This window comes from Lactuca saligna, chromosome 9 (genome assembly GCF_052625555.1).
Source record: "Lactuca saligna cultivar CGN05327 chromosome 9, ASM5262555v1, whole genome shotgun sequence".
Taxonomy (NCBI): domain Eukaryota; kingdom Viridiplantae; phylum Streptophyta; class Magnoliopsida; order Asterales; family Asteraceae; genus Lactuca; species Lactuca saligna.
This window is the reverse complement of record NC_136425.1, coordinates 191,099,171-191,171,259: the sequence shown is the minus strand read 5'-3', so window position 1 is coordinate 191,171,259 and position 72,089 is coordinate 191,099,171. Positions and strand designations below refer to the sequence as shown.

Here is a 72,089-nt window from a genome sequence, read left to right as displayed (position 1 = left end):
TTTTCATACGCTTGAATGTTCCCCCGCATCTTTCAAATTTAAAGCTCAATTCTTCCAAGCCTTCAAGCAATTGACAAGTCCACCCCATGAATAACCTTCATAGCCATCAAGCATGAAATCTCCAATTCCCTTCAAGCCCAATCACCTCGCAAGAGTGCCGCCCCGCTAGTTTCCAAGAAAATCTGCAATAATGCTCAAGAAACTAGAAAGTACCCCGAAATGGTCATAAAAATAACAAAAGGGAAAATATGCATGAAAGTTATCTAAATTATGAATGAAATATGCTAAAATAAACTATAAAAAGAAGTAAGTAAAATGAAGCTATCAAATCACCCCAAGCTTAAACCTTACTTGTCCTCAAGTAAGACAAGACTAAATGAACTTGGGATGAACTACCCTAGAAATAAAAAGAATGGATAGAACCATGGAACCTGTTCGATGTTAGTCAACATGGTCAGAATTGATTTCGCTGCTATCTCACAACTTTTTCATCCGATGACAATGGAACCATAAACCACAGCCAGGACAACTCCTTTAGGTGAGTAAGGAGGGATGAGCAGTCGCAGCCTCAATGGAACATGTATACAATGAAGAACATCTGTAGTAGGGAGAAAGCAACTGGATGGGCTCGGGTGGAGCTCTTCTTTAAGTGTACACTCTGATCTCACATTTGCCGGTTTCTCTCATGTGTAACTAGGTTTAATTGCTCGGGCACCGTTGTAGGAATCAGTTCACTTAGTGTTGGCCCAAACCTCCCGTAGTATCCGACTCGACAGTCTCTCCAACATCACCAATTTGTGAGAAAGAAAAAAAAAACAACTCGATCTATATACAATAAAACAGATCTATGCAAATGAATATCAAACGTCGGGTGACCAAGATGTTGGGAAATTTGTTCAATAATTGAACCGGCCACCTATCTAAGATAGTTGCGACTGAAAATTTGCATGCTTCATTTTTTTCTTTTTTTTTTTTTTTTTTTTTTTGATGAGAAAACCCTTTGACTCAAAATTTGGTTCCCAAAGGTGTGTAGGTGGAACCGAAAGGGTAATGATATAATCCGAATGGCCTAAGTGTGGAAATGACCATGTGTGGAGCATAAAGATGTAATGTAGGCTCCTTTTCAAACTTGTGGTTTTTCAAAGATAATGAAAATGTCCAAATGTGGACTAAAAGACTCTCTAAATTCTAAGAAAATCGCAAAAAGATATGGTGATGTAAAGAGACCGGATATGGATTCTACTCGGGGACAAGCACCAATGCTTCATCCTAACAGTTCAAACATGATCAAGTGTGATCCTCTCCGCGGTAGTGACCGCAAGGCTAAGAACACCCATTGCTATAGTATATCCTACAGTTGTTAGTATTGTATGCATAATTCTTCATGAAAACTACCTGTCCATGATCACTTACCCCTTTAAGCTACCAGCATCTGATCCCAAGTATGAAATCCCAAACTGCAGCTAGTGGTCCCGGTTCGATGGGTGAGATAGCAACAAGATCCTGGACCAATAATGATACAATAACTATGAACCTGTTCCATGGCATCCAAGAGAGGTGAGAATAAACAGACAACAAAAATGCATGAATGCTAATGTCTTAAGCTAAATGTTATGCAAAAAATAAAAAGTAGAAAAGAAGAAAATAAAATCTTTTTTTTAAAATTTAATAAAATAAAAAAAAATGAATGCAAATTAACTTAAACTAATATGTTATGCAACCTTACTAAAAATGCATGAAAAAGAGTAAGAAAAAAAAAAGGGAAATGCCCCACCCCAAGCTTAAGAACAAGCATTGTCCTCAATGCTTAAGGAAAGGGCGGAAAGGACCTAAATCGGAGGGTCGGGCGGCGGGAAATGTCTGTGGCGGTGGTTTCGTGAAATTACGACCGGTAGAACTCCGCCAATCTTGAATTTTCAAGCGAGGTGGGTGTTGGAAGGTTATATGAGAGGAATGGAGTGGGAGGTCAAGATGATTAAATGAAGAAGAAGAGAAGCTGAACATTTTAATCTATGGGTCAAAAAGGGTCAATTTCGGTCAATGTTGGTCAAGAAAAGTCAAAAGGTCAACTCATTAAAACCTTTGGTCAACACCTGGTCAAATAATAGCCAAAAATAGCCCAAATTGCCCAGCACAGTGCGCGGGTCGCGCAGTGTAGCACGCGGGTCGCGCAGACCTTGCAGTTAAGTCTTGGGCTAATGTCGCTTCATCACACCTGGCCGCGCAACCCACCCGCGCAACAGCACGCGGGTCGCGCAACCCCCTGATCCTGATCTTCATTTTTGCTTCATTTTTCTTCGTTTTTCACCCGTTCTTGCTTTGAAAGGCCCCAAACACCTAGAAACTCTTGATTTCTTCAAAAACAACTCTTTTGAATCCCAAAAGCATCTTCAAAAGTCATTTATTCAAATTAAAAACACAAAAACACAATGCTTTCCAAAAATGCCATTCTTTAACGTCTTTGGCGAGACGCCTCCAAACTTCACTTTAACACTTTGGGGCGTCCAAATGGACGACATCTTGGACATTTGAATCAAAAACTTCATTGAATGGCTTCAATCGATGTCCATTAACCTTGTAAATTCTCCCCGTGTCGACATTTTTTAATTTCCACACCTCCATTGAGACTCTTTTCTTGTATTTGACTTTCTTTTTACGGGAGAACCATACCGGACTCAAACCTTTGATAATAGCAATCATCCAACCATATTCTTTCTTGTATTTGTTCATTAAGGTGACCAACTCTTCCTTCTTTGACATGGTTTTTGAGTAGGTGACCGGTTGGGCGTCTTCTTTCTTGTGATACGTATCCTTTGAAGAGTCCGACAGATTTATCGCTTCCATCTCTTGTGGTTGGTCTACCAATGGAGTTAGTTTCTTAATGGTAGTGGGCGGCTCAACCTCTCTTTCATTAACCCCTATCACTTCCTCTATAGTTTCATTGTCAGCTTTTTCAATTTCTTCTTCTTCTTTGACAACTTCTTCCACTTCTACTTCTTCTTCCTCTTCTTCATATAACACTCTTAAGCCATCAAAAGTTTTCTCATCTTTCAAAGGAATGCAACATGCGTTATGACATGGGCTCTCTTCAGATGGTAATTTGTGTTGAGCTTCCACTATACTCAATGATTGAGCAATTTGTGTTATTTGTTGCTCTAAGCTTTTGAGGCTAGCTTGAGTTGTTTCCTGAAAAATTTGGGTAGAAGTGGCAATGCTTTTAACAATGTCCTCTAAGGACATGCTTGGCGTTTCAGTTTGTTGAGGAAGGTAAGGATAGGGTTCTTGGAACAGTGGAGTTGGTGGGTATTGGTTATTTCCCCAAGTTTGGTATGGGTTTTGGTATTGGTTATTTCCCCAAACTTGGTTGTTGTCCCACCATTGATCATGTTGAGGTTGATCATAACTCGATTGGTTTGACAAATAGTAGCTTCCCTTCTCTTGCACGTCTCCCCATTCTCCTTGTAAATATGAACACATGTCAGAATGATGTCCATTTTGGGCACAAAAATCGCAAAGAAGAGGTGTGGGCTGCACACTTTGGTCACTTTCAATCATCATAACTAACTGAGCTAGCTCAAAAAGTCGCTCTTCGGTGCAAGGAGTGTTCATCTCCGAACCATACTTCTTTTTTTTTTTTTTTTTTAATTTCAGGAATTTAAATTTGAGTACCTGCACAATGAGATCTAGGCATAGAGAAACAAATTGATTAAAAATAAACCAATCCCCGGCAACGGCGCCAAAAATTTGGTGGTTGTCGAGGCCAACACAAATAATAACCCTAAATGTTACACACTAAAATAGTGTATAGTGGTAAAGGGATCGAATCCACGGAGATTGGTTCAATTTCTAACTCTATGAAAAATCTCTTTGTAAAAATACTTGTAAAATAACAATAAAAATAAAATGGGGGGTTTTGGTGTTTTGAATACTTGATGCTAACTAGAATTAACTATGATTTAAATAGACAATTGCAACAAAAATAAGAATTTGATGTAAAATCAATAAGGGAAAGATGGTTGACTTAAAGTTTTCTCACTTTGACTTTTGATGAACATATCATTAGAATTCAATGGTGCAATACTTGTTTTAAATCCTCAATTTGGCTATAGTAATCCAAGGAGCTTGAGATTACCTAGACTTTTCTTAATTGTTGAAATGGCTAGAGAAGCTCATAACAATTTCCTTAGTCAAAGTCACTAATTCCAAATAGCATGTAATTAGTGAAAGTCAACTAGCATTAAGAACCAAAAAGTCACCAAATCCAAGAGGGGTCAAATGCTTTCACCACCATGTTGGAGGAAATGTTTTTATGATTGTGTGAAGTAAAATCAACACAAAAATCATTTGTTGCTTGCTAATTTGAGGATCCTTTACTTAATCAAGAAATTAGCCAACTAATCACCACAAACACATTTAAACTCATGAACTAAAACATACAAGTAATGATAAGATGTTAAAACACAAAACATTTCCATAAAGATTCAAGAACATGTTCATGGATTCTTCAACATTCAACAAAAGTTCAAAGGATTAAACAAAAGTCAACCAAGATTAGTTTAGCCAAGCATGGCTAAACACAAAGAAACAAAGTTAGAGAAAATTGTACCAAACATTAAGCAAGAATCAAGAGGTAAAAATATCATGTTCTTCAAGGGTTCTTGGCCTTCAAAGGTCTCCAAAACTCCAGAGAGAATCTTCAAAAATCGGATGTCCAAGAGTATGCAAAAGATGGGCACCAACCTTCCTCAAATAGCTCAAAAGAAGAATTCCCGAAATTGCCCCTGCAGGGCCTTGCGCGACCCGCGTGCTGCTGCGCGGGTGGGTTGCGCGGGTGGTGCCTGACATGGGCTTCTTTGAGATTTTGGGCCTCTAAAGCATATCCCACTAGCCCAGATCGAATCCAATCACCTCCTAGCCCATTTTCTTCAAGTTTTTCTTCATTTAAAGTCCAATTTGACCTCTCCAAATCCTCTCCAAAGCTCGTGAACTCGCCCGATTAATAATTTTCATACGCTTGAATGTTCCCCCGCATCTTTCAAATTTAAAGCTCAATTCTTCCAAGCCTTCAAGCAATTGACAAGTCCACCCCATGAATCACCTTCATAGCCATCAAGCATGAAATCTCCAATTCCCTTCAAGCCCAATCACCTCGCAAGAGTGCCGCCCCGCTAGTTTCCAAGAAAATCTGCAATAATGCTCAAGAAACTAGAAAGTACCCCGAAATGGTCATAAAAATAACAAAAGGGAAAATATGCATGAAAGTTATCTAAATTATGAATGAAATATGCTAAAATAAACTATAAAAAGAAGTAAGTAAAATGAAGCTATCAGAGATCAAGAAGAAGAAGAGGAGGTCAAGCACTTGTGAGCAATTTCAGAGTGATATCTAAGGTATGGCTCGTTTTCCCCCTTGTCTCCATGCTTATGGCCCCATTAAAGTCCATCATGGCTCATTTCCAAGCTTGTATGTGCATCATATTTCGAAATAAGTTGATTGGTCTCTAGATCCAAGCATAGTTGAGCTACAGAAGCTCAGATCCACTACCTTTCATGAGCCCATATTTCATATAAACCTTAGATCTACTCTTTTGGTGCATTTTGAACCCTAAAAACCCCATAGATGATATTTACACGTAAAGTTGGAAACTTTACGTGTTATTCATGCTCTAGGAGCCCATATCTACGAATGACATGGACTGGATTCGAGCAAAATCGCATTTTTTAGCTCTTTCATGGAGCGGACTCGGCGATTCGCTCATCTGACTTGGCGAGTCCAGTCGCGAGTCTCCGGGTTTGTCCCCTTTTTGTTATGTCGAGTCGTGTGGTGAGTCCAGGAGGGACTCGGTGAGTTGGAAGCCAAAACTCACCCATAGTGGAACTCGGCGAGTTCAAGGCAATCTCCTTAGATCAAGATCAGACTCGGCGAGTTGTTCATACAACTTGGTGAGTCACAGTATAACTTGCTCATCGGATGAAGATGAACTTGGCGAGTTGTTCATACAACTCGGTGAGTAGGATGAAGGACTTGAACATCAGGTGGTAGTAGTAGGGGTGAAATAGTCCCCGGTACCCAGTCGAGAGGACCGAAGGGGGGGGGGCAGCACCCAGATATGCTAGGCAGTATCCGGTCGAGAGGACCGAAGGGGAGGCCAGCACCCAGATATGCTAGGCAGTATCCGGTCGAGAGGACCGAAGGGGTAGGTCGGGCACCCAGATATGTCCGACAATTTATGTATGTTATGTGATTGTATGGCTTGTGGTGCAATGGGGGAACTCACTAAGCTTTATGCTTACAGTTTACAGTTTTGGTTTTAGGTACCTCTTCATCGAAGGGGATGGAGTTGGCTCGGTAGCGGCACATCATGCACACACACGGGTTCCGCATTTATTTGATTTCTCTGGGATTTATACTCTGATGTTTCGAATGGTTGTATGACTTGACTTTTAAACATGGTTTATGTTGTGACGTAGTTCGATTAAACAATGTTTTCATCTATTAACATTTTCTAAAGTAATGTTTTAAAAACGAAATTTTTGGACGTGAAAATTGGGTCGTTGTAGTACATCTCCTTATATAGCTCTTGGATCGTTAAGGCCCAAAACCTAATGCTTGAAATTTTATTGCTCTTACATTTGATGGCGAACTTTTGGAAATCCTACCATAACACTTCTGGAAGATCGACTACGTTGTTGCATCCGAAATAGATGTTGTATACCACATGCAGCCAATCCTTGCTTAAGGTGTCCGTACCACCATGCTTTCTGGATAGCCCTCTGATGATGAAGTGCATTACCACAGTCCAAAGACCTAAAACCACCGACTTCTTGAATTCCTTCGCTTTGTAGTCTTGATTGTACCCGATACGATTCAGGAATTGTTGGAATTCTTCATTGGTTGGTTCTTGAACTTTAAATCCTTTGGGGTTTTCTTTTATGCCAATAGCCCTAAGAAACCTGGATTTTTGGATAGGCACAGTTCTGTCACCTGTGATTTTTGTTTCGAGAATCCCATTGTCAATCTTTGATTCTTGTAAAAGTGGTGTGCAAAAGATTGAGTGGTAGAGGATGTTCCATGATTTTAGTAAATGTAAAGGAGATGGGATGATGAGCAATGAACTCGATCATCAATCTAACGGGATTATCAAAATCCATGGGATTTATCAAGAAAAGTTGAGTTGTGTCCCTGAGGAATGGTTCAGATGAGTGTGAGGATGATGATTATTTAGAAGATTTCTTCTTGGCAATAGATTTCTTAGGTGTAGAAGCAGTTTGAGCAATTTTATGAGAATATGATTGAGATATCATTGTTGCAGAAGGATGATAGCTTGAAGAACATAATATCTCATAAGAATTTGGGGTTTTTGAGAGTTTGAGCGGGTAAATGGTAAATGAGGGTTTTAAGTGGTTTATATAGGTGATGGAAATGGACCAGGTCAGAAAGGGTAATGATGAGGATTCGGATTTGGAAACAGATTGCATTTAATATGTTGCCATTTTGGGGATGAATTGACTAATGATGACGAAGGTTTCTATGGAGCGACGTGAGGAATAGAAACCATCAAACGGTGATGGGATGTTTGCTTAATTGAATGTGCAAACGTGGTGCGGATTTCTAGGGTGACAAGATAAGTATCTTTTGAAAAGTAACTGTTTGAAAACATTTCACCTTAAAAACCTTTATACTTTCGAATGATTTTGAAGTGCATTCTAGAACAAAGTGATTTTGAAATTTCGGAGCAATGTTTTCTTTGAAAATTTCGGAGCAGAATTATTTTGAAATTTTGGAGCCATGTTTTGAAGGATTCCAGAGAGGGTTTTGAGAAAGGGCATTCCAGAAAGAGAATTTAAAAGAAAATTTCCGGAGAAAATTTGAGAAACATTTCGGAGACAAGAGTTGAAAAATACGGAGTGAATTTGATAAGGGTCCGGAGTGCATTTTGAAAAGTTCCAGTCAGATTTGAAATTCTTCCGGAGCCAAACCAAAAAAAACATTAATGTTCTGGAGCGAGATTCTTTAAAATTCTGGAGCAAAATTCTTTAAAATTCTGAAGCAACATTTTGAGATGTCATTCAAAAAAAATTCTAACAATTTCCAAAGCAATGTTTAGAGAGTTCCAGAGAAAAATTAGAAAGAATTTACTATCATTCCGGATTTGAATTTCGGGATCATTTTATGAAGTGGGATCTGAGATAACATTCCAACCAATGTGACTATATTGGTCTTTGAAATTCAAGACTTAGGAGTTGTACAACTTACACTGAGATAGAATGGTAGATAAAAAAAACACATAATATGATCCTCATTGTTCCGAGAGGTGATAGTTCCGAAATGTAAAAGAATTTTGCATCAGAACCAACTATACTTTCTGATGTTTCCATCAGAGAGTATATACCTCCTGAAAGAATTGAGGATCAGGCATCATCATACCCATTTTGTTCAGAAAACCATTAAACTTGGTTCTGTCTAATGTCTTGGTAAAGACATCAGCATTTTCATCGTCAGATGGAAAAAAATGAGTTCAATATTGCCATTTAAAACATGATCTTTTATGAAATGGTATCGTATATCAATGTGCTTCGTCATGGAGTGCTGAATCAGATTGTGTGAAATTGAAATTTCACTTTGAGAATCACAATAAATTGGAATACACTGAAAGCAGTAAGCATAATCCAAGAGTTGAGATTTCATCTAGAAAACTTGTGAAATGCAGCTAGCAGCAGCAATGTATTCTACTTTAGCAGTTGATAGAGAAATGCAGTTATGTTTCTTGGATGACCAACTAACCAATCGACCTCCCAAAAATTCACATCAACCTGAAGTTATTTTCCTATCTAACTAAAGACCGCCATAGTTTGGATCTGAGTAAGCCTGAAGAAGAAAACTCTCATTTGTCGGGTACCAGATTCCGAGACTCTTGGTTCCTTTGAGATATCGAAATATTTGTTTTACAGCCAAGAGATGTGACATTTTCATATTAACTTGAAATCTGGCACAAAGACAAGTACCAAACATGATGTCCAGAAGACTTGCTGTAAGATAGACTAAAGATCCAATCATTCCTCTGTACTTCTTTTCATCATTTGCTACACCTGATGGGTCCAAGAAGATTTTCTGACCGACGCCCATAGGTACCTTTGCTGAAGCACAGGTGTCCATAGATTAGTTTTTGAGTAGTTCAGATACGTATTTCTCTTGATGAATAAAGATTCCTCTTGGTCTGTTTAACTTGGAGACCAAGAAAGAAACTCAATTCATGATTCATACTCATTTGAAATCTACTGACCATCAAAATAGCAAAGTCAACAACCATTGATGAATTGGTGGATCCAAAAATGATGTTGTCAACATAAATTTGGACAAGCATGAGATGTTTTCCACTTGATCTTCAGAATAGGGTTGGATCGAGAATTCCTCTTTGGAAGCCGGAGCATTTGAGAAAGTCAATGAGTGTTTCATACCAGGCGCGAGGAGCTTCCTTGAAACCATATACGGCTCGGAGCTTGTAGCAATAATTCAGAAATGACAAACCTTAGAACCTTTGTGAGCTGCATTCGTTAAGAAAAGCACTCTTAACATCCATTGGGTAAACCTTAAAGCCTTTGTGAGCAGCATAAGCAAGAAAGATTATGATTGCTTCAAGATGGGTAACAAGAGCAACGGTCTCGTCGTAATCAAGTCCTTCAATATGTGTGAATCCTTTGGCAACCAGTCTTCTTTATTCCGAATAATAATTCCAGCGTCGTCTAGCTTGTTTCGGAATACCCATCTTGTACCGACAATTGGGTGATCCGAAGGAGGAGGTATAAGAGTCCACACTTTTTCTATATCAAACTCTGCCAATTCTTCTCGCATGGCTATGATCCAATCAGCATGTTCTAATGCTTCTTTAATGGATTTGGGCTCAACCATAGAGATAAACGCAAAAAAGTGACATTCATTTTGCACTAGTGGCAGAACGAGATTGAACGCCAGCATTTGGATTTCCAATTACTTGATTTTGAGGATGATCTCGAGTCCAAATATGAAGTCTTGGTAGCTCTTCTACAGCAGACGATACTATATCAACAATAGGGTTCTGTTGCTCCCCCTGAACATTTTGAACTTGTGGATGACGCTCCCCCTGAACTTCTGAACCGAAGAGGTTGACATTATCATCAGGTGGAAATTCAAAGAATTGGCATCATCATCATTGTTGATATGATCAAATTCAGTAGTTGAATCAAGGAATCAATCCACATTTGATTCTAGAGATGGTTAACCATTCTCCCCCTCGACCTGAAAAAGGATAAAATGGTTCAGAATTAAATGGAGGAAAGGTCGGTGTAGGACCGGATACATTTTGAGAAAAAAGGATTTCAGGAGTTAAGATTTGCCTTGTTCAAGATTCCGAATCAAGGGTTGTTTCAGAGGGTCCAAAGAGAGTTTCAAAGTCTACTTCAGGAGGAGTAGCATTGGACTCCATAATGTGATTGGTGACATGAGTTGGACCAGAATTCTGAACGAAATTGTCATCAAAGGTAAAATCAATTCTTTCTTCTATAATGCGAGTGCGACGATTAAGTGCTCAATACACCTTTGATTTTGCAGAGTAACCAAGAAAATTTGTTTCATCAGCTTTGGGTTGGAGCTTTGTAAGTTGATCACGATTGTTTTTCATAAAGTATCGACATCCAAAAACATGAAGAAAAGAAATACCTGGCTTCCAACCGTTCATGGCTTCATATGGTGACATGTTGAGGCGTCGATTGATAATGCTTCGATTCTGAGTGAAGAAGGCAGTTGATACGGCTTCGGCCCAGAGGTAGAGTGGAAGATTTGAAAATTTTAGCATAAATCGAGCAGCATTAACAAGCGTCATATTGCGTCTTTCGACAACACCATTCTATTGTGGATTGTAGGGAGTTAAGAAGTTGTGATCAATTCCTTTCTCGGTGAGGAATTTCTCAATGGTTCCATTGGTGAATTCCGATCCATTATCACTTCGAATCCTTCTTACAAGGAGCTTGATGAGAACTTCTATTCCTTTGATGAAATTGATGAGTTCAGACGTTGTATCAAACTTTATCCTAAGGAAGAAGACCCAAGTGAACCTTGTAAAGTCATCAACAATCACAAGAATATATTTCTTATGATGAAGACTCTCTATAGTGGATGGTCCATAGAGATCAATGTGTAGAAGTTCCAGTGGATCCGAGATTGATTTTTCGATGATGATAGGACGACCCTTCTTTGATTGCTTTCCACACTCGCATGCAGCACACAAGTGATCATTTTCAAACTTGAGGGGTGATAGTCATCTTACCATTTCACCAGACACAAGATCATTCATGTAGTGAAAGTTCTGATGAGCAAGACTTAGGTGCCATAACCAACTGACATTAGGAACAACTTTGGAGAGAAGGCAAAGTTGAGGTTTTCCAACAATCATGTTGATGTCGAGTGGGTACATGTTCTTGTTGCGATTTGACTTGATCAAACATTCTTTTCTGTCTTCGGTCATCACATAGCTTTGTTTCTTGCAGAACTTGACTTGATGATTTGAGTCAGTGAGTTGAGCTACAATTATTAAGTTGTGCTTCATTTTAGCTACATAAGACCCATTCGAAATAGAGAAATTCCCATTTGTGAGGACGTCGTAACCACGAATCTGAGAGTTGGAGTTGTTGCCATATGTCACGTAACCAGCATTTGGAGAAAGTTTGAGATCTCGCAGAAAGTCCTTCTGCCCTGTTATGTGCATGGAGCAAGCACTATCAATATACCATATTGTTTCTTGCTCTGAAGCATAAAGTGCCTGCAAAATTCTTGAGTGACAGAGTTTTTAGGCTCCGAGTTAGGATTTTGGACAGGACAAGGTGCTTTGGGCTTGGGTTGTGACTTGTGGAAAACAGTGTGTTTCATGGAGCTATTATGTGACCTTTTCGGAAACAAGAAAAAGGTCATGGTTTTCTCATCTATCCAATAGTCATACTCAACGACATCGTGATGCGGAATGACTTTCTTCGGACATGTGAAGATTGAGATTTGAAAATTGTACCATCTGCTTTGGCTATAAAAACGAATTCAATTTTCTAAGTAGCCAATTCAGATAGGTTGAGTACTTGATACTTGCACATCAGGAGTGTGTTTGATATCTTTCTTAGATTCTAACTGACTAGGGGGATTTGGTTGTCTTTTGAGAATCTTGACAGGAGCAAATGTGTTGTGATTTTGTGAAGAGGATTTGCTATGATTCTTAGACACATTCCTTTTGGAATTTTCAAGAAACCTAGACTTTTTTCTAGACCTAACCTCCTTCTTAAGTGTATTTTTGGCTTCATTCTTAGGACTAGTGACATCATTTCTGTTTAAAGTTGGTTTCTTCCTTTGATCGGATGTTGACTTAGAGGATTGACCATCTGAAGGGTTTTTCAAACTTGGGTTTGATGGGTACCAAGGTTTCTTTGGAAGTGACTAAGGAATTTGATTCACAAGAGTCAGAGGATACATTGATTGATGTTTCATTGTTATCGTCTAAGGATGCCCATACCAACTCATAAGTAACATTTTCAGTTGTCAAAGGAATTATTTCCTCAACAACGCAGTTGTTGGGAGGATTGCATTTCAGAACATAATCTATGAAATTTGAAACACTGTGGTGAAATTCCATGGTCCGATTCAGGTCCAGGTTTGTCAAAGGTGAAAGCGGTGTGGAATCGGGACACTTGACAACAATTGGTTTAAATTCAGGAATCAAAGATGCAAAACTGTCAGTCGCCTCCTGAAGGGGTGACAATGGAGAAAGAGGAGTATCCGAATGTTGATGGTTCGGAACATTTCCTATAAAAGTCAGGTTCTGTAACTCCTTCAAGGGACTAGCTATTAGTTTCAGACAATCGCTTCCAAGAACCAAAAGAATTTGACCAAGGATGACGAAAGTTATGTGTCATTTATTGATTTGCCACAAGCAAGTCAATGGAATTATGCAAAGCCTCAATTTTGGCATTTAGACGTTTGTTATCTGAAATCAAAACATTTCTTTCAGAATAAGTAATTTTGCATTTGTATTTAAGAATGATACATTCATCTTGTGACATTACAAGTTCTCGCTCTAAAGTCTCTATCTTTAATTTCTTATCCTCGAAACGTAACCTAAGACGACTCAATCCACTGTCCTTCTTCTCACTGGCTTCTATGGCAAACTCATAGGCTCTATATATGGTGTTCATATCTGTTTGGATCTGGTTCAGATAAGATTCACAGAGAGACATATCAAAATTATTATCAGTAATCATAGATTTTACATGTTGAACGATGCTTCGACCAGGTGGATCGTTGGTGGCCATGTAGTAATAGTTTGGTTCACTAACATCATCTTCATCTTCTGACCCAGATGACCAATAGCCTTCATCACATTCAATTGTTTCTCTTGTCGTCCGACACATGCTTCTTCCAGTAGTCACCTCATCATCATCTCCTGACGACCAATATCCTTCCACATCTCTAGACACATTTGTAACAAATGCCTTTTCACTTTCAGTCATCTCTTGTGCTCTTCTGGCATAGTAAGCAGAATCCTTAAGCTTCGGTTTTTGTGAAACATCATCCAAAAACGCTTTTGCAAAGTGGTTTGCATGACCACACTTATGACACACAATATTTGGTTTGTCAGATTTCGGAGCCTATTGAGGTTCTGAGGTAGGATTGGGGTTGGTGATGTTTGGTTTGTAGGTTGGTGGATTTTCCGGAGTGGATTGAGGTTCTGGAGAAGTGTATGGTTGGGGATTGGTTTGGTGAGGAGAATGAAAGTGGTTGTGATACGATATATAGGATAGATTAAAAGGACATTTGTACTTCATGGAAAGTAGAGAAAATTCTTCTTGGAAACGGAGTTCAGAGTCAATTGCGTCTTAATCAGGATTACTATCCGCAGGATACTAGATAGTTGGGATTTGAACAGCTTTAACTGCGGATTTGAAAGGGCCCAATGTGGATGGGTTAAGGATTTAAGGTTCAAAGGAACTAACGAGAGCACGAGGACCTTCGGATAGTTCCCTTAGGGTCTGAGCAACGTTTGATTCATGACCTTGATGTTCATCAAATAGTTGGTAAAGCTTCAGCTTCTTCATAGATCCATTGCTTTGAAGACAAGATTTCAAGTTTCCCCATCCTTTACCAGGGATATTTATGAGCAGTCATGTAATTGACTACGATTCGGTATCGGTTGGAGGATGAGGCAACTGATTCACTAGGAGTTGTTGTGAAAGTGTCAAAATCATTGACAACCAAGGTAAGGCGCTTGTCTTTCATTTTTTTCAAAACCTTCGATCAGATCTTCAAGAGTATCCCAAATCTCTTTGGTAGATTTGTACAACTTAATGTGTTCAAAGAGAGATGGTGGAACACCAAATACCATTTCGGAAAAGGCTACTTGATCAGCATGCAATTTCTCAATATCATCTGCAATGAGAGGTGTTGGGTCGTTTTCATCTTGACCCATGCGCTGAGTAGAAGCATCTTTTACAGTTGTTCTAACAGGAACATGAGGACCTTCTTTGACAGATCTCCAAATAGCTTCACCTTTCTCTTAAGCTAGTAAAAATCTTTCCATTCTAACTTTCCAATGATCATATTCTTCAACAACTAGCAGTGAGGCACGTGTAGGGCAACCCATGCTATTTGCTATTTGCATTGAATACATTTGTTGAGGATTAGAAGCAGCCATTGAAGCTAATATATTTTCAAGAAAAAGTGGTATATAGAATAAATTTTATCCTGAACATAGAAATGGTTGAAATACCAAGGCAATTTCGAACCAACTATAATCTGATCTTATGGATTCAAAGGACAACCATTCAGGCTCTGATACCAATGAAGAGAACAAACGATCTAATGCGTAGGGACAAGGTTTGAAAAGTCAAACCTTGAGTTAATGCTTAAGATTAATGCCTGCTTACTAAATAATCTTTCAGTCAAGTCTGGCAAGACCAGTCATGTCTGATTTAATGCATTCAACAAAGTATTCAAGTCATAAATGAATAGTAAGAAATACAATCAATGTAAAGATAATAAATGAAGAACAAAGATTTTTGAAAATGATTTGAATAGAATAAAAGATGAAGACAGGTGAAGTGATACTATTGAGTTTGAATAATCTGTCACATCATTCAACATTGAAAGCTCCTATAAATAGGAGTACATGATACACCGCACTAACTGATTACATACATAGGAATGGATAAAAGAGTTACTTCTGACACTCTGATTATCCATGTTTGACAAAAGAGACTAACTACTATGACAAGTTAAATCATGCTAAGTGACAAAAAAATTAATATAATTAGATAAAGTATTGATTCAAATAAGCTAACATTCTGAACATAACATTCATTCTGGAATGCCTTCAACTGATCTTCTCATCCAGAGCAAGGCTTCAAGTCCGGATACAAAATTGATTTTGTAACATTTTACATTTCGAAACTCTGACTGACTTCGGAAATCCAAAAAGGTTAGAGATTGCTAGAGGTTCACTTTCAAGTTCCAACACCTCATGCCCAGTTGCATCCTTTGGATATTCCCTTGTGGAAGTGGGAACAGATCTCCATGGATTTTATTACCAAATTACCGAGGACTGTGAGGGGAATCGACGTGATATGGTTGATTGTAGATCGGTTGACAAAGAGTACTCACTTTCTGGCTATAAGTGAGAACTCTTATGCGGAGAAATTGGTCGAGGTCTATGTTTGAGAGGTGGTGGCACGGCACGGAGTTCCAACATCGATAGTGTCACATCGTGATGTGTGTTTTACTTCCAAGTTCTGGAATAAATTTCATGAGGATTTGGGTACTCGGCTACATTTCAGCACCGTAAACAGACAGGCATAGCGAGCGGAGGATTCAGACGCTCAAGGACATGCTACGTGCATGTGTTATGGATTTTGGTGGGAGTTTGGACTCGTACCTACCTTTGGCTGAGTTTTCATACAACAACAGCCATCACTCTAGTATTGGGATGTCTCCCTTTGAGCTTTTATATGGGATGAGGTGCCGAACTCCCATATATTAGGGGGAGGTCGGGCAGAGAGTGATGGGGAGCATTGAGATAGTGCTCAAGATGAAAGAGAAAATCCAGTAGATTAGACAAAAGTTGTTGATGGCCCAGATTCGTCAAAAGAGTTACACAGACCGGAGACATTCCGAGATAGATGTCTAGGTCGGCGGTTTTGTCCTCTTGAAGGTATCCCCATGGAAAGGGCTGATCCAATTCAAGAAGCAGGGCAAGTTGGGCCCTAGATACATTGGTCCTTTTAAAGTGATTGGTCGAGTAGGTAAGGTAGCTTATTTGTTAGAGTTTCCTGCAGAGTTGAGCCAGATTCATGACACCTTCCATGTATCTCAGATGAGGAAGTATGTAGTCGACGAGACGGTAGTGGTCCCCTTATAGGATATTCAGGTTGATGATCGCCTAAGCTACATTGAGAAGCCGGTGGTGATTTTGGATAAGAAGGTGAAGGTCTTGAGAAATAAGGAGGTGTCCTTGGTTAAGGTTTAGTGGAAACATCGGAGGGGATCCGAGTGGACTTGGGAGTCGGAGTCTGAAATATATGAGTAGTACCCAAAGTTGTTTCCAAAGAATGACTTTGATGGCGAAGTCGGATTCTAGTTTTGTAGAATTGTAACATCCTGAATCCCAGGTATAAATTTAAATTGTTTTATATTCGTACATATAGGGCAACTCGACAAGTTGGAGGCCCCAACTCGTCGAGGAGAGACTGACATGGCCGCGTGGATTTTAGAACCAACTTGACGAGTTGGAGGACCCAACTCAACGAGTTGGAGCTGAGTGTAAAAACCCTAATTTTTCGGGTTTGCACCTTATTTAAAGGACCTTAAGTCCTTTACCCCGCCTCCCTCATCACCTTATCACCCAAAGACAAACCCTAATCAAGCTATATTACATTTTGAGAGTGTGTAAGGCTAAGAGTGTGTGTTTTGGTGCATTCCTTGAAGAAACTTGAAGAGTTGATGGCTTGGATCGAGAAGGAATATTTAGATCTGGCATCCATTTAGTTATAGCAGTCATTTGAAGGTAAAAATCCATTACCATGATCACTTGTTTGTTAGATCTCTCCATTAAATAGTTTATGGCCATTTCTAGCTTCTTTTTGAGTCATTATTCGTTTTGAGCATGCTTTGAAGCTAAGACTTCGGATTTGGACACTACTAGGCCCTTTAGGCATAAAGACTCCATCTTTATCAAGCTTTGGCTAATCTTAATGCCTTAAACCCCTTGTTGAGCATTGTTTTGGCAAAGTTAACCCCTAAATTCCATGCATGGACGTAAAGCTTGCAACTTTATGTGGTATCTCAACCCTAGAAGGCTAGATCTAGAGTTTGGGGCCTTAATCTCACTTAAAAGTGTCTGAATGAGGAAAGGGCTGAAGGGACATCGACGATTTGGTTAACCAACTCGACGAGTTGGTTAAAGTTTTCCCCGATATTCTGGATGCGGTACAAACTCGACGAGTTAATAAGACAACTCAGCGAGTTGACTCGAATTTTCCTAATTTTCTGAGAACAGAGGGAACTCAACGAGTCGCATAGATGCACTCGACAAGTTGAGTCAAAATGGACCATACTGATATCCCTAATCCAGTCATTGAAATTAGCACCATTAAATATGTCTCTCCAGTCATTGAAATTAGTACTATCGAAGATGACTCTCCTATAAAGGTTCATAAGAGAGAAGGAGCCAGTAGGGTTTGAGCTAGAAGCATTGTTGGAAGACATCTGAAAAACAAGAGAACAAACTTTAGATTAGATAAGAGTCCTTAATATAACACCCAAATGAAATATTAAGGCTAGGACCCAACACAATATTTTACAATTTGGAAGAGGGATGCCAAAATCCAAGTTGTAAAATATCTTAAGGTAGGTAAATGACGATTTACCAATTTCAACCATGAAAAACGAAATTGATTATTAGGTTTTAGATGAATTGAAATTCCTAGATTCTTTTGAGATTCATTGAACTTTTCAATGGCATGTTTAAATCTCAGTTATGCCCTTCAAGTTTGTGACTGGGATACCGAGGATCACAAACAAGGTGTGAATAACCATGCAAATATACTTGGTACTCTTAATGTCATTTATCACCTAATCGATGTGCCGGTTAAACACACACGCTCCACCGATATATGACAAACATTAAGCCACCCTTTTCCACCCTTACTAGTCCATGTTAGTGTATCGGTTAACCATACACGCTCCGCTAACAACTTGGTAAGGTGCAAAGTGTAATTTCATGGCTTAGCATCAATTTTACATTTTCCTAAAGTAACTAAGATTGAGAATTTATAAAACATTTAGTTACATTATAATTATCATTATACTTAATGAGAATTAGTGTCCTATCCTACTCATTCAGCTAACGACCCTCCACCAATCAAGGAAGCGGTGGGTGAGAATGGACACCCATTAAACTGTCATTTTATAGGTAGTAACCTTATATCCCCCTTATAGACCGGCTTCGTGAATGAGGCCAACTAACGGTAAGACTGACTTGTTCTTATATATATATATATATATATATATATATATATATATATATATATATATATATATATATATATATATATAATTAACTTATAATATTATAATAGTATAAGGGTTGAATTTTAAACTTTAAAAATTATAGGGTTTGGAATTAAAGTATTAATGTGTGTGACTTTACAAATTCCAAAACTTGAGGGCATGTTTGGAAACTCTTCAAAACTTTTCATCTCCATAACATATGAGTTTAATGGCCTTTTAAAAATGAGACTCTTCATTTTCTATAACCTATGAGTTTAATGACTCTTTTAAAGAAAAGACTTTTGGAATTCCATAACTTGAGGACAAATTATGGAGCCCATTAAAATCATTTAGATCATTATTTTAATTAACATAATAATCAAATAATTCATACATGATTCAGTTAAACTCGTATGATCAAGATAATTCATATCAAACAAATTTCATGAAATTAGTCTAATCATATAAACTAATACAAAACATGAAACTTTGACAATTATCTTTGAAATTGGATAAGCATAATCATTACCACATCAAAAACAAGTATATTTGTTCAAAAACGGTTTAGGGTAATGATTCTAGTCCAATTCCAACTTTAAAACTCGAAAATCTGCATTCTGGAGTACTAACTCATCGAGTGCATGAACTGACTTGGCGAGTTGGTTAGTGTAAAGGGGTGACTCGGCGAGTTTGTCAGTGGACTCAGCGATTCCACTGTCCAAAAAGCAGAAAATCAATTTTTTTTAAGCTTTGAAAACAAGTAGCATCAAGTATAATGGAAAACAATCATGGACTCTAATACGACCGATGGGTTTTGAGCACTCTAACAACCTTAAGGTGCACATACAACCCTAAATGCTTTGGATATATGTTTTGTCTAATTATACATGCAATTTGATTTTTCCAAAGCAATACCCTAACTAGCATACAAAACTGTCATACTTGTATAATAAAACTAGTTAAATAACATACCTTTCTTGTACCTTGTTACTTTGAGATTTAAGAGCCTAGCACCAATAATGTGAATGCCTCAAATGGAACCACAAATCACCACTAACAGTTGAAAAACTTGAGAGAGAGTATCTTTGCACACAAATCGGTTATGATCTTGCACACACACACACACATACACACTGATGCCAATTTTAGTAGCTACAGGAGTTCTTATATAGTGTGGCATGATTAGGGTTACATCCATGTAAACCCTAATACCCATGACCTTTCATATTACTTAGGATCCATGGGTAAAAACCTCCATGGACTTCCATACCGGTTTAGCCCATCCTAAATAACCTTTGGCCCACTCTATCAGAATCCATATTTAATTAGTCTCCTTTTGATTACTAAATTAATTCTTGACCAATGCTAATAATATGATTTCATATTAATATATTAGAACTTATAATATATTAATAAATCATAAATATCCTCTTTTCAAAAGTCCATCCTTACAAATTGTTCCGGTGAAATGCAACCCAAATGGACCATGCAAAATCAGGTCAAGTACATACTAAATATAGTTATGCACTTAGACACCTTATCCAACAGGTGGAAGAGCACAAAAAGGCCAATCTCAAAGTCATGGCCAACGCTTATCTCAAACAGGAGGAAATGGTGCCCCGGCCGAGCCCGGTTCAGCAAGAAAAGCAAGACAGCAACCAGCATAGACACAACCGCCATTCTCGGCACATGTCACGGCGGTATAGACCATTCAACATGGATGATAGCATAAGTAGCCACAACGATGTCCATGCAATCAATAAGACTCCATCCAAGAATAACAAATAAAAAACCAAGTTCTATAAGTACCATCAAAGCAAAACGCACGAAACCAACGAGTATACAGTATTGAAGCGGGAGATTGATGAGAAGCAACTAGTGGGGAATATAGTCGACATAGCAAAGGACCTCGGGGAGAGATTTGATGGTGACAAGCATCGGCATAAAAATCAGAAATATGGGGGCAAGGATAACGACAGAAGGGTCGAGATACTCACCATCACAGGCCCCCGCTCATGTAGTAACCACCAAAGCCAACGTGTAGGCGTGCAGGTATACTAGTAAAACATCCTCAATATAACATTTTCAATGCACGATCCTCGACTAGAGAATTAGGATCCAAATGACCCTTTGCACATCACCGGTTTCATTGGCCAAAACCACGTTGAGAAAGTCTACGTAGATACCGGAAGCAGGGTCAACGTGATTTATAAGCACTGCCTTCCGCAGTTACCGATTGAATGGAAAGAGCATATACAATTGCCACGCCATGGCCCATTAGTCAGGTTCACTAGTCATGGCATCTGGTCAACAGGAACAGTCACGCTCCCATTTACATTGATTATTCATGATGGAACCGAACAAATAACCAGGGCGCTCAAATTCCCAGTTATTGATCGCTCGTCTGATCATAATCTCCTACTAGGCCGGCTAGCATTGTTCCAGTTACAAGCAATCCGTCTACTTTTCAAAGTGTTCTCAAGTTCAACACGGGTGATGGATCGGCAATGGTAGTAGCTGCTAGGACGGGTAATGGATTTGACACTCAACAAGGAATTAAACGAGAAACCCAATTACCTTGGAGCGACGGCTGCCAGCATATGGAAGATCCACAACGGAAAGCAGCAGCAGCACAAGCGCTGACCTGTGAGTCTAGGAAAAGACAACGTGGTGTATTTAGCTGGCTCACAATGTCTCTCCCCCAAGGGGAGGGACGTGCTGACATAACGATACATCATCCAAACTATGAAGCGAAGATCGCAAGAAAAAAAAGCAGCTACTTACGGGTGAAGGAAGCAGCAAGGCCCACAACCGATGGCCAAGTCATGCCCAACCAAAGAGTGATCCAAAACTCAAAGAGCATTTTTGACAATGCAGGATATGAACCAAAATCTCATGGAATTAAGGGAATGGGTACTGAAGCCAGGGACAGAGTGTCGATCCTCCCACTACGCAAACTTTCCCATGGGAGAGAACTGCCAGGCACCCCTGACGCACAAAATGACACACCAGGCAATGGCATAATACGTGCCAGATAACGTGGATGGCACTCTCACCAAACAGCAGGGACTCACTTACCACGGTTGCATCCCGCACTGTGTCAAGAAGAAAGGAAAGTCCAGACACATCCAGAGTATGAACAACAAAGTTCATCTTGCTCACACTGGGCACCGCTGGCGATGACAGGCGAGAATTCCAACCTATCAAGAGGCATTCGCCACAGATGGGGCACCGAAACACAGCCGAAGTGGGGTAGCCATTGCGGAGCACTCACTCCAAAATAAAGTGGGGGCCTAACAAAAGGAGTATGGTCAAACTCTGCATAGGATAACCATACTCCATAGCATAAAATCCAATCCAAAATAAAGCGGAGGTCTGGAGAAAGGAGTATGGTTGAACTCTGCACAGGATAACCATACACCATGTGCCAAAGCGAAAACTGGGCATACGCCCTGACACTTAGACATTCAGGTTCTACTATCTTATGTCTTTCTTTCTTTTTCAAGAAACAATATAATTTGCATTTTGAAAGAGCTTTCCAGAATTTTGTATTGCAAAAACACAAAGTATAGAGGTTGTGCATATTTTCCAAGTAGCAACAACGGCTGATCACCTATGCTACTTGAGCAAACTCCATACAAGGATGAAACCGTAGGTCTTAAAAGAGTCAAAATCTTTACCTACAATGTGCCAATAACATCTCAAAACTGAGAATGTATAAATCGAAATTAATGGTACAGTACCAAGGGTTCTAAAAGATTCATAACCTTTCCCCTGATATCACAAACAGTAAAAAGTCTCGACGTGATGATCTCAACCTATATATTGGCAGCTAAACCATACAATACAATCCTCAACAGTGACTAACATTGCACGGCTTAACATATTAAGCCTAACTAAACACGCGATCCAACGGCAACTACACACATAATACATACAAAGGCAACTACACAACATGAAAAATGGAAAAACACAAATCAGCCCTCGGAATCTGAGGAAGAACCTCCTAGATTCGGCTTCCATAAAACTAGCGGAATCCATCATAATCCAACTCCCCTAAGCAAAAGAGGCCCACAAAATATGTCTCAGCCAGGGACGATAAGGCGACATCCACCTTTTCAGCCCTTCTTGCAACACAGCCAGGATCTGGGACTTTAGGTTCCCCGGCACTTGCAGAGCGACCACCCATTCGTTTTCCCTTTTCAAACCCAAGGGCTTCACATGCCTCACAAACATCCCATATCCCATTGGCGAATTTTGCGCTCTCAATGACCTTGTCAATTATGCAGACCACCCCCTTCTCTAGCATCCACAGCAAATTACCTCGAGCGACTGCTCCATCCACACGAGCACAGGCCAGTTGACGTTTGCACCTGGCCAATTTACTCACCAATACGTCTTTCTCCCAGACAAGAGAACTCACCTGGTCCTCAAGTTGCTCAGATCGGTTCCCCAAGGTAGCCACTTGATCCTCTAAAGCAGCCTTCTCGCACGTTACAATGTAGTTCTGCCCAACAAGAACTTGGCGTTCCACCTCTGAGTCACTAGCTTCCCCCCTCATGCCTGCCAAGTCACCCTGCAATACTTTCAACTACCTCTGATTTGCACCAGCACGATGAACCTGGTCGGCAGCAACAACCATGAGGGCAGAAGTCTGGGTTGCGGCGTAACAAAGGTCACCGGCCATGCGAGCACTTGATTGACCTGCAATCGAACTCATTGTGGTCGGAGGATGAGCGCACCTACTCCACTCCTGGATGGTAGTATCCTCCGACAGCAAGGAATCTTTGGTAATCGCCCAGCTCGGAGTGTAGGCCTCAAAAGATAGGGAGTGAGATGAAGTCCATGTTCCATCGATCAGAGAAGGCTTCCCACGTTGACAGGAATCTTCAGGTGAACCTGGCATACCCCCAGACATAAAGCAAGAACCAGGATTAACCAAGGGAGAACTAATGATTGGTGAGGGTGACGCCTCCGGAGAGCTAGGCACCACCACTATCTCCTTCTGCTCAGGCATAGAAAATTGACCGCTAAAAAATATCCCCGATACCGCCCAGAAGCCTGGCCACAGATACAGTCCTACGGGCTTTACGAGGACGAAGACCCGCATCGTCGGATTTTGTCTCCTCATCCGACGATGGCACCACATGTAAACTACGCCTCTTTCAAATATGAGCACTGTCTTTTCCTGTTTGTGCTCCCACAGGAAAACCAGAAGGAACGAAAATTGGCGAACGAACTGGGGAAACAACTCCAACAATCGGTTGTGAAGACGACGCAGACCCGCTAGAACCTACATTTCCCCTTTCCACTAAGGGTAGTCCAGCAAGCTCTCGCATACGCCTCTTAGAAATGGGAGGAAGAAGAGTCTCTATAAGATCAATCTCATGATGGCAAAGCTTCCCTTGATAGTGACCACGCAGGGCCATCTCCAAAGAAATCTCGACCTCAACACCTGTGAAAAAAAAAACACCAACAGTAACATCCCACAAGTCGATAAGATATCTTATCCTCACTCTTTTTTCAAAAAAAAAAAAGGGGGAGGGAGAAGGAGATGAGTTAATATCGCATCTCACGACGAACATCTGCATCGTCTTCCCTTAAGCCCTCCAGGCAGCACTCATATCGGTCGTTGCAAGAATGAAATCTTCCTAGTTCCTCCCAGTGATAGTGATGTTTCCCAGACGCTAGACGAGGGTCAGATTGCTCCCAAAAAACTTAGGGAGGCGATCAGAAAAGTATCAGGTTCTACAAGACCCACGCCCCACAAGGTTTTGGTTAACCCAAAGCCACTGACGTTTCCAATTTTTCCTCGGAGCGTCTTGTTCAGAGATCAACTGACGAATGCCTCTTCTCTTTGCTAAAGTGATGACCCCGGAATTCGTAGTCGAACAGAAGAAGTATCTGAAAACCCATAAAGTTTGTGCGTAACCCATAGATCGACCAACCAGTTCAAAACCGACGATTTTATTAATGGCGCTCGGGGTCAACTTATTGACGGAAAGACCATAGTGGTCCACGATCATGTTGAAGAAATTGGATGTCATCAAGCGTAGCCCCACCTCAAATAAGGGGATCAGAACCCCCACCTTCTCTTGAGGGCGATTGTAAATTGACACCCCTTTTCCGGAATCATCATGTCGTGCTCTGGTAAGAAACCGAAGTGATCTTGCAAAAATTGGAACTCCTCAGCAATAGGGACTCTACTGTAACAGTCCATTGTTGAGAAAAGGATGAACAATTGAAGAGAAAATTAACAGGATATCCAGATTGATACAACAAAGCTGAAATGGGGATGTGGAGATGAAGAGTCTGGGAGAAAATGGGGGATTTTAAAAGACAAAACTGGTGTCACAAACTGTCTCTCAACGGGATGGACATGCATTGACGGGCTACCTAAAGCCTGTCAAACGATAGAACTAATCACGGGCATACATGTGTTAAGATATAGACTCGAACGGTGACGTTGTCAAACTGACGCATACACCTACGAGTCTAAGGGACTTTTTAATGTATCCCTCAGGGGAACGTCAAGAAAGAAGTCAAATTAACATTGGGCTTGGTCTGGCCAGAACCTAGTCTAAAGCCAAGTTCGGGCCTTCATCAACGCGAAGAGCGCTGATATGGCGGTAAAGGTGCAGAACCACGCCTTAACCCCTTCTCCAGGAAGTTACACCCCGATAAATGTGGGACCAATCAAAGATTCTGACTCACCCATTAGATGATAGCGACGATCTTCGTAAACATTTAGAAGATCCCCTCCCAGCCAATGAGGGAATGAGGCAAAAGATGTGACGAAGGGCCCGCCAATATGGGTCCACCACGTCGCACCTCACGAGGGAATCTTCAACACAATCGGTTGAGGATACGCCCCTAAAACAGGTATATAAGGATCCTTCTTCCTCACTAGGAAAGGGACCGAATTCTCTCTTTCCTGTAGTCTTCCACAATCTCTCTCAGATCTCATACTAACTTGATCGTCGGAGCTTCATCCCAAGAACTCCTCCCGGGCATTGACTAACGGTCATTTCTCTTATTTGCACTATGATAGCAGGAGAAGATACTCACAAGGATCCTCCCGGCTGTTGCGCACCAATCCTCTCCGGCCTATCACAACAGTCTTGCATGGCTATTAAGTGCACAATACCAAAAACCTTAACTTCTTAACTCATTAAGACATCTTAGTTCATGTATGGAAGGAACTAATGACCAAGATCACATTTTTATGCTTCTAAACACTCCAAAATGTCTAAAAGGGCAACTCATATGAATTAGAGTAACCCATACTCATAATACCAAGTTTGTGGGACCAAAATGAACACAAAACCATGACTAAACAAGATCTAATAAGAGTACTTCATCAAGATCAAAGTTTTTTACCTCCAAATGGTGTCAAATGGTGATGTGATTTTGGATCCAAAGTGTTGCACTCTTCTAAGGCGGTCTCCTCTTCTTTCCTACTCCTTCAAGATCACCAAAACACACACAAATGGATCAAAGATGCTCTCAAATGGATTAGGGTTTAAAAGGGTCGAAAAAGGGTTGGAGGCTGATGAAAGAAAGAAGCCTTGAGAGTTAAGGGTGTTTAAATAGGGTCCAAAACCTAAAAATTAGGGTTTAGAATTCTGCCATGTATGCCATGCGTACCCAATGTACGCCCAGCGTACGCACACTTTGCCCAAAAAGGTAAATACCTGAAATTAGAGATGTTACAAATTATCTGATATATCAAGAGACCACCACCATTTATATGGATCCAAAGATTGGGACAAACTGTTATAACACATCAAGAAGACCCCCAAGTTGTTCGAGTTCACCTCCATTATTTCAAGCCGCTATTTCTACCCCAAGAACCATTCACAAATTGCTCCAAAAGCAGGAAATGTATTTCAATCTCCAATAAAAATAGTCTTTTGAATCTATTTTTAAGAGCAACCTCTCTAAGCCAAGCACTGTGCCAAAAACTAGTGCAAGAACTATTACTCACATTTTCATCAAAAAAAAGTGTGATATAATATTAGTCTCCCAATAATTCTTGACCGTATACTTTAACTCTAATGTTGTAAATCATCCACTGTCTGATGAATGACTTCAAGAACTTGGAGCCAAAACAAATAATTCTCATTAAAAAAAAAATCTTCAACTCCATTTTCATACAAATAAACTTATTTAAATACAACCAAGCTGCCAATACCGATACTATATTTCTCTTTATCTTCCAATGACTTCGATAACTTGAAGCCAAAATGATGATTTGTTATTAAAAAATCTTCAACATCAACATCAATTTCAGTAACAAAGCTTGGTTAAATGACCAAGCTACCAAAACTAATACCATCTTTCTCCATATTTTCCATAAATTTATCCTAATTTATCCAATAAGACATCATCAAATTTTAACAAGAAATAAGACATCATCAAATTTTAAAAAATAAAATGTGAAACCCGAAATTCGTGATGGCCAATCTTAGCACCACGAAGAACATCATTGGCCATAACATATACAATAGCAACATTTAATCCTTCCATAGCCAGAATTTTTGGTCTAGACTTTGAATTTCTCCATTTGACACCGAATTTAAGAGTTTTAAGCTTATTTGAATCTGATCATTGCATTGTTTATCACATCCTTTGGGACTTCAGTCCAAATAGTAATAACGAGCTCTTCAAAACCTTCCAGTGATATCCACTGATGATACATGTTGAACGGAATCATACCATAATCCAAACTCTCATTTTTTGAAGAAGAATGTTTGACCACTTCTCATCTAATGTCATTTTGGACTTGCATCTAAAAGATCATCAGAAACGTGAAACCTTTCATTTTTGCTCATTTTTGTATATCTTTTGTCTACCCATATAAAATTACGGCCACCCATACGAATATCCACCAATGAAGCCTCATGAATAAAATTATTAAACAATCATTTGTCTCTTGACAAAAAACCAAACCAAACCAAACCCTTCGTATTTATGTCGAACTTCATTAACGCCAAAATTAATACATTGGCATTGTCTCCGATCAATAAAAGAAAGAATAACAATTAAAAGGTATTTTCTGCACAGAATAATGAAGAACTATTCATCAACTTTCCTTTTACTATCACATAATTATCTCTAACACATAACATGAGGCTTAATAAAAACTATCATATGATAACACGAGGCTTAACAAATCCGCAAAATCCCAAATCGATACCATGAAAATGCATTTACTTTTAAAAGCAAAGTCGGACTGGAAAGTACTCCACAACGCCTTATCCAATCTCACATCTTAGTTTCTTGGATACCCAAAAAAAATAATTAACCCCGTTTTAAAAACATAAACATTTTATCCATTAAAAACTTTATATGTAAACCAGCAATTAACGAATAATCGATAATTGTTGAGAAGGCCAGATACAAGAATCATTCACATATAAATTATCTTCTACAAAAATTTTATGGACTAATAAAAAAAATATGATAAAAAATCTTCTAATCAAGTAGAGTTCATATTTAAACTTTTATAGCTTCTAAAATCTACCGAATTGCAGCCCTAAATATCGCTTTAAACAAATAAGTTCTTCAAGGTACATTGCTAATAGCAAGAAATAAAAATAAAAAGCTAATATAAACAAGTCAATAAAAACACATTACTACTTACTTTAACATTTTAACCTTTTTTATTATTTCATACAAAAGGAACTACTTAATGAAATACATCATGAAAATCAACTTTTTTTTCCCAATAAATCCAAAGTTTTTATAAATTGCCCTCAACTATCTAGATGGTCATTTAATAAAGAAAAAGAAACAAGTTCTAGATCATCGTTTCTTTAAGTCTATTAACTAAAAAAAGCAACATCAATATACAACAGTACAAGCAAATAGTACAACCATAATAAATCTGTCTTTATTCTATAACAAATTCGACATACATTAAATTCTACACTTTGGGAATTCATTCCAATACCATATCTGTCTAAAATCATCAAAATTGATCAAATTCTGTAACCTAATAACACCAAAATTTAATTAGGATTCATGATTCAAGACTAAATGTTGTGTGAGCCTCCTTTTAGGAACAAAAATCTCTATTAATATCAAGTTCAACATCACAACTCGGCTCTCGATTCTTCATCTTCATCTTCGGTTGGTTGCGGTTGAACCGGTGGGCTAACCGCCTGACCCGGGCCCGCTTCTTCGGCTACATGTGGTTGAGCCGGTGGGCTAACCACCTTCTCTACCGGGCTCACAGCTTCACCAAGTATTTTTGAGGTGAAGTGTCTTGCTTCAAGATCAAGATCTGGCCACTCTGCTACAATCCGTCTAGCACCCTGAGTTGAAGAATTTGAGGTACAACTTTTCAAGCATTGGGTACAACCCAACATGGGAATTATAGAATAGATATAATTAAGGGTAGAATTGGAAAATGACAACTGACCTGAAGCTTGGGTTCCTTGGTCATTGGATTGTTGCAAAGATCGATGGTTTTAGCGCGTGCTTTTGTGGAGTTTCCACACCAAGACTCGCACCATAACCATTCTTGTGGAAGTGAAAAGATTGGTACTGTGTGTTGGGCGTAATTCGGTAAATCCTGAAACATTAATTGAAATTTTATAAACATAATTAATAGCAACATACTAAAAAAAAATTTCTTTTTACCAATAATAGCAAAAGTTATTTTACTTTATCTGAAAAATTTTACACTTGCCTGATCAAGGTTAGAGAGGCTGTTTGGATCTTTGCTAAGTGTTTCATAAAACACCCTTAAATTGTCTCCAGCTGCAGTCTCACGGAACTTGATTAAGTCAACTACGTACAAAGCACTGTAAAATAAAATAAATCAATTTTTTATAGATATTAGAATAAGGAAATGCCAATGTGAATATAATTTATAAAATATAAACAATGATGTCACCTAATATGATACGGTCTTCCCCTTAAATGTTCCTTCCAGAAACCCTAAACAATAACGCAATATAGAGCGGATTAACATTTAAGACCGGACTGGTATTTTTTTATTATTATTTTTTTTTGTAAATATTGTAGTTATTTTCTTTTTTTTCCATCTGTTTCAGCATATTAAAATTTGTTAAAAGTGAGGGTTTATTTTGGAAAAAATAAAAGGTTGAGGGTTTTTTCAGAATAAAAAAATGCAAGGTCCTTTTCAGGAACAAAATAAAGTTAGGGTTTAATCCGTATATATATATATATATATATATATATATATATATATATATATATATATAAGGGTTTTTACTTGGTTCCTGTTCCAAGTAAAAGGACTATATGTTTGGAACCAAAGTTGCAAAAATCAGCTAACTCAAGGACCAAAAATAGTCGTTTTACTTGGAACAGGGACAAAAATCTTTACAATTGCCTCAAATAAGGACCAAAATTGCAAAAACTAGTTAACTCAGGGACCAAAAAATGTAATTTACTCAAAAAAAACTTACTTGTCTCCAAAACCGATAACCATCCATATCCCGATTATTATCACAAAATGGGGTATATGCAAGAGGTCTTCCTTTTAAATTCATGTCATAAAGTTCTCCCATGTCAGCCCTAACAATCTGATCTGCATCAACAAATATAACCTGTACAAACAATGAAACATACACATGGTTATTTAGCATATTCCTATGTTATTATTACTTTTTTTATAGAAGAAAAACGATTTTGAGATGAATACCTTTTCGAGAGAAAGGGGAAAAATGACATCAAGAAATAGAATTTTATAAGCCCAGATAATTCGTTGTTTTTCTTGTTGTTTATGCAACCAACTAGGCCATTTATAGGTGATCAGTTCATACTCAAAACCATATTCCTCTGCCATATGTGGAATCACATCCTGCATGAAAATGATAACAAGATTTAATAACATGTTTGTTTGGATGGAATGGAATCAGGAAAGAATGGAATGGAATGAGCGAATCGTTGCATTCCATTCCTTCTCTGTCCTTTGATTCTATCATACAACCCTTCCTTATTTTAAGAAAAGGACAAAAATATGGAGAAGAAAACAACCTTAAACTGTGGTGAAAGGTAGTTCTTTATAAACCAAAATTTTACTGGACGTTGTGTGTTTTTCAAAACACTTAGAATCATAATTTTCAGAAACCGCTCATACCTGCATATATCACACAATAAAAACATGAGAAAAACAAGAAAACCTTCCAAATTCAAAAGAATCCAAGATTTCTGATAAATTACTTACAAGTGTCCGGAAGCAATCGAAAATATATTTATCGTTTTACCCTTTCGCCCATTGCTTACATTATCCTACAAAAAAAATTTAATCAGTTTCCATGTCATATATGATAAATTATTAGGAGTCTTTATGAACAAAATACTCACCACTTCAGTCTTCACACCCTTCTTTGTCTGCACATTGCCACCAATAAGAGAAGAAGCCCATTTCAAAATATTAGAATTCCAACTATCTTTATCATCCTACAAATATCGAATAAAAAATTTTGTTTTTAGGGACAATGTCATTAAACAGCAACCAAGTTTCACATTTCTGCCACCTAGGCAAAGGCACCTCACTCTTTTACAAGACTCAAACTTTCAATTTTCCTCCATTATTATGGAACTTTGTATATTTTTGTTCATTGTTATGAACTTTAGTATCTTCTGTTGACGTGGCACTGATGTGGATGGATATATGACATGTAAAAATAAACCAGCCATGTCATACGTCCGCATCAGTGCCATTTCAACAAAAAGTAAAAAAATTTAATAAAGTGTAAGGCGTCCACTATTTACTAAAAAATAAACGAAACCCAACTTGTTTTCTTGAAGATTCATCATCATCAGAAGGAATTAATAATTGTTCGTGTTCTTTTCCCTTTTTTTTCACAACTCCAAGATGAAATGGTTTTCCCCTCAACTGATCAATGATGATACGTTTTGTTGACCGCATTTCTTGACCATCTTGCAGAAGATAAAGATCAGAACTTCTTCCAGGAGCTAACTGAAGATACCAAACACCAGGTGACACTTTCATTTGCCAATAACCTAAATTAGCCATCACAAGTGTGTCAACTAAATGGGGATTCTTTTTTGTTCCAAGTATCATTTGAAGGCCTCGTGGTGGATCATGATCTTTCTCTGAACAATGGCCTGATTCAGTAGTTCATCATTGATTAGATTCATCATTAAGTATAAAGACATAAAGTGTTAATAAATGATGTTTAAAAAAGAAATATGAGTTACCAGTAAGAATGAGAGCTTCAAGTTCAAAAACTGCTTGTAGGGTTCTTGTGTCACCAAGGTTCTCGAGTAATATGTTGTCAAGATCATGGCTGAAATACACACAAGTAAAGTGGTTAAAAAGTGAAAGAGAAATTTACAGGGGGTGAAAATGTAAGATTTTGTACAACAGTGAAACTTACATGGCAATGACAGGTTCGATAAGCCATGATTCAGGAACATCAAGATTCATGGTTAGGGTTTTGGATAGTGGCATGTTTGCAAAGAATGCTTTCGGGCCATGTACAGTTAAATCGGTGCTGCTGAAGTCATCCTGAAATATACAAAAAAGACGTAAATGCCCTCATCCTCATCATCAAAAATAGTCCTGGAAAGCTTCTTGTTGGTGGACTTTTTTACCATTGTTGGAGTAACAAATCTGTAGTAATTCTTCAGTGGAAGATCAACAAGGGAACTCTGTCAAGAAAAAACCATTATAATGCATTAGTTACAAGCTCAAAAAGGATTGATAACTACTATGCTTAGTTTATTCAAAGGTAGTTTAGATTAGAAATTTGACCAATAGTCAAACAATTTCTTTAAACTAACCATTGGGTTGAACACAAGCCTCATGCTTGGTTGACTACATTTCCACAGTATCCGAAGAAGTGAAGCCATTTTTTGACCTGAAGAGCTCAAAGGATCAAGAACAGCATCTATATGAATACTTGAGTTTTCACTTCCAATAACAACAGCACTGTGTTCAGCACTCAGCATCTCAAAGCGGGCCCCTTCAGAGCTTCGGTCTCGTGTAGAAAGTGAAGACGTGACAGACATAATTATATCACTCATGAATTTGCTACAAAAAAAAAATGAAAATAAAAAGTTAAACTTTATGTGCATATCAGAAAATGAAATATGGTTAGATACGTATAAGATATAGCAAAAAAGAAAAACCTCATGAGTGTGTCTGGATCTACATTCTCCCATGTCACCTCTTCGATGATGTCAGCAATGTGCTTTGTTCTTTGCTTATATTCCAAAGCTTCTAGAAGATGTAAATCTTGGCTTAAAAATGTAGCATCATCAGTGAGACGAACAACCTATGGAATCCCAATTAAGTAAAATTTCTAGTTAGTGTAAACTGATGTAATCCACATTTCCCTTTAAGAATAAGTACAAAGGGTAAAAATGGAGCACACCCTGCCATTAGTGATAACTGCATTATCGCCCTTTTCAAGCCCAAGTTGTCCATTTAGAAATCGACCCACCTGTGTGTTTTATTGAGAAATATTAGTAGCAATGTGATATTGGTAATAAAGATGGACTTCAGATGAAAAAGAGAGAATTTTGTACCTTCTTTAAATGACGTGTAAATCTGTCAACAGAAAATTCAGAAATAGCTGACTTAAATCCTTTAGATTGTATTCCATTCGCATCAGCTAATTCAGAAATCTTATCTAGAAATTCTTGACTTTCTTGAGAAGACTCATAGTATGAACACAAGTGGTCCAGAAAGTTTAATACCTTCTTCTTATGACTGAAAAACACAAAAAAGATTTACATCAACTAAATTAAAAATCATAATATATTGATTGTATAAAAATAATAACAGACCTATATGATGAGGACGTGACTTCTAGAACCTTCATAAAGATGAGACTATTTGAATCAGAATCAATATCAGAATTAAATAAAAATCCCACACGACCCCTTGGCGAATCTGCCAGCTGTAAATATGTGTTAGTTTTTTTGCTCATAATAAATAATAAATTATTAAATTAATAGTGAAAGTGTACCAGATAACGTATTCCTTCATGGAGTAACTTAATCCCTTTTCTTGATGTGACATCAACAGCAAGAAGATGAGTTATGGGCTTCAAGTCATCCATAGCTAAGAAGGGCATTTTTGGAATTAGAATAAAAAAGCAAACAGTTTACAAAAGTCAAATGCAAGAATTGACCAAAATCTTACTTCCAACAGAGTGTAAATATTCAATATTATTTAGCAAAGATTCATCTCCAAGAATTGATGGAGTCAAAGAGACAAATTTAGGCTTCGCCTTTCCTCCAACAATCTGTTTATAAAACCCGAGATGAATTTAGTACAAAAACATGACAAATATATTATAAAAATTAGGGAAATCGATTCGAATTATAGTTTCAAACCTGTAGATTATAGCGATGAATTCCATTTTCAGATAAATACTTATCCAAAATATCAGTGCGGGAATTTATACGCCCATAGTAAACTTGTTCCTGGAGTCTTGGAAGCTCATCAGTCATTGCATTCATTAAAGCTTCCTGAATATGTAATAAAACCATGTAAAATTACTATTTAATAATAATATTATTATATTATAATGTTAAATTTAATATGCATAAAAAAGAGAACCTCATTTGAGTCAAGGACAAGACCATTCAACAAGAGGGAACATTCCAACTTTGCAAGACCAAGTTTGAAAACATGTAAAGAACTTTGTTGAGATTCTTCATGGAAAGATTGCTCATTTTCCAGCTTTAATAAAGTATCTTGAGGTGGAGTTTTTGCCTTTGGCCTACAAAACAAATATTATATTATAGTATTGTGCTTTTTTCCTATAATATTAAAGAACTGTACTCTTAAAAACTACCCAATTATAGCATTTTGGTTTCAATCTTTTTCTTATTAGGAGATTATACTTTGAAGAAACTACCCAATAATAAAAACAACTTTTACTCAGGTTTAAAATAATCTTCATGACTTACAGTAATGTTTCCACAAATGCCCCTTCCACATGGTGAAGCACGGGTGCATCTTCCTCCCCTGACTCCATCCGTAATTTATGTATCTGTATATATTTTTTAAACATCATTTATCCAGTCAACACTTATCTTCAAAAAAAAAAAAAAAAGAAAGAAAGAAAAGAGCCTCAATAGCTATCAATGTACTAAGTAAAACCCATACGTTGCTGAGAAATTGAAAAGCCTTCTCGATCCCATGACTCTCTTTGATATAAAGAAAAAGGCGTATAGTCTGCAGATCATTAGAATGCACATATTAATTAGTGAATAATATATTAACAACAAAAAGAAATTTAAAAAAACTTGTTACCAAGCTTGATAGATCTTCCTTAATTGAGCTGTCTGAAGATGGCAATTCTCCACCATTTTCCTCAAGCTTCTGAATCAATTTTCCCGAATATAATATCACACCAAATCTCACTGGAAGACTGTTCTCAAATAAAGTGACAATGGTGTCAATTGTCTGCAAAAAAAAAAATAAAAACATGATTAAGATTTCATGATTCACTCAGCAAGTTTAAATTAAAAATCAGAGTAACCAAGTAAGTTACAAAACTAGTCCTTGTGATTTCTGTTTTTACCATGTTCAGTCCAAAACTGAAACCCTTTAGTCATTATTTCAAGGTTTCATGTAGTTGCTGTTTTTGGTACTTGTTTTAAGTTCAAGGGACCAGAATCAATATAATATCCACAAATAAGGACCAAAATTGAAAAATGCTTCAATTTTGGACTAAATATAATTACCTCAAGTCCACAAATGGAGGCAGGATCCAACACATAGACTGCATGGTAAAGATTCTTGCGAATGTAACGTAATTGTCCAGGGAAAACAGGCATTAAAAGCTGAAAAAGATGAAGCCAAAATTAACAAAAATAAAATCTTTTTCAACTTTTATGAGAAATAAAACAATAAAAGTATAATACCTCATTTAGGCTACTTCTCCATTGTTTGTATCTGGCATCCACCTCTAAGTTATTAAGGTAATGAACATGGTCTGACCGAAAGTCAACACGAATAGTATTGGAATCAGGAGGTGGTAAAGTTGCTAGAAGCTTCCGGACTGTGCTTGAAGGAATCTAAAATTTGTAAAAAAAAACATAAATCAGAAGTTTTTTTTTTAAAACAGGGTAATGATTATATTTAAAATAAAGAATCGGTACCTTTAGTTTTGTATATTGATCAGCTAAAGATAATTCTTGATGGGCCATGTCAAGCAACCTATGAAAGATATATTTTATAAGTTTTCAGAAGATTTATTTTTTTTAATTTATTGATGGAAAGAGGAAAAGGTATTTTACATAAAAAGGTCGATATCATCAATATCGATTAAGGCACCATTCAGAGCCATTAAGGACTTGCCAGGTGGGATCATTCTCTGATTTGCAAGTATTTCTTCTTTGATTGAATCATTCAGCTGCACGAATTTTCAAACAAGATTAATTCATTCCTGAATCATCATGTTTTTTTCATCCATAATAGCAGCCTATTTTATTCTCATTACCAATATCGGCAATGTACTTACATTTCTTTACCCATAACTGGAAAATATTTACATTTCTATACCCATAATAGTAAGTAAATTACAAATGTGGTCCCTAGGTCGTTAAATCTAACTACTTAGCTGTTAGTTTTTCTAAAATGAGCATTGTGCCCTTTGACCAAGCTCAAAAAAGAATATACCACAGGGACTAAATTTGTAATTTACTCCAAATTTTATTCAAGCTCACTTGTCAATTGTCATATACACATTCTTTAATTTGTATTTAATTATTTATTAATAACGATTTAGACATTTAATCAACTTGTATTTCAATAAAAAAATTTCATTTTCCAAATACATGAAAAAGAAAATCAACTGTCTCATGCAACTTTGTCCAAATTGCATCGATTTGTAGCAAAAAGTCAATACAAAAGTAATGACCTCATCATCCAATGATCTATGCCACATGGGGCTAAATTTGTAATTCACTTTGCAACAAAACCAAAACTTGGCCTAAACCTGTAATTTCCTATATACCACAGGGACCATATTTGTAATTTACTTTAATAGTAATGTACTTAAATTTCTTTAATAGAAATACATAATCTAAGAACAGTAAGCATTTTACAAGTTTCAGGTTACATACTACAAAGAAAGAAAAGCAAATTGCTAAAATAAGTAACCAAATGTATGGTGTGATGCTATTTTCTGCAATTTTTTTAAATGAAACAGAAAAAAATACCTTCATACGAGACAAGTATGAGACAACACTAGGAAAATTTTGGTTTATTTCCTGCATTGATTGAAGAGGGTCTGAAGCACGAACAATCTTTTGAACAGTTTGATGTCCTAAATCTGTGATTAAAGAAACACAAATACAAAAACAATGAAGAACAAGACCCCAATAATATAAATAAACTTAGTCTTTTTTTTTAAGATAATGCAATAGTACCCTTTAATTCCCACACATTAAGTGTATCAGATACTGCTGATGACAAGAGCGAATCCCTGAAAGCCATTATTTCAGATGTCAATTCTGGTTTCCGTTCCTGCATTAGTTCAAGAAAAGCTAATTATAAAACTTTATAACAACCACCCTTTAAATTTTAGATCCTGTTAAAGTAGTAAAACAAAGAATTAAAGAACACGGAAAATAAGGGAAAAAATGAAGACAATCAAATACCAAAATCTTGGAAAAGATGAACCCTCTGACTTCTTGACTGAGATCTTCAGTGTGAGGATCTTCTAGAGTGACACCTGCATTTTCAATAACGTGGGTCCCATTTAAATTTTGGCAAAGCAAATAGAAGGAATATATAGGCATAAATTTTGAAGCAGGATGATCAGAGTTGACTTTACAAGACTAACCTTTCTTTATTTCACTGTCATCCATGGCCTTATATTCCATGTTCTTTAAAGCAAGTTCTACACCATAACCACCCAAATTCAATGGGTCTTTTGTGCCAATTGCTCCACAATAACCACTTTTTGATTCACATCCTGAAGGCAACACAGGCCTCAAAACATACTTAACTTTCCCCTGTGAGTTTTTATAACGTTATCAGTAAGTAACCTATCAAATACAAGCATCTATAAAACTGGTATCAAGAAAAAGATAGTTTTTACTGGACCTCTTTAGCTGCCTCCACAAGGGTCCTATGAAAATCCTTAAAGCAATTTGTCCCAAGAGCTCCATATAAGATGGCAATAGGACTCCCTTTAGATGAATCAAAGTAGACATGATCAAAGTCAAACAGTTCAGGCTGTTGAAAGCCATCTCCATTCCTACAAGGGCAGATTGGTAAATAACTTAATACTTTACCCGATGAAAAGTGGTTGCAGAATTCGTTAGAAAGACTTACTTGTGAGGATCACGAAGCCACAATAGCAGCTCAGGGACATCAAAGAACAGTGCCCCACCTGTGTCCACCCAGCAACATTTGCCACCGGGACTAGGATTAATGTCATCAGATAATGGAAACGAAGAAAGAGATTCTTCTGCTAGTTGCTGATAAAGCACTAATCTTGGTGATGAAGATCGAAGAGTAAGAGATAAATCAAACACGGATGCCAGTGGTCCAGTCACTAGCGATTTCCCATAATTAGATATTTTTTGCAAACAATCTTTGGCTGTGAAAGGATCGGTGTTTCCACTTTCGTTATTAAGCCACGCTTCGATGAATTCCCAGAAAAGGTCTTTCCATTCTTTTGATAGTAATTCCCTATGGAAAACAATTCAATTCAATAAACGCATAATGAAATTAAGTAGAACTTACAACTTACAAAATCACCATGGGATAGTAGATGATAAATTGACAAACATACCCAGCTTCGAGAAGGAGTGAGGTACCAGGCCATTTGGCCCGAAGGGCAACTTGTACATTCTTGGGTCGTTGGGTCTCTGCAGAAACCGAGTAGCCACAAACTATTATGCAAACGGCGATTATAATCAGTATCTGGAAGCCAGATCTGATTCGGGTCTTCATTGCTTGAAACTAAGCTTTCAATGGCAATATGTTCTTATAAGCTGATCACGAATGCACAAGTGTCGTCATTCGCCTAAAAACCCTCCCATCAAAGATATGAACTTCAATCGTAGGTTTTTATGATGGTTTTTCTAATTTTATCGGAAGCAAAGATTTGGGGTTTTGAGTGAAGTAAGTCAAGTCTTGTTTGAAGTGATTAGAGCTAGCTAGGGTTCCTACCCAATGCTCTTCTTTCTTGTCAATTGACGATTTCTATTGAGAACTTGAGAATTAAGATTTAAGATCGCACCAATGCACCATAGCTATGGTAAACGCTTACATGGACGGAGTATACACGTTGCGATATGTATATAACCACGTATGATATTTGACATGGCATTGCTTGATTGGATATAACACTAGCTTATATCAAAGGAAAAATGACTTGGGTAACAAAGTTTCAATTTGAAAAATATAATTAAAACTTTTTATCTGACATTATACTATTTGTATAAGTATTAATTTTATGTTCCTTAAGGAACTGTTTTTTGTTTCTATTGGATCAAAATCTTTTTTTAATGCGTTCCTCTTTATCCGATGTTACTGTCCATCGCCTAAACACCCAACAGAAATAAGATTATTATCACTGATTCAACATCCACCGATCCATATATCGGTACAGTAACCCACCACTTTCAATTTTACCTCTTCTGCCGCTTCACAAATTCCAATCACCTCTTCTCCGATTGCGTTGTCGATGACGATCACAAGCCGACTTCTAATTTCAACCGAAATTCTGATTTCAGCCCGCCAGTGGAGGCGAAGCTGACGATCGCCCCACCCCCATGCCTGCTTACATTTAACATCGAGCAAATTTGTGCTTCCTTTTCCAACTTCTGAATCACACGCACAGGTAAGCTTATCATTTTTTCCGGACATTAGCCCATATTCTCGCTACCGCTATCATATTCTATCATCTAGGTTTTGGTTCTTGGATTCTTGATTGCTATCGTCAATCACAATTGGGTAATAACAATCATAATTCAACCCCTGGTCTAATCCCTTTCTTTGTTTTTATTTATAATTTCAAGTTCAAGACCTCAATACTTGGGTGCTCTCTGCAGTCGTGCATTTTCCATCTTGTTTGAAGGTGAACGTCGCCCATCTGTTTTCATCGAAATTTCATTCTTTCATATCCAAGTAATTTGAAGCAAGTGTTCTTTGTTAGAGAAGGTTAGTAATCACCATAATCTATTCAAACGATGCACTCCAAGTGTTTGTGAAAATGTCAATATCAGTTTTTTTTATTAATACATCTCTTTCTTGTATTGCTGAGGAATCTAAAAATCCTTTTATAATTCATGTCTGATTATTTGATTTTTTTTACTTAACAAAGCTTTTATGCTCTTTGTCCTTTTTCACATATATGTCAATCTGTAAAACAAATCTGGATCTTATATCTTCATCTTTTGAGTGTGAACATGTGTTAGATCAAAACTTTAAAAGCTATTCATGAACTAATTCTTTTATTCTCATATTGTATTGGCCTTAATTTGTTTATATTTTTTCTGTAACTTACCTTCATACTCTAACTAATTGGTAAATGTTCTTTTTCTATTTATTATTTCGACGGATCTAGGGCATCAGGATATCATGACTGCAAAATTGCAGCCTACTGCCATAAAAGGCGAATCAGCAATTTCAAGATAATTAATTTATAACATTTTTGTTGCCTTTTATATATATTTTTGGTTATTGAAATTTGAAGTTTTGTATGAATGAATGGTAGGGACGACTCAGTTGTTACTGTTGGTGCTCTTTTACTTGATGTGACTTGGATAGATGGGTAAAATAGTCACACGGGATGAAGGGTAAAATGGTTATCAAATAACCAACCCATTTGCTATTAGAAGCTGTTATAATTAGGATGCCACTGAATAGAATGGTCATTGTGATTTCAAGCCACTTACTATTTCAATAGCACCTAAAAGAGTAGTTGATTGAAGATCAGGAATGCTAACAAAAAAAATTATCATCTAATACATCTATCCTTAAAATACATCGGTAATAATACAAACATGTTTTCATCAGAATGCTTTCTAAATAGAAACTTTTATAGCAACATACTTTTATAAATTGTTTTTTTATGTTTATTTAGGCAATCTATTGTTTTACTTTGAAAAGGTGTAATCTAGTATGAGTTTCATTAAAACAACCAGACTTTTATTTGTGTTAGTGTTACTTACACTCCAAAATTAAGAGCACCACTAGATGTATGAACTATTTAGTAAACTCATGCTTTTTATTAAATCTGATGTTTGAAACATTACCGCATTAGGTCGCTTGGGTACAACTGATGACTTAAATAGTTAGATTAGATATTGATTTTGTCCGCCGGTTGTTAATTTTTCGATTTATTTTTCGAATACAACTGATGCACTTGATTTTCTTTCTATAATCATGAAATAGATATTGTTAAATGGTATTTTACCTTTTAACCTTGTCGGCTTTGTTGGAGTTGGAAAAGAAGCACATTGTTGATTTAGAGAAGAAATTAAGTGAATCTCAAGGATGTAGTGAAGAAAGACGCAAGCAATTGGAATATTCAGATAAATAAAGTACAACAGTTACAGGATCTGAGCAGGTTAGACTTTGTGTAAGTTTGATTTTCAGGGGCGATTTGGTAAATTTTTCCTTTTTCCTATGATTTTTGTATTTAAAGGTTTCATTTATGTATCAAATCTGCATCCTACTTCTTTATCTAAACTTTCTTTTTTGGTGTTTGTAGTGGCATAATTGAGATGCTTGAAAAAGGGATGCATGTGATCAGATTTCATCTTAATGTTTGTTAAATTACTTGATGAGACCCATAGTTCCATATACAATGAGTGTGAATCTATAAAAAAATTATGTTGTAATTTTAAAAACATTATTCAAATGTTTATAGTTCATAGTTCCAAATATTTATATTTGTAGTTTGATAAAATTATTTCATAAATTTGCAAGTTTACTCATGAAGTCCTCATATAATTGAAAGTATGTTTCTAATTTTAAAAACATTATGCAAATGTTTATAGTTCATAGTTACATATATTTTTATTTGTAGTTTGATAAAATAATTTCATATTTTTGCAAGTTTTCTCATGAAGTCCTCATATAATTGAAAGTATGTTTCTAATTTAAAAAACATTATGCAAATGTTTATAGTTCATAGTTCCAAATATTTTTATTTGTAGTTTGATAAAATTATTTCATATTTTTTCAAGTTTACTGTAACATCCCAAAACGCAACCCAAAAATTTTTGTTAATAATTACTAAAAACATCATGTCAATACCATAAAATAAAACTCGTACGTCAATATCTCAAAACCATAGTAAAGTATTATGAGAAAACTATATCAAGACTGTATCAAATCATATCTATGACAAGCTAAAACAATTCCCAAGATAAACTGAAGTTGTGGTGTATGCGATGTCATCAACCCAAGCTCTTCCCTCTACTTGCGGAAGTACCTGAAACCAAAACTGAAACTGTAAGCACAAAGCTTAGTGAGCTCCCCCAAGCTACACATACCATAACAATAACATATAAACACATATTGGGCCTTGCCCACTGCCTCGTACCGAAGTCCGGAAGACCGAAACTGACTGGGACTTTATCCCCTGCATCGGGCCGAAGTCCGGAACTAACTGCATCGGACCAAAGTCCGGAACTAACTGGGACCTTGTCCCCTGCATCGGACCGAAGTCCGAAAACTAACTGAGCATAGCATAGCATAAACATATCAACTATCATGAACACATAAACTGCATACTACATCGGGCTGTAGCCTGGAACACATAACACATATATTCTGCCTAAGCCACGAAGGCATCAAACATACTAACTACTGCATCGGACCAAAGTCCGGAAACTACTGCTAGCTAAACGGGTCGACATTGTGGCCTTAGACCCGTTCCTACTGGAAGGAAACTCACCTCGTACACTGGCTGCTAAATGAACTGCTCTGGGAACCGACTACTGCTGCTCCTGTATCTCCCCAACTATAATTTCCATAAATAAACTCAATCAATTACTGATAATTGTACTAAGGGTAAAATGACTATTTTACCCCTGGTCAAAGTCAACCTCCTGGTCAAAGTCAACCTTCAGTTGACCGGACTCGCCGAGTCTGAGGAACTACTCGTCGAGTTCTGTCAAGCGGATTCCATACTACTACATTCGAATCCGCTCTATGGTTCCTAACTCGTAGATCTGAAATCTTGGAACCATCTGAACACGTAAAGTTGCTAACTTTACGTGTAACTACGAAGGAATCAAGCCTTCCTACTCAAACACCACTTTGCTCGGGAAAACTTATCCGACTCGCCGAGTTGCTCGTACAACTCGTCGAGTTCTAAGGCAAACTCCATCGGACTCGCCGAGTTGTTCTTCCCACTCGTCGAGTCGACGGCTAACTTCATATAACTCGTTGAGTCGTCATGTGGACTCGCCGAGTTCATTCAGCCCTTTTTCCATACAGGTCCGATCTAAGCCATGCAGCTGCTACAAATCATGGATCTAGACTTCTAGGGCATGTTATTCACGTAAAGTTGCTAACTTTACGTGCATGCATGACTTTAAAGGCTTCATATGACCAAAAATAAGCTCTTAATGAGGTTCTAGGCTCAATGGGGACTTTAATCACAACCAAACCCAAAACTTTATTCTTCTAGCATGCCATGAGTGTCCAGATCTAAGATATAACCCGGCCACAAGGCCTATTCATAAGACATTTAGGGTTTTTGGGCTAAGAAACCACAATTTAGGAACAATATGGATCTATATGATCAATGATAAAGGTATAGAATTTAATACCAAAAAAGATGATCAATAGAGTGTGTACTCTGGATCTACTTCCTCTTCCTTGAACTCTTCAACTTTCTCCTTCTCCTTCTTACTCCAAAGATGCCTTCACAAGCAATAAACACACACACTCACTAAGAAAACGGCTAGGGCTTGATAAGGAATGCTCTGAGAGTGATGGAGGCTGAAATGGGGGCTATAAGGACGTTTAAATAGGTTGCAAACCCTAAGAATTAGGGTCTCCTCCTGATTGGATTACTTGTCGAGTCCATGCGTGGACTCGCCGAGTAGATCACTTAGAACCCGTATCCAACTCAACATCTACTCGGCGAGTTAGGGCTACAACTCGCCGAGTAGCTCTTCCAAAAAGAGCATTTAATCAAAATAAATATGTACCAGGAACGGGGCGTTACATTTACTCATGAAGTCCTCATATAATTGAAAGTATGTTGACATTGTCAGGTTATATGTTTGTTTTCATTGTTTAATGACTATATGGGTGAGTAAAGTTTCAATAAAGGAAAAGGGGGTCAACCTATGAGTATATCATACTCCCTGAAAGGATCTCATGATGATTTAGATGGAGCTCCTTCTTCACTGGTAATGGTAACTTTGTTTGCCTATTTAGGCAATGTACTATTATAGTTTGAAATGGTGTAATCTGGTATGAGTGTGATCACTAATGGCATTACTTTTGTAAGAGTGTAATACAAGTTTCGATGGAAGACAATATGGCATTCATGATCGGATCAATCCGTAAGAGGATCGCAATTTACCAACCTCTGATGAAAAAAAACATCCAATGATTAGATAAACTTTTCTTTCCAATAAATAAATGAATAAACCATATACTATTACCTCCTTTCTATAGTTTAATCCAAATCCAACGCACGTTACGCGGGGGCTCTTTTCTACTTAAAGACCAAAATATTCAAAAGAGATAATGACTTGAGAGAATAACGAAGTTTCAATTTTGGTCACATTTAGTCATTAAAATTTTTTCGTTCTTAATTTACCCTTAAATTATTTGAAATGGTTCACATTTTACACTTATGACCGATTGTTACTGGTCATAACGGTAAAACGTGAACAATTTCAAATAATTCAAGGGTAATTCAAGTACAAAAGAAGTTCAATAACTAAATATGAACAAAATTGAAAGTTTGTTACATTTTCAAGTAATTATCTCGTAAATGGTTCCGAATGTTATTAAGAATAAGTACAAGTAGAATATAAAGGTCACAAAAGTGAGGATGTTGTAGTAATTGTGTGATATACCTTTAGCGTATAAGATACCAAAAGCAACACTTAAAAATGTAACAAAATCGACTCCAATCACATAGAAACTAAAGAAAAAAATTATAGTGGTTTCAAACATTTACTTAGGATATAGGCGACAGTTTTCACTCTAGATGATGGAGATGATCGTTATAGATCGATATTTTTCTTCCTAGTTATTACTTACATCTACGTTTTTTATTTCTATGTTGGTTCTATATGTACTTTCCATTGTGCTCCTTTTGATTTTCGATCTTATTTTTAGTTTTATTGCCCGTATGTATATTTTTACCTTTGTGAAACTCCTTTGTGGGTTGACATTTCACTTATAGGTGAATAAAGAAACTCTAGTTAAACTTCTATCTCATGAACTAGGATTTAAAGTCATGAACCAAAACATGGTTATGTGGTACATATTATATTTTGTAATAATCTTTACAAACACAACAAAAAACAAATTGTAGTAACTAAAATCAAAATTATTATTTTAAATAATTGCTACTAGTAGGCAAAATAAACTAACATGTTATTACAAAAAATGATAATGAATTGAAAGGGTAATAAACTTTCAACTTTGTTCATATTTAGTCACTGAACTTTTTTTCATGCTTGATTTACCCTTAAATTGTTTGAAATTGTTCATATTTTACCCTTATGACTGGTTGTTACAGGTCATAACGGTAAAATGTAAGTAATTTCAAATAATTCAAAGGTAAATCAAACACAAAAACAAATTCAGTGACTAAATGTGACCAAAGTTGAAAGTCTGTTACGCTCTCAAGTTATTATCCTTATTCAAAATTTATATGTTATTCTAGGTTTAGTCCGTTTTCAAACAAAAGAGAAAATACTAACGTGAATATTACGTGGCCGAGAGGTTGTCTTAGAAATGTAATAAAGTTTTAACTTTGTTAAAAAAAAAAAAGGAAAAAATTGCAAAAATGGTTCATGTGCTGTTAAAATTATGTGGTTTGGTCCAAAAATATTTGGTGGTGTATCAGTAATCTAATTTTAGATACCTTGTGCGTTTTTGTCCAAAAATGTTAACTTTAATAATTACTGTTATTTTACCATGAGAGACCATTTGTACAACCAAACTATAAGGACCATTTCTACATTACTTCTTTTCAAATTTATTCAATAATTATATATTAATTTTTATTTTCAAAAAAAAATTATTGTATAGTTATATATTAATAAATATTATTTTTAATATATAATATTCATAGATTAATAATATTAAAACAAATTACCAAAATTGTCCTTGTCGTTTGTAAGAATTTAATGTTTGGTCCATATATTTTGTTTTGCACTCGGTTCGTCCCTATAATTTGTTTTTATTTCGTGTATCGTCCCTAACTAACTTAAATGACCACAATACTCTTATTAATTATTTTATTTGTTTTCTTTATTACGAACCTATTAAATAAAATGCTTTAGTATTTATGAGTCCCACCTAACACCAATCCCCTTATCAAACTCCCCGCCTCCCAATTCCTTGTTGGAAACCACCACTAATTACCTTCTTCCCTACCCGAAACTGCCACCATTATCTTCATTTAATGGTATAAAAGGCTAAAGATGACAGTATAGAATACCATCATCCGTTTGACGTGAATCGGAGACATAGTCACCATCGTTTGTGCGTTCTTCTGTAACATCTTGATTTCCATGTATTTCTTTTATGCCCTTGGTATGAGAATTGTTTGCAAATAGGTACTTAGTGGCATTTTCATTTTTTTTTGGGAACTACATTAGTACGTTGGGCATATGTACGCACATTGGGTGTATGTGGTAGAGTCCTAAACCCTAATATTTCAGGCTTATGCACTATTTAAACACCTTTATAGCCTAATTAACCTTTCTTTTGTTATCCACCAGCCTCATTTTGACCCCTTTGCAAATCCTAATCCATTTGAGAGCATTTTTGAGACTTGTGTTCTTGAATGAGGAAGAAGGAAGAAGAAACCATCCTAGAAGAGTATAACACTTTAGATCTAGAATCACATCATCATTTGACACCATTTGGAGGTAAAAAGCTTTGATTTTCACGCAGTTATGCTTAGATATTGTTTAGCTATAGATTTGTGTTTTTTTTTACTCCCATAAGCTTGGTATTATGAGTATGGGTTACTCTAATGAAACATCCCAAAAATACATATCAAAAATTTCATTTTCAAACTCATTTTATCAAACATAAATATGATCGCCATTAGGTAAAACCATAAAACATGTATCTCGGAAACTCATAAAATCTGATAACATATAACAGTCTCATAACAAATATCATAGAAAACTTTCATGCTAATTAACGGTGGTGTGTGTCATACCATTAGCTCGAGCTCTTCCCTTTACTGGCTGAAGTACCTGAAACCAAAACTGAAACTGTAAGTATGAAGCTTAGTGATCTCCCCTAAACTACCACATACCATACAAAGCACATATAGCACATATCATAACTCTGGGACTACTCCTAACTGCATCGGGACGAATCCCGACACCGGCTTACCCGACATCGAACTCCTGTCTGGCATCGGGCATACGCCGACACATACACAACATAACATATATCATAAACACATAACATAATCACATAATCTGCATCGGGCTTGCCCTGGCATCGAACCGAAGCCCGGAACATATAACATATAACATATAAACTAGCATACATCGGGCTTGCCCCGTAACACATAATACATAACATAATATCTAACATACATCAGGCTTGCACCGGCATCGGGCTTACCCCGAAACACATAACATATAACATGTAAACTAACATACATCGGGCTTACCTCGGCATCGTACCGAAGCCCAGAACACATAGCACATATCACATAACATGCATGAATCACAAAGACATCATGCATACTTAACTACTTCTCGAGACCGTCTCGGAATCGGACCGAAGTCCAGAAACATATAAATTGCATCGGGCTAACCTCGATATAGGGCTCACCCCGGTATACTCTACTACATAAATGGGCCGACATTGGTGCCTTAGACCTGTTCCTACTGAAGGAAAACTCACCTCGTGTGTCTGACTGCTGAAACTTTGGGTAAGAAATATCTATATGCTGCTCCAGCGACTGCCCGACTATAATTTCCATAAAGACACTTAGTCAAAAACTGATAACTAATCTTAGGGTAAAATGTCCTGTAACACCCCAAAGTTTGGAAAGCCAAGAAAAGAAAGAAAACCTCAAGTTTAGGGGAGACTCGGCGAGTCCATGGAGGGACTCGGCGAGTCCGAGCGGGATCCGGGTTGTGGTGAAAGCGACCGACTCGGCGAGTCGGCCAGGGAGACTCGGCGAGTTGGGTCTGAACGGGGAAAACCCTAAACCCGGGAACTTAGAGCCTATTTAAGTGTCTCATTCTCCTTCCTAGGGTTCATTTATTGCCTCTCTACCCCAGAACATCAAACCCTAGCCGCCATTTCCGTTTTAGAGCTAGATCTTGCCTTGTAGAATGCATTAAGCTTGGAGGAGGAAGAAAGACCTTGGAGGTGCAAGAAGGGATTGTAGATCTGGATTGTGGAGTCATTTCAGACCAAGTGGAGGTAATGAGTTGTTGCTTGGACTCTCTTTTTCATCTAGATCTACTCTTATGTGTGGGTTTTGGCCATTGTTGGTATGATATGTAACCAATTCGAGTTGGAGGTTCAGATCTGAGGTTGCTACCTCAGATCCATGTTGGTTTTGGTCTTGAATCCCCTAAAGTATCAGCCTTTGATATGTTGAAGAAGCATGTTTGCCATAAACCCGAATTTAGTGTGTTTTGAGCTTAGATCTCTCAATCTACACGTAAAGTTTGCCACTTTACGTGGGGAATAGGCCCTAGAAGTATGGATCTAGGGGTTGGAAGTTCAGTTTGGCTCGAAAAGCCACTGCATGGATTGAGGAATGGATAGACTCAGTGAGTCCTTCGAGTGGACTCGGCGAGTAGCTTGAAGGTGAGGAGGAACTCGACGAGTAGGATGAACAACTCGTCGAGTCGGATGAAGATAGGCATGGCCTCGGCGAGTTGGATGAACAACTCGACGAGTTGGTTGAAGATTGTCTAGGACTCGGCGAGTCTGTTCTTGGACTCGGCGAGTCAGATCGCGAAACCCTAAACCCTTCGAGTCGAGACCCGAATCAGTGAGTCGGGTGGTGACTCAGCGAGTTGGACAGGACAGGACTTGGACCTAGTTGGACTCGGTGAGTCGAGTCGCGAATAAGAAAGACTCAGGGCATATGAACCCGGCGAGTCAGTAGATAGACTTGGCGAGTAGGGTTGACCCGGAAGGTTGACTTTGACCAGGATTTTGACCTTGACCAGATTTGACCTAGTAACCTTTGGAGGTCAGTTGGACTAAGTGTTATATTGATATTGGTAGCTTGAGGAGCTAGTGGAACAGCAGTCGAAGTCAGAAGTCAGGTAGCAGTCAAGGATCAGCAGCAACAGTTCAGCAGCATCAGGTGAGTTTCCTTCCAGTAGGGACGGGTCTAAGGCCACAATGCCGGCCCGTTCAGTTAGCAGTAGTTTCCGGACTTCGATCCGATGCAGTAGCTAGTATGTTTGATGCCTTCGTGGCTCAGACAGGATTTGTGCGCTATGTTTTATGTGTTATGTGTTATGTGTTCCGGGCTACGGCCCAATGTAGTATGCAGTATATGTGTTCATGCTAGTTGCTATGTTATGCTATGCTATGCTCAGTCAGTTAGTTCCGGACTTCGGTCCGATGCAGGGGACAAGGTCCCAGTCGGTTCCGGACTTCGGTCCGATGCAGTTAGTTCCGGACTTCGGTTCGATGCAGTTAGTTCCGGACTTGGTCCGATGCAGGGGACAGGGTCCCAGTCAATTCCGGACTTCGGTCCGATGCAGTTAGTTCCGGACTTTGGTCCGATGCAGGGGACAAGGTCCCAGTCAGTTCCGGACTCCGGTCCGATACAGTTTCCAGGCTTCGTCCCAATGCAGTGGGCAAGGCCCAATATGTGTTTATATGTTATTGTATGGTATGTGGTAGTTTAGGGGAGCTCACTAAGCTTCGTGCTTACGGTTTTCAGTTTTGGTTTCAGGTACTCAGTTTTCAAAAGAGGAGCTCGGGGAGATTGCAGTGCACACACCATCTGTTCAGCCTGGGATGTTTATACTCTGATATATTTGACAGTTGTTATAATATTTTGAGATACATTGCTTATGATTTCTATATGAGGTTCATTGACTATGGTTTTATCATTAAATTAAACGAAATTTTCAGACTGTGTTTTTGGGATGTTACAAGTTGGTATCAGAGCCCTGGTTTGAGGGATTCGGATACACTTCCGGGTGTATCTGAACTCAAACTAAGGGGAAATGAAAGATTTTTATTATTTAAAAATGAAAACGTCTTCTAAAAAGAATTTTGAAAGCACCTAGAAAGAAAGAAATTTTTAACGAGATAAAGGTGTGTGCATGCGATCAGCCGAGCTCAAGTAAGTACTCCCAATTTACCCATACAAGTTATGTTATGACTATCAGTATCAGTATCAGTATCAGTTCAGTTCAGTTTCAGTTTCAGCTTCAGTATAACAGCATGCTAGAGTAGGACTAAGGATCTAGGATGATGCCTTATGTGTCTGCTTTATGTGTTTCAGCTTGATAAGAACTTCATGCTAGTAATGAGTAGACAGTAGTAGGATAACCTGGGTAGGTTATGCCTGATAGTATGAGCTTAGCATTGTATGCTAGTGCAGTTTCTTGTTATGAGAATAGTTTTGCCTGAGTATGTTTCCCTTATCCGAATGTTGCTTGTTTCATGCTTTGTAGAACTCTGAGTGATGAGAGTTAGCCATTGGGTGAATACGTCACATTACATGTGATTAGGGTTGAATAATCTCAGAGTGCTGGATTTGGTCCTACTGCGCAGCTCTTGTTTGAGTCCAACCGTTTTAGGGACGAGACTTTTACTCGAAGGATTATCCGAGCCTCATCACATGTGATGGTATTCAGGTGGTGGCTAATTGGCATTACAAGGAGGCCTTCAGCAACTGAGGACTGTTTGAGTAGAGTCAGAGGTTCCCTAGGGCAAGCCTAGGATGAGAGTAGCAGAGATCAGTAGAAGAGTAAAGGGGACTTGGTGGAGTTGAGGTAACTCTTGAGGAAAGTATAGATAGATGTGGAAGGTAGTAGGGGCCCATACTACTGAAAGCAGAGGATCTGTACTCGATTCAAGAGGGGCCGAGGCGAAACCAAAGAACTAGTAGAGTATGTGAGAGATCCCTCAGCAGTAGTATGTAATTGGTCAGGGATTGTTATATTTTCAGCATGGTGACGTTGCGCGAGATATCAGTTGGCAGTTCAGGTGCAGGGGAGGGGTTTGGCTCGGGCTTTAGAGCCGGACAGCTTGATGATCGGATGAGGGATTTCATTTCCGCAGAGATTATGCGCAACATCATCGATCATACTCCAGTGATTTCCGGTTCAGTTAGAGAGGCTATTGTGGAGTTTATGGACAGTCATCTTGAGGCCTGTAGGGGCCGGGTTAGTTTCAGGACAGACTGTGGCTCGTCTAGGCCCCGAGTCTTATGGAGTTCTGGGATCCATCAGGGAGGGAGATCCCATTTCTAGTTCTGCTATTAGGAGGCAGGGGTGAGTGGGGCATTCTATCTCCAAGAGAAACCATTGTATGATTGGATAGTTGAGGAAGTTTCGCGAGCCATTCGCGAGGGTCTGCCAGACATGGTCGTGAGGATCACTGATAGATTGATAGCGAGGCTTCAGGATCAGACATCTGTTGTTCAGACAGCAGACATTGTCGTTGGGGTAACGCAGGAGCGAGAGTCGGGCAAGGAGTCGGAAGGGAAGAGGAAAATGGATGAGACACAGGTTGCCACAGGTTCGAGTAAGAGGCTCAAGAGTTCAGATTTGAGGACGAGGAACTATCAGAGCCGCAATCGATGCGGGAAGTGCGGAAGGACGCACATGGGTGCGTGTAGGCATAGAAGTGGTGGCGATGTTGGGTGTTTCAAGTGCGGCCAGATTGGTCATTTTAGCAGAGACTGTGTTGTTACCATCACCCAGAGACTTGATCCGTTGTGTTTCCATTGCAGTCAAGGGGCCACAAGAGGGCCCACTGTCCAAGTTGTATTCAGCAGGGCGGGCGCCAGCTCTTGCCCTTGGAACTTCGAGTACCGTCAGTGGTTGTCAAGGCCGGGAAAGGGTGCCTACGGCTTGGAGTCGAGTTTCTCCGGTAGATTTCAGCAGGGATTCGAGCAGCACTGAGTAATGGAGGTATGGAACTTTGTTTTGTCAGCTTACGTTGTGATATGTTGCTATGGTTTCTGCATCAATCGTGGTACAAGTGTTGTGTTATGGAGTGGCTTGCCTGTGCTTATGTCATATGCCATTTGCATACCTCGGATGATTGGTTGGTAGTTAGGGGAGTGCGGTAACTATAGCATGGTAGGGAGAGATCTGGTTCGTTTTGCTAGTTCGGAGCGGATAGTGGTTTGGATGGAATGGTCAAGTTCCTACCCGGCGGGCTTGGACTCCCCAGTAGAAATTTTGGGATGGTAGTAAAGGTCGGGGTCTCTTTTGTATATGAAGCAGCAAGGGGTAAGCAAGATTGAAGTGGGGGAGGAACCTCCGGGTATACATGGATAAGAGTCACTCAGAATGATTGCGCGGCCTCTGAGAAGAAGTGGTAGTAGAATAGTGATGGATGGATTGAGAAGTTCAGAATTGGGAGTTCGAGAACTTTTCCCAGCAGTGGGTTCATGTAATGGAGATGGTTAGAAACTGGTTAGGAATCCAGGATTTGAGGACCACCTGTAAAGACTCAAGTGAGTGGAATGAGGAACCCGAGAGCGGGCAACAAGAGATGTTTTGTATTAGTAACCAGTGTATGAGGCAGCATGCAGGTTGCGTAGATTCAGGAGTTGGGAGGTTGGAAACTTCCCAACAATAGCTTCTTGTATCCGGATTAGTAGACAGTTGGGTTGGGAACCAAGCCGGAGAATTCCTCGACGAAGAACTATGTATATCAAGGATATGAGATGTCGAGGATGATGCAGAATTCAAAGACTGAGGGCTGGTTTGAGAAATCGGGATGAGGAATCACTAGCGGGACTAGGGATAGTCAGGATGTCCTCGAGATAGTAGTAGTAGTGTTGTAAGCCTGCGGGGGTAGCCGTAGCATTCACTAGCAGTCAGATGGTAGTAGTAGTGTTGTAAGCCTGCGAGGGTAGCCGTAGCATTCACTAGCAGTCAGATAGTAGTAGAGTGTTGTAAGCCTGCGGGGGTAGCCGTAGCATTCACTAGCAGTCACATAGTAGTAGAGTGTTGTAAGCCTGTGGGGGTAGCCGTAGCATTCACTAGCAGTCAGATAGTAGTAGAGTGTTGTAAGCCTGCGGGGGTAGCCGTAGCATTCACTAGCAGTCAGATAGTAGTAGAGTGTTATAAGCCTGCGGGGGTAGCCGTAGCATTCACTAGCAGTCAGATAGTAGTAGAGTGTTGTAAGCCTGCGGGGGTAGCCATAGCGTTCATTAGCAGCCAGATAGTATTTGAGACTTGTGAATCCGCAGGTGTAGCCGTGGCTTTTATCAGATTGGTAGCAGCATGAGCGCGTGGTTGAACGCGGGAATGTAGTAATTCCCACCCGTTCGGGTGCAGCGGTGGGAATATGGGAATCCACGGATTAGATTCGGATTTCCCCAACTGGTTCAGTTATGGCTAAGTCAGCGAATCTTGGCTATAGATCGTCACATCAATTATGAGATCAGAGTAGTAGTGGACCGTTGAGGTTCGGGTATGTTAAGGGCTACCGTCAGTCTGGGAGCCATCATGTTATTAGTCATAGAATGGATGATGTCAGGATGTGATGTAAGGACCCGATCGGTTGGATCGGAAGGTTGTTAGAGCCACAGTGACAGGATAACTAGTGGAAACTAGTCCTTGAGGAAGATTTCATTCAGAAGTCGTGGAAGCGACTAAGTGAGGAGTCCCTTGACTCCACAGTTGGATTTGAGTTTAGTGTTTCAGGCAGCTCAGTGTTTCAGCCAGTTCAGTGTTTCAGGCAGCTCAGTGTTTCAGCCAGTTCAGTGTTTCAGGCAGCTCAGTGTTTCAGCTAGTTCAGTGTTTCAGGCAGCTCAGTGTTTCAGCCAGTTCAGCGTTTCAGGCAGCTCAGTGTTTCAGCCAGTTCAGTGTTTCAGGCAGCTCAGTGTTTCAGCCAGTTTGGTGTTTCAGGCAGCTCAGTGATTCAGCCAGATCAGCGTTTCAGGCAGTTTAGTGTTTCAGGCAGGTTCAGTATTGCAGACAATTCAGTGTTTGAAAGGTTTCAGAGTTTTGGGTCAGTATTGTATTTGAGTTGGAATACAAGTGTTGACGGTATAGTTGGTTGATTTGGAAATGACAAGTCGCTCTCAGCAGAATCAGTTGAGCCTTCGGCCGAGTATAAGTGACATGTAAAGATAGCTAGGAAAGTAGCTTTTCTTCGGGGTGAAAGACTCGAGTTAGTAGGAGTTGAGTAATCAGATGGGATATAAGCAAGTTGATTCAGTATGGATGACAGAATAGATGGGACAATTATGGACAGTCGGGGTATCTTACGGAGTCGCTAGGAGCGGCTAGGAGATTGCGATGGAGTGTAGTGACCGGTGGGAGATGGTAACTCAGATATTGGCAGAATAGTTGAGCAAGGGTAGTCTCAGTGCATCCAGTAGACAGTTGAGAGGCAACAGGATTTTCAGTCGAAGGAAGTATCGTTGAGGGAATTAGGGAGGAGAAAGATTCAGTATGTACCAACCGTAGTGATCGGCATGGTGAGTGGCTGGAGCGATGGGCATAAGGGTGTTAGATTTTTCCAGACCGAGAGTTGGAGGCAGCTCAAAGGCAGTTGATCGTAGCAAACTTCGAGGATGAAGTTTAGTTTAAGTGGGGGAGAGTTGTAACACCCCAAAGTTTGGAAAGCCAAGAAAAGAAAGAAAACCTCAAGTTTAGGGGAGACTCGGCGAGTCCATGGAGGGACTCGGCGAGTCCGAGCGGGATCCGGGTTGTGGTGAAAGCGACCGACTCAGCGAGTCGGCCAGGGAGACTCGGCAAGTTGGGTCTGAACGGGGAAAACCCTAAACCCAGGAACTTAGAGCCTATTTAAGTGTCTCATTCTCCTTCCTAGGGTTCATTTATTGCCTCTCTACCCCAGAACATCAAACCCTAGCCGCCATTTCCGTTTTGGAGCTAGATCTTGCCTTGTAGAATGCATTAAGCTTGGAGGAGGAAGAAAGACCTTGGAGGTGCAAGAAGGGATTGTAGATCTGGATTGTGGAATCATTTCAGACCAAGTGGAGGTAATGAGTTGTTGCTTGGACTCTCTTTTTCATCTAGATCTACTCTTATGTGTGGGTTTTGGCCATTGTTGGTATGATATGTAACCAATTCGAGTTGGAGGTTCAGATCTGAGGTTGCTACCTCAGATCCATGTTGGTTTTGGTCTTGAATCCCCTAAAGTATCAGCCTTTGATATGTTGAAGAAGCATGTTTGCCATAAACCCGGATTTAGTGTGTTTTGAGCTTAGATCTCTCAATCTACACGTAAAGTTTGCCACTTTACGTGGGGAATAGGCCCTAGAAGTATGGATCTAGGGGTTGGAAGTTCAGTTTGGCTCGAAAAGCCACTGCATGGATTGAGGAATGGATAGACTCAGCGAGTCCTTCGAGTGGACTCAACGAGTAGCTTGAAGGTGAGGAGGAACTCGACGAGTAGGATGAACAACTCGTCGAGTCGGATGAAGATAGGCATGGCCTCGGCGAGTTGGATGAACAACTCGACGAGTTGGTTGAAGATTGTCTAGGACTCGGCGAGTCTGTTCTTGGACTCGGCGAGTCAGATCGCGAAACCCTAAACCCTTCGAGTCGAGACCCGAATCAGTGAGTCGGGTGGTGACTTAGCGAGTTGGACAGGACAGGACTTGGACCTAGTTGGACTCGGCGAGTCATGGATTGACTCGGCGAGTCGAGTCGCGAATAAGAAAGACTCAGGGCATATGAACCCGGCGAGTCAGTAGATAGACTCGGCGAGTAGGGTTGACCCGGAAGGTTGACTTTGACCAGGATTTTAACCTTGACCAGATTTGACCTAGTAACCTTTGGAGGTCAGTTGGACTAAGTGTTATATTGATATTGGTAGCTTGAGGAGCTAGTGGAGCAGCAGTCGAAGTCAGAAGTCAGGTAGCAGTCAAGGATCAGCAGCAGCAGTTCAGCAGCATCAGGTGAGTTTCCTTCCAGTAGGGACGGGTCTAAGGCCACAATGCCGGCCCGTTCAGTTAGCAGTAGTTTCCGGACTTCGGTCCGATGCAGTAACTAGTATGTTTGATGCCTTCGTGGCCCAGACAGGATTTGTGCGCTATGTTTTATGTGTTATGTGTTATGTGTTCCGGGCTACGGCCCGATGTAGTATGCAGTATATGTGTTCATGCTAGTTGCTATGTTATGCTATGCTATGCTCAGTCAGTTAGTTCCGGACTTCGGTCCGATGTAGGGGACAAGGTCCCAGTCGGTTCCGAACTTCGGTCCGATGCAGTTAGTTCCGGACTTCGGTCCGATGCAGTTAGTTCCGGACTTGGTCCGATGTAGGGGACAGGGTCCCAGTCAGTTCCGGACTTCGGTCCGATGCAGTTAGTTCTGGACTTTGGTCCGATGCAAGGGACAAGGTGCCAGTCAGTTCCGGACTCCGGTCCGATACAGTTTCCGGGCTTCGTCCCGATGCAGTGGGCAAGGCCCAATATGTGTTTATATGTTATTGTATGGTATGTGGTAGTTTGGAGGAGCTCACTAAGCTTCGTGCTTACGGTTTTCAGTTTTGGTTTCAGGTACTCAGTTTTCAAAAGAGGAGCTCGGGGAGATTGCAGTGCACACACCATCTGTTCAGCCTGGGATGTTTATACTCTGATATATTTGACAGTTGTTATAATATTTTGAGATACATTGCTTATGATTTCTATATGAGGTTCATTGACTATGGTTTTATCATTAAATTAAACGAAATTTTCAGACTGTGTTTTTGGGATGTTACATGTCCATTTTACCCCCAACTAAAGTCAACATCCTGGTCAAAGTCAACATCCAGTTGACTCGACTCGCCGAGTTGGTCCGCAAACTTGCCAAGTCCCTGTTCTTTTATCTACCCTCAATCCGACTCTAATCATCGAGTCTAGCAAGAACTCAACGAGGTCTCCTTCAATTGATATTGTGACAATCTTTAACTGACTCGCCGAGTTCAACCTTGAACTTGTCGAGTTCATCTTCATCATAAGTGCTACTAGTCTATGACTCGCTGAGTTGTATGTCCAAGGCAATCTCCCAACCCATGAAGATGGACTCGACGAGTTGTATGAACAACTTGTCGATTCCGTCTTCATGGGTTAGGAGATTGCGTTGGACTCACCGAGTACGTTCATACACTCGTCGAGTTCCATGGTTTCCAGGTCCATAACTATGTCTATTTCGCTGAGTCATTCCTCTGGGCTCATTTAAACCCCTTCTAAACTAAACTAGATTCCTTCAAATGATAAAAGGTTGGGAAACCAAATCCCCAACTCGCCGAGTCGACTAATGTTAATGTCCAAAACTCGATTTCTGTTGTGCAGAACTCATTCAAAAGGTAGATTTGGGCTCCTACAGTCGATATAACATGTAAAGTCATGAACTTTACGTCCATGCATGGGACTTTAAGCTCAAAGGACCCAAAAATGAGGTCTACAAGATTCATGGGGCCATCATGGCCATAAAGCTTGCATCTTTATGCGATGTACTCCTCCCTAGAACCCAGATCTGAGATATGAACCACTTGGGACGTCCCAATCATCAAGGACCAAGGTTTTTTAGCCAAAAACCTCTTAATATGGGGACAAATAGATCTAAGAGAAAGAATACCAAGTTCTAAGCTTGGTTACCAGAAAAGATGGTAAATAGGGTGTAGCTCCTGGATCTAATCCTTCTCCCTTGAGTATTCTATCTTCCACTTCTTCCACTAGTTTCAAGATACACTAAATATCACTCAAAACAACCAAGAAAGCTCAAGTTCACTTATGGAGGATTAGGTTTTCGGGTGTAATGCTCTGGAGGTGACGGAGGCTGGGTGGAAGCCTCATAAGATGTTTAAATAGGGTGCAAACCCCCCAATTTAGGGTTTCACTCAGACAGCTCCTACTCGTCGAGTCGGTCTTCTGACTCATCGAGTAGATCACTTAATCCCCCGACCCATAGTCGATCCTACTCGACAAGTTAAGCCTCCAACTCGCTGAGTCCAATAGTAAAATATGACGTTTGACTTAAATTTAAATGCGTACCTGAGAGCGGGTGTTACAATTCTCCCCCACTTGTCTTAGAATTCGTCCTTGAAGTCTGCTGTCTCTGGAAACAACTCTGGGTAGTGTTCCCTCATTTCCTCCTCAGGCTCCCACATCCACTCCGAAACCTTACAGTGTTGTCACTGCACCTTTACTAACTCTACCCTTTTGTTCCTCAGCTCCTTCGTCTTGCGATCTAATATCGCCACGGGTCTCTCGATGTAGTTCAAGCTATCATCAACCCGAATGTCCTCAAGAGGTATCACTGCTGAATCATCCACTAAGCACTTCCGCAACTAAGAAAACATGAAACATGCTGTGGATTTGGCTGAGCTCTACTGGAAGATCTAACCGATACACAACTCGACCCACCAGGACCAAAAACCTAAATAGACCAATGAACCTGGGGCCCAACTTTCCCTGCTTCCGAAACCCGATAATTGTTGGATTAATGTCTAAGTCCATAACTATAATTGGTAAGACTTGACCCAATCCGGCATGGTCCATTTGGGTTGCATGGCATCATGCATTTGGATAGACTATAATGAGAGAAATAACACTTAAGGTTTGTTAATATATTATAAGTTATAATATATTAATAAGATTATTTAATTAGTATTGATCAAGAATTAATCTAGAATTAATTAAGTGATCAAAAGAAGACTAATTAAATATATGGGTTGATTGTGTAAATCATCCATACTTATATAGTAGGCTAATGCTCCATGGATTATCAAGTTGGGCTAAAACCCATATGATGCTCCATGGTGTATTTGAACCCATGGATCCAAGGAAATGGAAAGCCATGACAATTAGGGTTTACCCTAATTGTAACAACTATATAAGATCATATTCTTTGACAAAATCAGCGACTATGAATAATAAGAGAAAGGGCTAGCCGATTACCGATCCAAAGAAAGGAGATTTACCGATCCAAAGCAATACCAAACTGAGTAAGACTCAGAGTCCGAGTACAGAGGCAGAAATAGCTAAGATGAGCCAATTACCATATGCTTCCGCAGTTGGCTCGATCATGTATGTTATGACTTGTACCCGTCCTGATGTGGCATTTGCTTTGAGCATGGTCAGCAGGTATCAGGGGAACCCTGGCAAGGCTCATTGGACCGCGGTAAAGAACATTCTCAAGTACCTGCGGAGGACTAAGGATTGGGTCCTTACCCTTGGTGGCAGTGATGACTTGAAAGTATTAGGGTATAGTGATGCTGGTTTTCAGACTGATAGGGATAATTTCCGCTCTCAGTCGGGCTGGATCTTTACCTTAAATGGAGGGGCAATTTCTTGGAAGAGTTCCAAGCAGGAGACGGTGGCTGATTCGACTTGTGAATCAGAGTATATAGCAGCGAGTGAAGCAGCGAAGGAGGCGATATGGCTAAAGAACTTCATCGGAGACCTTGGAGTTGTACCAGCTATTAAGGAACCTATAGAGATTTTATGTGACAACAATGGTGCGGTTATCTTAGCCAAGGAACCAAGAGATCATGGCAGATCCCGACACATTGACAGAAAATATCACTTCATAAGACACAAGATTGAAGCAGGACTCCTTGTGACAAGGAGGATATCGTCGGATGAGAATCCTGCAGATCCCCTTACGAAGGGACTGACGAGGGTTAAGCATTTTCAGCATGCAAGACGCATCGGGCTGAGGGACGATATTAGTTTTACAGATTAGATAGTTTTCCTGAAACTTGAAAAATGTAATCGACGTTTGATGATGAATAAAATTTGTGATTTATTTATGAGTAAAGTGTTACTATCATTGTCAATTATTTACAATTGTTTCAGTTTTGCATGTTTTGACTTCCAGAATAATTAATTTATTCAAACCTCCACAATCGATCATAAATCGGAAGTAGGTATGAATCAAGATTGTCATGAATTGGGTTTGTAGATGCCTTAAAGGTGTTTAGACATGGCAATGGTTGCTGCAACATTCGTGAGCACTCATAAGTTATGAGTATTGGTATAAACCCACGCTCACTTGTATCACTTCATGGAATTTATCTCGAGTGATCGTGAGACGATAACATCATATAAATCTTCAAACCTAGAGATATGAGTTGTTACCTATGAGTTGGTTGTGCATTGATTGCACGTAAACACATCAGTAACTTGATGTTATAAAACGTGCATTTGTGTACAATTCAATAAGTAGTAGAACAAGCATATCAGTCGAAGTTTATCTGTTCCTTCTAGAAATAGAAGCGATATCTGGGCCCCTCGATGATTTTGTGTTGACCCATGTACCAGGCCTGGTCAGAACTAAACCGATGTGTTCAGTGAAGTTCTTCGTCAAACAAATCGGAAAATCGAGAAACAACTGCTAGACAATAAGCAAGACATAGTTCCATGTGTTTGCCCGGCTGATATCATGAGAACAGAGGATTATGTGATCACTTATCTAAAATGGCGCTTCATAGTTCGACAGAGTCTTCATTGTTCGAGGGAGTTTTCGAGAGCTACGATTGCTGGTTGGTTCCTGAAGTTATAGGCAAATACAGTTATTAGACTTATCCAAGTGGGAGTCTGTTGGATAAGGTGTCTAAGTCCATAACTTATTTGGTATATACTTGACCCGACCGGCATGGTCCATTTGGGTTGCATCTCATCCAAACTATTATGGATAATTTTATGAGAGTTATACACATATGTTTATTAATATATTATGGGTTATAATATATTAATATGAAGTTATGTTATTTAATTAGTTTTAGTCTTAAATTAATTATGAATTAATTTAGAGATTAAAAGGAATACTAATTAGATTATGGGCTATTTGTTTTATATAGTGTGGGCTAATACTCATTTGTTAATGGGCTAGGCTTATGTGGAAGTCCATGGATGATCCATGGAGCTTTTAACCCATGGATCCTTGGAAAGGAAAATACATGGGTTATTAGGGTTTCACCCTAACCATGCACACTATATAAGCATGCTTATGGAGCATGAAATGGAGCCTAAGAGAAAACTAGTGAACTAGTGTGTGTGTGCATGTGTGTGGCCGATTTTATACAAGGTGTATACTCTCTCAAAGTTTTCCAAGAGTTTGTGGTGTTTGTGATTCCATTTGAGGCATTCACACTATTGGTGCTTGGCCCTCAAACTCCTTAGAACCAAACTCACCAAAAGGTATGTAATCTCTTCTAACTCTTTTATGTTGAAATGTTCCCCATGCCATGTTAGATAGGTTATAAACCTTGGAAAATTATTATTTTGCATGTATTTAGACAAACATAGATCCAAGGTTTATTAGGGTTGCATGCACACTTAGGAAGTGTTAGATTGCTCAAAACCCAACATTTAGAAGTGTTCAAGTTTCTCTCAAGTTATTCCAAATGTATTTGGTGTTGTGTGAACCATTTGAGGTGTCACACTTAGGGCACTAGGCACTCAAGCTTCATGAGGACATTCTACATCAAAGAGGTATGTATTCTATCTTGTTATATTCATTGTTTTGTATGCTAGATTAGTATAATACCTTGGATGTTCATATTTGCATGTATAATAGAGAAAACATAGATCCAAGGTATTTAGGGTTGCATGTACACTTAGGAGTGTTAGAATGCTCATTAACCAATAGTGGTATCATAGCCTAGGCTTGTTTTGTTGTTATACTTGCAAAAAAATCGAGTTTTGATGCTGTCTGCCCAACAGACTCACCAAGTCCAAGGCAAAATGCATCCAACTCGCTGAGTTGGTTCGTGCACTCGACGAGTTGGACCCCCAGACAACATATATTCGACTTTTTTGGCTGGAATTGGACTAGGAACATTACCCTAAGATGTTTTTGGACTTATAAACTTGTTTTTGATGTGATAATGTTCATGCTAATCCGATTTCTAAGATAATTGTCATAGTTTCAAGATTTGTATTAGTTTGTATGTTCATGCTAATTTCTTGAAGATTGATGATTTGAATTATCTTGTTCTTAGATTAATAGAAAAGTTGTGTGAAATAGTTTATTTTAATCCATTTTAATCTAAGAGTTGATTCCAAAGTGTGTTTTTGTAACTTGTCCTCAAGTTATATGAAAAGTCACATTTAAGAATCATAAAACTCATAAAAGTTGGCAAAGGTTACAAAATGAAGAGTCTAGTTCTAATTAAATGGTTTTATGACTCCATAACTTGTCCTCAAGTTATGGAGGTTCAAGAGTCTCTTCATTAAATATTAAATATTAAATAAATAAATAAAGTGTAACCTTAATTAGTTCCATAAGTTACAATTAAAAAAAAGTTATTTTTTTATTAATTAGTTTAAAGTCTTCCATAACTTGTCCTCAAGTTATGGAACTTGAAGAGTTTTTTAATTAAAACTACTTTAAACACATAAATTATGGAATTAATTAGTTTTGAATAGTTTCAAAACTTGCCATCATGTTTTGGAATTTTAAAAAGTTTTCTCTTATGAATACTTTAATTCCATGTTAATCCCTTAAGATTTTAAAAGTTAAAATTCAATCCTTATACTTTATAATATTATAAGTCAATAATATTTATATATATGTATAAGAGTAAAAGTCAGTCTTACCGTTAGTAGGCCTCATTCACGAAGTCGGTCTATAAGGGGGGGGGGGGGGGCGTATAAGGTTATTGCCTATAAAATGGCAGTTTAATGGGTGTCCACTCTCACCCACCGCATCCTTGACCGGTGGAGGGTCGTTAGTCAAATAGGTAGGACAAAGACTATAAGTTCTCCCTTCATTAAAAGTATTAATGATAAATACTAAGTAACTAAACACTTATAATTCCCAATCTTAGTTACTTAGGAAAAATGTGAATAAGGTGATAACCCATGAAATTGCACTTTGCACTTTGCTTAAGTCGGTTGGTGGAGCGTGTGTGGTTTACCGGTACACTAGCTTGATTTAACAAGGTAGGCAAATGGTTTCTTAAAGTTTAATCATAGGCCGGTGGAGCGTGTGTGGTTTACCAGCACATCGGTTGGGTGATAAACATTTAAGAGTACCAAGTAATTTGCATGGTTACTTCACACCTTGTTTTGTGATCCTCGGCATCCCAGTCACAAAACCTAAAGGCCACACTCGAGATTGAAACATGCCATTGAAAAGTTCGATGAATCTCAAAAGATCTAGGAGTTTCAAATCAAATTAAAACTTAATTATATTTCGTTTTTTCATGGTGGAAATTGGTAAATCGTCATTTACCAACTTCAACTATTTTATAACTTGGATTACAGCATCCCTCTTCTAGTTATAAATAGGTTGTTGGGTCCTAACCTTAATATTTTCATATTGGGTGTTATATTAAGGACTTAAAATCAACTAAACTTGAATATCTCCCAAAAGATATCTAGTTCAGACATCTATGATCTTCCAAATCTCTTGGAACTTCACTTCCTTCACCTCCTCCAATTAATCTCCCTAACCCACAAGTTCAAGGTCACTCAAGCCCTATTGGCAAGGCAAGGTCTAGGTGTGATCAAATCTTGGATATGAAGTCACACATTGACAAGCCGGGAGAGTTGGGTGTTAAAGTCTTGAGAAAGTTGGTGGTTCAATCACTTTCTAAGTCACATAGTGAGTTCCTTTGGGACTCCTATGAAACAGACTATGACATGACCTTTAATAATCTTATCTATTTGCTTGGTACTGCTGAATCAGCAATGATTTGGAAGGCTAGTAAAGCAAATTTGATTAGAAGATCAACTTCCCAAAACTTTATGGAAAGGAAAAATAGTGACACTGGAAATCCAGAAAAAGCATTCTCTTCCTAATGGAAAGGGATCGGCCATAGTCAACTCAGTTGACCAAATGGTAAAGAGAAAGGCTAAGTCTGTAATAGTCCCATGTTCCATTAACAAAGCATCCGTATGTTAAATTGCCAAAGGAAGGGGCATTGGTTGCGAAGCTGCCAATTTACCTAAGGGTGTTAAAGTCAATAAGTTTGACTCTACTTCAGGTAAATTCCACTATCTAACTCTGCTAAGTTTCTATTTTGAGATTCTTGATACATGATGTGACTGGGTCACATGGTGATGTTTTAAGAATCAAAGAAAAGTAAAGAAACTTAAAGAAAGAATATGTTGAATCTGATCGCGTAGATGAATTTCTATCGCATAGTTTGAAGATTGGATTCTTGAGCTACTTCTTAGGAGTTATGAGATATTGCTTAGGAATATATAACAACAAGTTTTTCATACGGATTCTAAGGATAAGTTCTTCCGCAAAGTTTTTAAAATCAAAGGAAAATTTCTAATTTTATTTATTTTAGAATATCCTTACGATGGCATTTGTGAAAAGTTTTGCTTATAAGATTCCATTTATAGCAATATTGAAAAAAATGGATTTGATTCTTTCGGTTGTGGTAGTGTCTAATATTACCAAATACGGAAAGATTCTCATCACCCAAGTTTCAATTGGAACGAAACTTGGAATCATGCAAGTTGTATAGTATGATGAATGAGAACTTTCAAGCATTGGAAAATTATGACTAATTACTTGTTCACATGGATGTGTGAGTCAAGTAAAGGACTAAGGGATCGAGTACACATTCTTGTACACTGATCAAGCCCACCACAAATAATCGTTAAGACTATTCGTCATGATTTACTAAAGTTTAGTAAATATGGTTATACTTACAGGCTTAAGTGTAATTCTGATACATTGGAAAATTTTCGATGTATGGCAGAACGAATGAGAAGAATCAAATTAGGCAGAAGGATAAAAGTTTCTCAAATCTGAAAATATGGGAGAGTACTTTAGTATCATGTTATATGATCATCTTAATGATTAAGAGACATTATCACAATTCATCCTTTAAGTGCATTCTAATAGCTAAGAAGAGGAGCTATGAATTGTTGAAGTGATCAAATCAAGAAGATGAGTCATACTTTGTTTCAAAACAAGTCCATAACTATAATTGGTAAGACTTGACCCGACCCGGCATGGTCCATTTGGGTTGCATGACATCATGCATTTGGATAGACTATAATGAGAGAAATAACACTTAAGGTTTGTTAATATATTATAAGTTATAATATATTAATAAGATTATTTGATTAGTATTGATCAAGAATTAATCTAGAATTAATTAAGTGATCAAAAGAAGACTAATTAAATATATGGGTTGATTGTGTAAATCATCCATACTTATATAGTAGGCTAATGCTCCATGGATTATCAAGTTGGGCTAAAACCCATATGATGCTCCAGGTGTATTTGAACCCATGGATCCAAGGAAATGGAAAGCCATGACAATTAGGGTTTACCCTAATTGTAACAACTATATAAGATCATATTCTTTGACAAAATCGGCGACTATGAATAATAAGAGAAAGGGCTAGCCGATTTTAGAAGTGTTCAAGTTTCTCTCAAGTTATTCTAAATGTATTTGGTGTTGTGTGAACTGTTTGAGGTGTCACAATTGGGGTACTAGGCACTCAAGCTTCATGAGGACATTCTACATCAAAGAGGTATGTATTCTATCTTGTTATATTCATTGTTTTGTATGCTAGATTAGTATAATACCTTGAATGTTCATATTTGCATGTATAATAGAGAAAACATAGATCCAAGGTATTTAGGGTTGGATGTACACTTAGGAGTGTTAGAATGCTCATAACCCAATAATAACACCCTAACAGGGTGACACTTTCAAGAGGACCATGTCACCCACCTGAAACTCCAAGTCCGAACGTCGCCTGTCGGTGTAACTCTTATGCCAACTCTGATTAGTCTAGAGCCTGCTCCGGAACTGCTGAATTCGATCCATGGTCTTGAGTACTACCTCCGTACTCCTCATGAATCTCAGACCGACCTCACCCCAACAAATTGGGGTCCTACATTTCCTTGCTTAGAGCATCTCGAAGGGAGGTTGGTCTATACTGGAGTGGAAGATGTTGTTATACGAAAATTCTGCTAACGGAAGATACGTATCCCAACTGCCACCGAAATCTAACACACATGCCGGAAGCATGTCCTCAAGAGTCTGAATCATCCTCTCGCTCTGCTCGTCCGTTTGAGGGTGGAAGGCGGTGCTGAAATGGAGACGAGTACCCATCTCGTCGTGAAACCGCTTCCAAAACTTGGAAGTAAACCGGACATCTCGGTCTGACACCGCACTCCATGTCGTGCCACTACCTCTCGCACATAAATATCGACTAACTTCTCGACCGAGATGCTCTCCTGGATCGGTATAGAATGGGCGCTCTTGGTTAACCGATCCACGATGACCCATATCGAATCACCCCACGTGTAGTCCTGGGAAGCTTAGTAATGAAATCCATAGTGATATCCTCCCATTTCCACACGGGAATTTCTAACAGCTGCATCTTGCCATGGGGCCTCTTGTGCTCTGCCTTGACATTTCTGTAGGTCAGGCACCTCTCCACATACCAAGCTATGTCCTGCTTCATGCAGGGCCACCATTAATCGGGTTGAAGATCTCTGTACAACTTCGTTGCCCCCAGGATGGATGGAGAACCGGGACTTGTGGGCCTCATCCATCAACACTTTCCGTACTCCACCCTGGTACGGTACCCAGACCCTCCCATGCAGGGTCAACAATCCTCGGTTGTCGTAATCAAATGAAGCCACATGACCCACTATCCTTTCACACTTCAGGCACTCTTCCTTCAGGCCCTCGACCTGCACCTGTCTAATCTGCTCCAGTAGTGGAGTAATCACTATCATCCCAGATTGGAGCCGCCACCGCCTTGCGACTCAGGGCGTCGGCCACTACGTTGGCCTTGCCCGGGTGGTAAAGGATCTAATAATCGCAGTCCTTTACTACATCTAACCACTGATGCTGCCTCATGTTCAAGCTCGACTGATCCATAAGGTATCTCAAACTCTTGTGGTCCATGTAGATAGTACATCGGACCCCATAGAGGTAATGTCGCCAAATCTTAAGGGCGAACACTAATCCAATCAACTTTGTCCGAAAAAACCCTGAACCTTCTATCTATTTCCGAAAAAAAAACCTCTACTTTTTAGTGTTTCCCGAAAAAACCCTCACATTTTACAGGTTTTTTCGGAAAAAATAACTAAAGGGCCAGATTGGAAAAATGGTTAATCGCATAAAAGACCTTATATTTTGTGTTTTTTGCGTGAAAAAGACATTGTATTTTTTCATTTTTTCCGATCCGACCCTTTTAGTCATTTTTTTCCAAAAAAAAATTGTAAAATGTGAGGGTTTTTTTTCAAGAAAAACTAAAAAATTTGAGGGTTTTTAGAAGAAGTTACTGAGGTTTTTTTTTTCCAAAAAACAAAGACAAAGTTGAGGGGTTTTTTTTTCAAAAAAATACAAGGTCTTTTTCAGGAAAAAAATAAAGCCGAGGTTTAATCCAGACAAAACACAAAATATAAAGTCTTTTATGAGATTAACCCTTTTTTCCCGAAAAAAACCCTCACCTTTTACAAGTTTTTTGAAAAAAAAAGACTAATAGGGCCAGATCGAGAAAAATAAAATAAATAAACAATTTAAATATGGTACCTGGAAATCCGGAAGTTACATGGGTATACTTGAGCAATTGCAAATTGATTTTTTTTAATCTTTTCATTTTTTTTTCCAGACATTTAGGTATACTTGAGCAATTGAAAATTGAGTGTTTGAGTTTTTTCATTGTTTTTTAAGATTACGTTTATTTGAAATTAATTATTCGTTCTTTTATCTTGGAAAATATACAAGAATTTGCATAGAAAGTTTCCTCCCACATTTGGATGATTAGTAGACGTTAACATATTCCTCAAGAAGAATGTTAAAGAAGAAAAGTCAAACTAGCGCCAAGCTTAGCCTAGCTAGAATCTGATCATACGCAGTCTGAGGCCAAGGTCGACTCTCCGCCTGCATGGACTCGCTGGTATGGCGATTAAGGGACAGAACTGCGCCTTACCCTCTTCTCCCTAGGAGAAGTACCCCGAAAAACATGGACCCAATCAGAGAGCTCCACTTGCCTATCTGACGACAACCACGATCATCATTATATCGAAGATTCTCCTCTAGCCAATGGGGGAACAAGATAGTAAGACGTGATAAAGGATCTACGAATCTGCCACGTCTCGTCCCATGAGGGAAGACTCAACAGAATCAGTTAGGAGGTACGTGCCCCTCGATCTGGTATAAAAGAACCCTACTTCCCCACGGAGAAGGGGATTGGAATTTTTTTTTTCTATCAGGCATTCTCTATTTTCTCTCATAATCAATACTAACTTGATTGTCGGAGCTTCGTCCTGGGGAGCACTCCCAAATGTTGTCTAACGATCATCTCTTTTCTTTGTACTATTGAAAAGGACGTTTTACCCTTGGCTATTTTATTCATTATTGTTCTTTAATTACCCTCTAAAATAACTTGTTTTCACTATTTCAACTTGTAGTTCATACTTTTTGAAGGATATGACGATTATTATGCCAAATGTGCTTCGTTTCTATCCCTCTCCTAGTAGGTATCAATTTTCTCCATTTCTTGGTAAGCATCCAAGTTTTCCCCTTTCTTGGTAATTTTCATTTTTGTGTCAAAAATGTTTTAACTATGTTTGTTACATCTATTAGCAGGTAAAAGATATATCAACTATGTTTGGATGGATGCCTCCTGAGGTAACTTATCTCTGTTACACCCCTGAACCAAATGGTGGAAACGTCCGAGGGCTTGAGCGTGACTCCATTGTTGTAGTATCATCACATAGTATATAATTGAAACATAACATCATCATCATCACACTTGCAATATAACAACATCCATCGTTTACATCGAGTATTGTATTTGAATATTACATGCCAAAATAGTCAAAGTATGATGGAACAAAATATAACAAAATATCCATTAGTTTGTTCCGCTCAACCTGCTTCAACGGTTTCCTGAGAATACAAGTTAATTTAAAAAGGTCAACATAAAAGTGTTGGTGAGTTCATGTTTATTAGAATGTATAAGAATAGTACTGAAACCGTAAGGAGAGTGTAAAGAGAATGCCCCAGACAACCCGATGTTGTCTGTAAAAGAGAATGCTGTCATACCAACCCCCAAGGTTGAGTACCGGTACAAGTATGTCCCTGAGTAATCCAAAGAGAAAAGAGAATGGTCTCCCATAAATTTATAACGTTAATTCCTCTAAGTAAGCCGTTACAACCATACTTGATAATGACAGTTTCGCCTGTCTTGACATCTGGAAGATGCCGACTTGTTTAAGGTACGGTTTGTCACCCTAGACTGGACTAGTCTAACTGTAGCGAATAGCTCAGGTGTGGGGCGTCACCCCCATAAATATCTATACACAAACTCACGCTCTCCTTCTAAGAGACTTTAGTTATAACTACATGCTACGATTGTACACTCAATAGGTGTCAACCGACAAAACTCACTAGATCCTGAATCGAATTTACGCAAATAAAAATGTATAAAACTCATTCCAGACCCAACGAACCATGTAAGTGAACCACTAAGGCATCACTAAACATGTAAGTTATTTCAAGGCCCGATAGGAATGAGATCATATAACATGGGCCAAAAATATTTGTAAAAGGACAACTAAGACCCATTTCACATGTAAGGTATTTATAGGCCTAAATAGCATGTAAATAGTATCCAAGGTCTGTTTCGCATGTTATTGGGTCAATAAGGCCCAATAAATATATAAATAGTATTCAGAACCTATCAAACTTATTGGATCACCAAGGCCCAATAAATATGAAATTAGCCTAGTTAGCCCGTTTGTCGTTATCTTAGCTAGTTTTAGGCAAATTATTTACCAAAATAGCATAAAAATCCCACTTTTTGTAAAAATGACATTCTTGGCCCAATAAACCAAAATTTACAATTAAGGCCCAATCTTAGTAAAAATAACACTTTAGTCCCCATTTTGTTCAAAACTTGTATTTATGGCTATTTTTTTTTGGTAAAAATAACATTTTTAACCCATTTTTGTCAAAAATATCATTTTTGGCTTGATTTTTGTGAAAATACACAATTTTATGGTTTTTGACTTTTCTGATCCGGTTGTTGGAAAATTTGTAGAAAAATCATCGTAAGTCAAAATGTGGATCTATAAACTCTGGATGTTTGGAAATCTTGGCTACTTTGTTCACATTTTTTCTTATAATTTTTAATTGCCTCAAACCAGTGTGAAAATTTTCACCTTCACAAGCTGGTCCAAGATTATTTCAAATATGATAAGCAGTTTTGTAAAACTCGCCAAACATTGTAGAGAAATTGTATGAAAACGTGAGTGTAGTCATTTTATAAGTATAAACATGAACATTTTGCATGTAAAACAGTTTTGAAAAATATTACCATTAAGGTGGTCAAAACAGTTCGAGATTGGACCAAAACATTTCTGTCAAAGGCTAATTTTGAGTTTAAGTTATCCATGTTTGTACACAACACATGTTTTTTCTATTTTAAGTGTATAAATCCTAGATCTACAAGCTTACATGTATTATATGTGATAACACACATTTTTCTCAACGTTTTTATGAAGATCCAAGTGATAAATTTCATATTCTTAACGTATTTTTAGATTTATGAAGTAAACAACACATAATCACCAAATAATTCATGAAAACACACATAGTCATGCATATACACATAGATCTACACAAAACAACTTGTATTCTCCCCCCAAAACAAAGTAAAAAACGAAATTAAGGGGGGGGGGGGGGTATGAACTCACTTGGAGGTTTGGATTCGGTTTTAATGAAGAATGAAGTGAAGATCTCTACTTTAGCAAGCTCCTTTAAGGATTTTCGGACTCAAATATGATGATCTTGATGAAAAATCTCTTGAGAATACCCACAAAGCTCTAAATTTAGAGGAAGTAGGAGGAGTTCACTTGAGAGAGTTTTTAAGGTGTTTGCATGAAAAATGGAGGTGATATTGTAGGGGGGGTTTGCCGAGATTAATAAGAGAAGAGAGAGAGAGAGAGATATGATGAGGTGATGTTTGCATGGAAGACCAACATGCAGATATGAGGTGTCCAATGTACAAATTTCCTCTTTTTTTGTCTAATAAGCTTAATGGATAATGGGTAATGGGCCAAAAATTTAGGCTTAAGAGAGATGAGGATGAATTGATTTGGCCCATTATTAGTCTTGTTCAAATTTACAAAGTTTAATAATATTTTTCGGCCCATTAGGCCGTTATTAAGGGTCTCGGCACAATGAAGCATCATGAAGGGGTTTACAACCTGTTATAAATAAGAAGGATCATCCTAGGCCCACATGGACCAATATGCTAAAGTTTCACAAGTGTGGGTCTAATTAGATCCCAATTAGGGTTTCTAGACCAAAGATAGTCAAGTTGAAGGTTTATTGGTCCATTAGGCCCAATAAGAGAACCCTAGCTCATATTAGACTGGAACTGGGATTTCTAGGGTTTTCAACATCTTATTGACTATAAGAAATATATGATGGGTTTTGAGCAATACATCATTCTTATGGTGTACATGCAAACCCTAATAGCTTTTGGATATAGTTTGTCTAATGAAGATGCAATTAAATATTCAAAGCTATAAACCCTAGATCTAGCACACAATTAATCATATTAACACAAAATAAGGCTTAGATCTTACCTTTGATTGTTATATAGTAATAAAAATTAATCCTTGGCTTCAGAAAGCTTAGTGCCTCAAATGTTGCACCTCTAATGGAGTCACAAACACCACTAAGCAACAAGAATGAAGAGAGAGGAGAGAGGAGGCACCAAAAACGGTTGGAAACCCTAATCCAAGTGTTAGCCATGTTTTTGGTGCCAAAGGGTTCCTTATATACTTAGGCTATTAGGATTATCAAACAAGGAAACCCTAATTTGACTGCTTAAGCCCTAAGCAGCCCATTGACCCCTTCTGGAACATGCCTTGGACGATTTCTAATGGGCTCCCTGATAGAATTCGTCCAACCTATTATTCCAAGGTGATCCATAGCCCAATTGCAATTATCTTATAATTACAGTTCCAGTCCCCTAAGTTTAATTAATCTCTTTTAGCCACATAATTAATTCTTAATTAATTATTGACTAATATTAATTAAACAATATGATTTCTCCTTTAATATATTATTCTCATAATATATTAATAAATCATAATTAAACCTTTCTCTCCTTAATTCATCCTACATATTGCTATAGTGAAGGCAACCCAAAAGGACCATGCTCATAATCGGGTCAAGTACATACCAAAATAGTTATGGGCTTAGACACTAATCCAACTGTCTCCCACTTGGATA

The 72,089-nt window shown here is 38.5% G+C and overlaps 1 protein-coding gene and 1 long non-coding RNA gene across 4 annotated transcripts; one reads left to right on the top strand and one right to left on the bottom strand.

Annotated features, from left to right (window-relative positions):
* Nucleotides 1-28,423: 28,423 nt before the first annotated feature.
* EBS1 (EMS-MUTAGENIZED BRI1 SUPPRESSOR 1) lies at nt 28,424-38,814 on the bottom strand. Its single transcript, XM_078975366.1, has 36 exons — nt 38,323-38,814; nt 37,860-38,219; nt 37,629-37,782; nt 37,366-37,537; nt 37,181-37,254; nt 36,950-37,046; nt 36,740-36,852; nt 35,816-35,931; nt 35,678-35,735; nt 35,441-35,593; nt 35,261-35,359; nt 34,827-34,979; nt 34,680-34,748; nt 34,481-34,563; nt 34,128-34,290; nt 33,902-34,036; nt 33,708-33,810; nt 33,532-33,626; nt 33,350-33,462; nt 33,089-33,272; nt 32,935-33,003; nt 32,690-32,835; nt 32,342-32,591; nt 32,153-32,209; nt 31,936-32,066; nt 31,757-31,845; nt 31,329-31,663; nt 30,896-30,991; nt 30,756-30,820; nt 30,566-30,668; nt 30,231-30,389; nt 29,995-30,135; nt 29,457-29,500; nt 29,250-29,364; nt 28,980-29,132; nt 28,424-28,872 (listed from the first exon to the last, which is right to left on the bottom strand). Exons 1-36 carry the CDS (start codon nt 38,481-38,483, stop codon nt 28,651-28,653), a joined length of 4,830 nt encoding a protein of 1,609 aa, XP_078831492.1. The 5' UTR covers nt 38,484-38,814; the 3' UTR covers nt 28,424-28,650.
* Nucleotides 38,815-38,955: 141 nt separating this feature from the next.
* Nucleotides 38,956-41,453, top strand: LOC145017320 (uncharacterized). Of its 3 annotated transcripts, none has more exons than XR_013666468.1 (3): nt 38,956-39,375; nt 39,554-41,118; nt 41,251-41,453. It is a non-coding gene; the product is annotated as an uncharacterized LOC145017320 (long non-coding RNA). The 3 variants fall into 3 exon arrangements; XR_013666470.1 differs by having other exon boundaries at nt 38,957-39,375; nt 39,554-41,106; nt 41,251-41,452; XR_013666469.1 differs by having other exon boundaries at nt 38,964-39,375; nt 39,554-39,695; nt 40,932-41,453.
* The last annotated feature ends 30,636 nt before the right edge of the window (nt 41,454-72,089 follow it).

Coding starts and splice junctions, on each gene's coding strand:
- EBS1 (XM_078975366.1), bottom strand. CDS start 38,483: ATGAAGACCCGAATCAGATCTGGCTTCCAGATACTGATTATAATCGCC. Junction 33,811..33,901: donor TTCATCGCTATAATCTACAG/GTTTGAAACTAT, acceptor TTTTATAAACAG/ATTGTTGGAGGAAAGGCGAA. Junction 32,592..32,689: donor GATCCAGACACACTCATGAG/GTTTTTCTTTTT, acceptor TTTTTTTTGTAG/CAAATTCATGAGTGATATAA.